We start from the raw sequence: 72,089 nt of genomic DNA, 5'->3' as shown, positions 1-72,089 counted from the left end.
CCCTGTCTCCTATCACCTCTCCATACTCTCCTATCACCCCTCTCGTCTGTCCTACCACCCCTCTCGTCTTTCCTATCATCCCTCACCTCTCCTATCACCCCTCTTGTCCCTCCTATCACCCCTCCCCGCCCATTCCTATCACCCTTCCTGTCTCTCCTATCACCCCTCTTATCACCCCTCTCGCCTCTCCTATCACCCCTCTCGTCTCTCCTTTCACCCCTCTTGTCTCTGCTATCTCCCTCTCGTCTCTCCTATCCCCCCTCTCGTCTCTCCAATCACCCCTCCTGTCTCACCTGTCTCCTATCACCCCTCCTGTCCCTCCTATCACCCCTCCTATCTCTCTCATCATCCCACCCATTTCTCCTTCCACCGTTCCTGTCCCTCCTATCACCCCTCCCGTCCCTCCTATCACCCTTCCTGTCTTTCCAATCAACACTCCTGTCTCTCATATAGTCTCTTCTATCACCCCTCTCATCTATCACCCCTCCTACCCCTCTTGTCTCTCCTATTACCCCTCTCGTGTCTCTTATCACCCCTCTCGTCTCTCCTATCACCCCTACTGTCTCTCCTATCACCCATACCATCCCTCCTATCACCCCTCCTATCTCCTCTCCTGTCTCTACTATCACCCCTCCTGTCCCTCCTATCATCACTCCTATCTCTCTCATCATCCCACCCATTTCTCCTTCCACCCCTCCTGTCCCTGCCGTAGGTTTACATTCCTGAAAACAATAGCAGTATACTTTGCTCAAACCACTGCCAGTTCATGTCCTTAAAGATTAGTGTTCCAATGTGGTTAGCCAAAAAGATTACAAGATAATTGACAGTGTCATCATATGTTCAAAAGGCTAAACAGATCCTAGATCAGCACTTCTCCTCTGAGACGTGACAAATACGGACCCTGACTTGAGTCTGCTAATGCAGCACATTCTTTAGATTTGACATACAGTTTGTATATTCCACAACAACAACAAGGATAGTGAAAGATGAAAAAAGGAACGTATGGTGAAAGAAAAGGAGAAGTGGAAGACTGGTCAGGATTATAAGGACTCCCCCTAACACTCCACTGTGGTACCATGTGACTTATTTGAGGTCAAATACAATTTCTTGTAAACAGGTGATATTTCTTGACCTAGAGTAGGCCCCACAAGGCCTTACAATAAGCTAGCTATTGACCTTACAAAAGGCTAGGTAGCAACCCTACAATAGGCTAGACATAAAGGGCCTTTTTTTCTATCAGTGTGGATAGTTATTCAGGGTCTTGTGTGGGAAATGTGGGTCTTAATCTTTCTCAATAGGTATTTCTGGGGGAAACTTCACACGTGTGCTTTTGCTTGTTCTTTGAAGTCTAGGCCAAGTTACTGTGAAAGCACTCTGTGAGGCCAATCCTCTGAAAAGGGCTAAGTCTCAATCGTTTTTTTACTGGGATTCCTCGCATCCTATCTCCTCTCCTCCTTGTCAACCCTATTAGAAGAGAAGGTCAAGGTCCCTCCACTTGGAACATATTATCCAATGAGTTTTGTGAAGGGGTCGAGGAGAGAGGATGCAAGGACTGAAGGAAAGATTCATTGAGACAGAGCTAAGATCTCCACAGTTTCAGAGATTTAAAAGGGAAATTCAATTAAAACATAATATGATTGAATATCAAGGGGGAAGAATAACTTCCACATAGTGTATTATGACAGCAACAAAAAACGGTATATTTAAAGTGTCTTAGTACAGCAGAATATACACATACATACCAGTATCTATAGTCATTAACTCTCATTGTCTTAGCACAACCGATTGCACATGGCATCCACCTACATGAACTATTACACAACTCTATACCTCTACTCTGTTACACAAGAGGAGAGAAAGCATCACAAAGATCCTTAGATCAGCCTTTCTTAAAGTATGGGTCGCGACGTGTAAGAGTAAATATATAGTTATTTAATTGATTACTGGAATTGATTCGGCCAAGTGCAACTGCACTCACTGTTCAGTGCTCTCTCTGCTTAGCAACGGTCTCTGCTTAGCAAAGGTCTCTGCTTATCAACGGTCTCTGCTTATCAACGGTCTCTTCTTAGCAACGGTCTCTGCTTAGCCACGGTCTCTGCTTAGCAACGCTCTCTGCTTAGCAATGGTCTCTGCTTAGCAACGCTCTCTGCTTAGCAATGCTCTCTGCTTAGCAACGGTCTCTGCTCAGTTTAGCAGCTGCGTGTGTGGGAGATGCCCGTGTGTTTCGCGGGTTACCGGATCTTTTTTTCTTCAGTTTTCTTGAAGATCCCTCCGAAACCCACAAGCTTCAGCGCTGTCGTTCAGCAGCAGATGATGTGCTGTGGTTGAGCAGCAGATGATGTGCTGTCGTTCAGCAGCAGATGATGTGCTGTCGTTCAGCAGCAGATGATGTACTGTCGTTCAGCAGCAGATGATGTGCTGTCGTTCAGCAGCAGATGATGTGTTGTCGTTCAGCAGCAGATGATGTGCTGTGGTTGAGCAGCAGATGATGTGCTGTCGTTCAGCAGCAGATGATGTGCTGTCGTTCAGCAGCAGATGATGTGCTGTCGTTCAGCAGCAGATGATGTGTTGTCGTTCAGCAGCAGATGATGTGCTGTCGTTCAGCAGCAGATGATGTGCTGTCGTTCAGCAGCAGATGATGTGCTGTCGTTCAGCAGCAGATGATGTGCTGTCGTTCAGCAGCAGATGATGTGCTGTGGTTCAGCAGCAGATGATGTGCTGTCGTTCAGCAGCAGATGATGTGCTGTCGTTCAGCAGCAGATGATGTGCTGTCGTTCAGCAGCAGATGATGTGCTGTCGTTCAGCAGCAGATGATGTGCTGTGGTTCAGCAGCAGATGATGTGCTGTCGTTCAGCAGCAGATGATGTGCTGTCGTTCAGCAGCAGATGATGTGCTGTGGTTCAGCAGCAGATGATGTGTTGTCGTCCAGCAGCAGATGATGTGGGTATTGAAATGGATTCTTATTTGTTTTTGTTTATATTGCATTTGTTTTAGACAATGAAATGTACCAATATTTATGCATAGGTGTATATTTTCATAACCTTGGGTGCCAAATAACATAGAATTTTTAGTTTGGGTCCCAGGCTGAAAAAGTTTAAGAACCCTTACTTAGATACAGGGACAGGGTGAAAGGTGGCTCTCTGGTGGACGTAGTACTAACTACAGGTACAGCTGTAGTGTTGGTGACAGAGACCTGGGTGGGATGTAGTACTAACTACAGGTACAACTGTAGTGTTGGTGACAGAGACCTGGGTGGATGTAGTACTAACTACAGGTACAGCTGTAGTGTTGGTGACAGATACCTGGGTGGATGTAGTACTAACTACAGGTACAGCTGTAGTGTTGGTGACAGATACCTGGGTGGATGTAATACTGACTACAGGTACAGCTGTAGTGTTGGTGACAGATACCTGGGTGGGATGTAGTACTAACTACTGGTACAGCTGTAGTGTTGGTGACAGAGACCTGGGTGGATGTAGTACTAACTACAGGTACATCTGTAGTGTTGGTGACAGAGACCTGGGTGGATGTAGTACTAACTACAGGTACAGCTGTAGTGTTGGTGACAGAGTCCTGGGTGGATGTAGTACTAACTACAGGTACAGCTGTAGTGTTGGTGACAGATACCTGGGTGGATGTAGTACTAACTACAGGTACAGCTGTAGTGTTGGTGACAGAGTCCTGGGTGGATGTAGTACTAACTACAGGTACAGCTGTAGTGTTGGTGACAGAGACCTGGGTGGATGTAGTACTAACTACAGGTACATCTGTAGTGTTGGTGACAGAGACCTGGGTGGATGTAGTACTAACTACAGGTACAGCTGTAGTGTTGGTGACAGAGTCCTGGGTGGATGTAGTACTAACTACAGGTACAGCTGTAGTGTTGGTGACAGATACCTGGGTGGATGTAGTACTAACTACAGGTACAGTTGTAGTGTTGGTGACAGAGTCCTGGGTGGATGTAGTACTAACTACAGGTACAGCTGTAGTGTTGGTGACAGAGACCTGGGTGGATGTAGTACTAACTACAGGTACAGCTGTAGTGTTGGTGACAGATACCTGGGTGGATGTAGTACTAACTACAGGTACAGCTGTAGTGTTGGTGACAGAGACCTGGGTGGATGTAGTACTAACTACAGGTACAGCTGTAGTGTTGGTGACAGAGACCTGGGTGGATGTAGTACTAACTACAGGTATAACTGTAGTGTTGGTGACAGAGACCTGGGTGGATGTAGTACTAACTACAGGAACAGCTGTAGTGTTGGTGACAGAGTCCTGGGTGGATGTAGTACTAACTACAGGTACAGCTGTAGTGTTGGTGACAGAGACCTGGGTGGATGTAGTACTAACTACAGGTACAGCTGTAGTGTTGGTGACAGAGTCCTGGGTGGATGTAGTACTAACTACAGGTACAGCTGTAGTGTTGGTGACAGAAACCTGGGTGGATGTAGTACTAACTACAGGTACAGCTGTAGTGTTGGTGACAGAGTCCTGGGTGGATGTAGTACTAACTACAGGTACAGCTGTAGTGTTGGTGACAGAGACCTGGGTGGATGTAGTACTAACTACAGGTACAGCTGTAGTGTTGGTGACAGATACCTGGGTGGATGTAGTACTAACTACAGGTACAGCTGTAGTGTTGGTGACAGAGACCTGGGTGGATGTAGTACTAACTACAGGTACAGCTGTAGTGTTGGTGACAGAGACCTGGGTGGATGTAGTACTAACTACAGGTATAACTGTAGTGTTGGTGACAGAGACCTGGGTGGATGTAGTACTAACTACAGGAACAGCTGTAGTGTTGGTGACAGAGTCCTGGGTGGATGTAGTACTAACTACAGGTACAGCTGTAGTGTTGGTGACAGAGACCTGGGTGGATGTAGTACTAACTACAGGTACAGCTGTAGTGTTGGTGACAGAGTCCTGGGTGGATGTAGTACTAACTACAGGTACAGCTGTAGTGTTGGTGACAGAAACCTGGGTGGATGTAGTACTAACTACAGGTACAGCTGTAGTGTTGGTAACAGAGACCTGGGTGGATGTAGTACTAACTACAGGTACATCTGTAGTGTTGGTGACAGAGACCTGGGTGGATGTAGTACTAACTACAGGTACAGCTGTAGTGTTGGTGACAGATACCTGGGTGGATGTAGTACTAACTACAGGTACAGCTGTAGTGTTGGTGACAGAGACGTAGGTGGATGTAGTTCTAACTCCAGCCTCCGGAGACGGCCTCCAGTCTGGAGCCTCCAGCGACGTCCTTCAGTCCGGAGCCTCCAGCGATGTCCTTCAATCCGGGGCTTTTTATGTCCGAGAGCTTTTTATGTCTCTATTTTGGTTTGGTCAGGGTGTGATTGGGTGGGCATTCAATGTTCATTTTTCTATGTTTTGTATTTCTTTGATTTGGCCGGGTATGGTTCTCAATCAGGGACAGCTGTCTATCATTCTCTCTTATTGGGAAACATACATAGGCAGCCCTTTTTTCCACCTGTCTTTGTGGATAGTTGTCTTTGTTTGTTGGCACTATAGCCTTTAGCTTCACGGTTGGTTTTTGGATTGTTTATTGTTTTTGTCGGTGTCATAATAATGAAATGAATATGTACGCTCACCACGCTGCACTTTGGTCCAGTTCATTCGACAGCCGTGACAGTTTCCTCGAAGTGTGTCTGAGCTTTAACAGTTCGGATAACTTTGAAACATCATGAAAATCAATTATTCTTGTTTATTGTACAGATTATAACTCTCAAAGTTCTGTGTGAGCGAGAGAGAGTGAGAGATGGTGTGAGAGATGGTGTGAGAGAGAGAGAGAGAGAGAGAGAGAGAGAGAGAGAGAGAGAGAGAGAGAGAGAGAGAGAGAGAGAGAGAGAGAGAGAGATTGTGTGAGAGAGAGATAGTGATAGAGAGAGTGAGAGATTGTGTGAGAGAGAGAGAGAGAGAGAGAGAGAGAGAGAGAGAGAGAGATAGTGATAGAGAGATAGTGATAGAGAGATAGTGATAGAGAGAGAGATAGTGATAGAGAGAGTATGTGTGTGACTGAATGACTGTAGTTTGCCCCCTGATGTCAGTTTTGAAATGTTAACGGTTCGTTCGTCTTTTCCCCGTACCTGTGTGTGCGATTAGAGAACAGAGTATAATAAATGTATATAAAGTGATTGAGGTGTACATCATCTTTACTATGTTTTGTTATTAAACAATTGATGATAATCACTGAGCTCTTATTTTCATAGGCCTGCAAGCCCCATTGGACCTGGCCAAAAGTGCACTTTTATAGGGAATGGGATTCCACGTTGTCTGTCGTCCCCAGAGCTTAAGGTGTTTTTCTCTCCCTCTGCTGGCCTGGAGGACCCAGACAGACCAGGCCACTGTGGCTCAATACTGTTATATGGCTTCCTTTCCTCATACCCTTTCATTCTAGGAGAAGCTATACATGATCAGACCAGGGAAAGCTCCAGGCCTTAGTTATAGACCTGGAGGTTTTCCTAGTCAGGTCATTTGTTCAGGAAAAGGTCAAGGCCATATTCATATCATATGAACTGATATGAGGGGACTTAAAAAGGTTTATGACTATATGGCTATAGCTGTTAACATTTATAACCAGTTCTAACCAGTTCATCTAGCCAGTGACATGTAGGAAAGGAGTAAAGAGAAACCAGATTATTGGGCCGTAGCCGGTCTCACTCAACTGTGCTGAGAGTCTCCTTATTACTGCACTGTTTAAACAGCATGATTTACAGATTTACTGTATGCATCCATCCAAATAATGCCACTGTTCTGTCACATATTGAGGATGTCATAATGACAATGGTACGCACACTGACCCAAATGTCAATGGAACGACCGAGTCAGGGAGTGTAAAGCAATGCATGAAGATGTTTTTTATTTTTAAGACTGAGAACCTTGTTGATTAAAACATATTTTATGTAAAATGCCAATGCATGAAAGCTGCTCTAAAATCACATATTTAGCTAACTACTAAACCCTTCTGCTGGTTGGGATGTTGTTTGGTCTGTTGCTAGATGGAATAGATTTGATAGATTTAATCAATATAGTGATAGCGCCACCTTACACTCTGATAGGCTAGGCGGAATTTCACCATATTGCTTAAACCTGTCCAACCCTCTCAGATCTCCACCAGTGCCTATAGGAAGGGGCTAGTTAGGGGTTGTTTCTGGACAGGGGCTCTGTTTCTACTAGAACCCTTCCTCTACATACAAGACACTTCTGATTAGCGTTGTTGCTGGTAGTATCCTCATTGGGAATAACCAACTTTAATAAACTGTTATGATAATTAGTGTTATTTAAAGAGAATGTCCTCATTGAATAAAACATATATTTAATGTAATAATTTATTTTGTCTTAAATTATCATGTTTACTGTTGACATAAATGGAAACAATCACAGACACAGCAAAGCCAGGTAAAATGTCATAGAGCTTAATCTAAGCTATAGAATATACATCTGTGAGCCGTTTCAAGAAGCTAGGTGTATGTCCCACGTCACTACTTAACAGCAGAGGCATTTGATTGTTTTGATCTTTTTTCATTTTTTAAAGCAATGATTGGCTGAGACAAAGGATGGGCTGGACATTTGTATATGTATTTATTAGGGATCCCCATTAGCTGTTGCCAAGGCAGCAGCTACTCTTCCTGGGGTCCAAATACATGAAGTCAATTACATTACATATAAAACCAAAGATAAAACAGTACATCATATAACATTATTACACCACTACATATCTACAATTCAAAATGTACAATACCACCATACAACAATAATACAATACACGTGTGTGTAGAGTGTGTGTGCTAGCGTTTTTGAGCACATGCGTGTGTCTGTACCTGTGTGTGTGTCTCTTAACAGTCCCCACTGTTCCATAAGGTGTATTTTTACCTGTTTTAAAAAACAATCTGATTCTAACACTTGTATCAGTTAACTGATGTGGAATAAAGTTCCATGTAGTCTTGGCTCTATGTAGTTTCGTGCGCCTCCCATAGTTTGTTCAGGACTTGGGGATTGTGAAGAGACCTCTCTTCCACTTTGAGCCATGAGAGATTGACATGCATATCATTAATGTTAGCTCCTCGTGTACTTTTAAGGGCCAGCCGTGCTGCCGTGTTCTGAGCTAATTGTAATTTTCCTAAGTCCCTCTTTGTGGCAGCTGACCACACAACTGATCAGGTGCGACACAACTAGGGCCTGCAGGACCTGCCTTGTTGATAGTGATGTTAAAAAGGCAGAGCAGCTCTTTATTATGGACAGACTTCTCCCCATCTTAGCTACTGTTGTATCAATATGTTTTGACCATGAAAGTTTGCAATACAGGGTTACTCCAAGCAGTTTAGTCACCTCAACTTGCTAAGAGATGAGTTTGGATTGGTCTGCCATGTAGCACGCTTCTGTTTATAACATGAGCTGTTCAGTATTTGTGTAACGGCATTCTTCCTCTTCGTCTGAAGAGGAGTAAGGATCGGACCAAGATGCAGCGTGGTAAGTGTTCATGACGATTTACGAACTGAACACTGAAATACAAAACCTTAAACGATGTGATGAAAACCGAACCAGTACCATGTGGCGACAAACACTCACACGGAAACAAACACCCACAAACCAACAGTGAAACCCAGGCTACCTAAGTATGATTCTCAATCAGAGACAACTAACGATACCTGCCTCTGATTGAGAACCATACTAGGCTGAACACAAAAACCAACACAGAAAGACAAACATAGACTACCCACCCCAACTCACGCCCTGACCATACTAAAACAAATAATAAAATAACAGAACTATGGTCAGAACGTAACAATTTGTGGACTACTTTCTGGAGGACCATCATGCAATGCTGCCTCTCGGAATCAGACAATGAAGATTTACCGGATTTAGATAAAAACATTTTAATTCCACCAGACACTGTCATCACTGTCATCAGAAGAAACGGCAATTAATAGTGTTTTTGTCACGGAAGAAGTTGACAGAGTTTTGAAATCAGTGGAATGCCCTGTGGAAGCAGAGAGATTATTTCCAAATGCGGAGAGATTCGAAAAGATAACACAGTTAGCTAAAAGATGGCGGAAGTGGACATTGATGTGGAGCGTGAATATAATGACGGTTGAATCATGGAATATTGTCCAAAGGAATAAGGGAGCAAAGTAGCATACAGTGGTGAGAATATTCCTTCTTATCTTGTAGGAGTATGGTTTGGTAATGAGTATGGTTTGGTTTGTTAATGAGTATGGTTTGGTGTATTAATGAGTATGGTTTGGTGTGTTAATGAGTATGGTTTGGTTTGTTAATGAGTATGGTTTGGTTTATTAATGAGTATGGTTTGGTTTGTTAATGAGTATGGTTTGGTGTGTTAATGAGTATGGTTTGGTTTGTTAATGAGTATGGTTTGGTGTGTTAATGAGTATGGTTTGGTTTGTTAATGAGTATGGTTTGGTTTGTTAATGAGTATGGTTTGGTGTGTTAATGAGTATGGTTTGGTGTGTTAATGAGTATGGTTTGGTTTGTTAATGAGTATGGTTTGGTTTATTAATGAGTATGGTTTGGTTTATTAATGAGTATGGTTTGGTTTGTTAATGAGTATGGTTTGGTTTATTAATGAGTATGGTTTGGTTTATTAATGAGTATGGTTTGGTTTATTAATGAGTATGGTTTGGTTTATTAATGAGTATGGTTTGGTTTGTTAATGAGTATGGTTTGGTTTGTTAATGAGTATGGTTTAGTTTGTTAATGAGTTTGGTTTGTTAATGAGTATGGTTTGGTTTGATAATGAGTATGGTTTGGTTTATTAATGAGTATGGTTTGGTTTATTAATGAGTATGGTTTGGTTTGTTAATGAGTATGGTTTGGTTTATTAATGAGTATGGTTTGGTTTATTAATGAGTATGGTTTGGTTTATTAATGAGTATGGTTTGGTTTATTAATGAGTATGGTTTGGTTTGTTAATGAGTATGGTTTGGTTTGTTAATGAGTATGGTTTAGTTTGTTAATGAGTTTGGTTTGTTAATGAGTATGGTTTGGTTTGATAATGAGTATGGTTTGGTTTATTAATGAGTATGGTTTGGTTTATTAATGAGTATGGTTTGGTTTATTAATGAGTATGGTTTGGTTTGTTAATGAGTATGGTTTGGTTTGTTAATGAGTATGGTTTAGTTTGTTAATGAGTTTGGTTTGTTAATGAGTATGGTTTGGTTTGTTAATGAGTATGGTTTGGTGTGTTAATGAGTATGGTTTGGTGTGTTAATGAGTATGGTTTGGTTTGTTAATGAGTATGGTTTGGTTTATTAATGAGTATGGTTTGGTTTATTAATGAGTATGGTTTGGTTTGTTAATGAGTATGGTTTGGTTTATTAATGAGTATGGTTTGGTTTATTAATGAGTATGGTTTGGTTTATTAATGAGTATGGTTTGGTTTATTAATGAGTATGGTTTGGTTTGTTAATGAGTATGGTTTGGTTTGTTAATGAGTATGGTTTAGTTTGTTAATGAGTTTGGTTTGTTCATGAGTATGGTTTGGTTTGATAATGAGTATGGTTCGGTTTATTAATGAGTATGGTTTGGTTTATTAATGAGTTTGGTTTGTTAATGAGTATGGTTTGGTTTATTAATGAGTATGGTTTGGTTTATTAATGAGTATGGTTTGGTTTGTTAATGAGTATGGTTTGGTTTATTAATGAGTCGTTTGTTAATCGTTCCAATGCAATGTGATCATTTTAAAGGTTTTGGTCATGTGTTTTCAGAAGGGAGAAGCCGAGATGTTCAAGTTGTGGAAAAGATCATATCATGTGTTTTAAATGTGATGCAAATGTGACATGTTGCAATTGTGGTGGGAACCATGAAGCCACGTCTTTGGAATGCCCAACAAGGGTGAAAGAGAATGGGATGGCAAATGTCAGGGCTGTCCAGAGAATGTCATATGCAGTGGCTGTTAGAAGAGTTAAGGGTTCGAATGGTGCTCCCGAAGAGTCCATGGTGTTGGATAGGCCTTCACTGAAGGCTGCAGGGTTTGCAGTTCAACAGCAGTACCCAAATATGTTAAAGTTAAGAAGGTGGACTATGTGGTCGTTTTAGCTATGGTGATTAATGGCACTGCTAAGGTGGATATAGGACTGAAAGACTTATTGGCGGAGGAATTGCAAGGAGTATTGTCACAAGCCATACCATCCTCTCAGGTCATAGACCCTGAGAATGGAGATATGGAGATTTGAAGGAAGAAGTGGGAGTTTTGGGGTTTTGGTTGTCAATGTGTTTTTTTATTGTTTTATATTGGGTGGATAAAGTTCGTTTTCCCTATCACATGGGTTTTATTTTTACCTTGGTGTTTTCAACCCTGTCCAGTTGGTGGCGGTAACACACCTTTTTGGGCTGTAGTCTGCCATAAAACATACAGAAGAAGAAGACACAGGAGGTTGTTGTATAAAACACCCATCTCAGCATTACGTCTTCAATCTAAGGGCAACCATGGCAGAGGGAGAATCATTCATCCATGTATAAGGGTAAGAGTCTAGCTACATTTTCAGATATTATACATTTCAAATTTTGTCAGAAAGTTGTCTTTATTGCAAGTTAATGTGTACTGTTAGCTAGTTGACGTTAGCTGGCTGGTTCGCTAGCTAACGTTACGTGTATGAAGTGTGTAGCAATATTATTAATATCTCAAATCTCTGCAATGCTAGTTATAGCCTAATGTTAGCTAGCTACATAACATTGAACCTAGTAGGTTATCTTTAGCTACAGATTAATGGTATTATGAGTTGGGATTATGATTAATTGTTTAGCTGGTTGCATGTCTAAACAAAAGACTCCACTCTGCAAGTATCAATTTCACTGAACTGTTTACACCTTCTGTATCCTGTGCATGTGACATAAATGTTGATTTTATTTGATATAGTTTGATATAGTGTGTGTTTACCAGAGATGGTAATGTGAAGAACAACATGACTAAGCCAAGGCCTAGATAATATTTATTTTTACCTGGAGTTTTACGATGTTGTAGGCTACTACTTTCACCGCTTTCAGTCTTGAAATCTTTGTTAATAACTAAACACTCTGTTTAGCAAATGGCCTCACAGGAATCCTTAAAGAGATGGGTAGGTCTAAGGCCTAAGAGGGTGTGAACAATGCTGGCTGGGTGTAGACAAAGAAGAGTTCTCCAGTTGGTGTACCAAAACATTCATGGGCCATTTTCAAAAATGGGGGTAGAAGTTTATCAGCTTTCAAAGCAGAATCATTTTCTTATTGTTTCTCAACTGCAGTGTATGAAATACCATTTTCTAACTCGGAGTCTCTACATTAGAAGTCAATGTAATTGCCACAACCGCCTGCATTTAGAAGATGTATGGCACATGACATGATATAGGCCTAATCTAAAAGGTAATTTCTGAGAACACCCCACATTACAATATCGAACTGGAACAGGCAAGATGAAGAGACACTAAGAAAAAAAAAGTCAGAAAATGTACAGATCTTTATCAATAGCTAGCTAGCTAGATTTATCAATAGCTAGTTAGTTGAATATCTAAGCAAGTTAATCAGTAGAGTAAAGCAATGTTAGATGGTACACCGCTGTTTCACATTTTCATTGTATATTACATTTGCTTCTGATGTAGCTGAGCGACTTATTCAAGACGGGGGCCAACATTCCACTGAAATCCAAATATTTGAAAATTGAAAATTGTTCAGCTTCATCTCTAGCCTCTCTTTCATGTTTTTCTGCCAGCGTCTTTATTTCTTCCCCCACAGCAAACATTCTGGATGATACCACTGTCAGTTCCTCCTCTCGGAGTCTCTGCTCTTCGTACTCTTTCAGGACCCTCTCTTTCTCCTTTTTAATTGCTTCCTCCTATTTTCATTTCCCCCAGTTTCTCCTCATATCTGAGTTGTTGCTCTTTGTTCTTTCTCAGGATCCTCTCATTCTCCTCTTTAAGAACTTTCTCCAGAGCTTTTATTTTTATTTTTTCCATCTTCAATTTCTCCTCCTCTCTGCGTATCTTCTCTTCATTCTCTTTCAGGATCCTGTTCTTCTCCTCTTCAATCGCTCTCTCAGCCTCCTGGAACATCTCAGTGGTGTAGTGGCTTCCTCCATTCATCTTCACCATCTTGTTTATCTTCTCAAGCAGCTCAGTGACCTGGGAGCAATTCTTATCTTTGTTGTTGAAGACCTGATACTCTCCATTACATTTGGCAATCAAACACTGAAGATGTGGATTTTCAAGCAAATAATCTTCAATTGTTACAACGTCGTCATCATCAAGACTCTCTCCATGTGTGAAGAGAACCATGGTGTATCTGGATGCTTCATCCCCAAATAATGTCTGAATCATCTCCACAGTTTTCTGTTCCTCTTCAGTGAATCTTCCCAGCTTGATCACAACCAGGAACACATGGGGACCAGGAGCAGAGAAAAGCAGGCACTGTGAGATCTCTTTCAGTGCCTCCTCCTGTGTTAACTTGGTGTCAAACAAGCCTGGTGTGTCGATGACAGCTACATGTTGCCCTCCCACCTCTCCTCTTTTCACATGTTGATGTCACAGAAGTAGAGGACATTTTTGATTTAAAAACTTTTGTCCCCAGGATGGTGTTTCCTGTTGCGCTCTTCCCAGCTCCAGTCTTTCCAACCATAACAATCCGGACCTCTTTATTTTGTTCTGTTGGATAAGAAGGAGATGTTGTTACTGTAGAAAGAAGTCTGATGTTCTTTCTGTTTGGTCATCATACAGAATAGCTACTGAATATGATCAGTTTCTAGATTCTTAGACATTGGTCTGTAGAATATGGACTGTAAGCAAATTAACAATTACATTATCTATAAATTAAGCTACATGTAATCCTACATATAATTTATGAAAATGTATTAATTACTGAAAATATAATTATTTTGTGCAAACCCATAAAAAAAAAAAAGATAAATCCGTGCCCATCACTGTCTTGTAGCCTACATACAGTGAAATGAAGACGAAGTACTCACCAGTCATGTTAGGGTTTTGGAATGCTGTCAAGGTCTTCCCAGGTCTATTGTTCCCAACCAGAGAAATTTGGGTCTCTGTTGGATAAAAATTACACTGTTGATCTTACAGAACTGCTAAATCTACATTTTCAGTCTCACATTGCTTCTTAGACTAATATTTTTTGTTTATAAAGTATAAACTCTAAGCAAATTAACAATAACTGCCTAAATAAAGGAAACACAATTGACGGAGCTGTCATTGTCCATTCTTTGCCTACCCACAAAGTAGTCTAAAAGACTACAGATGGGGAGACAACCAACGTCCATGTACGTTCTAATACTTCCTCAGAAACCCTAATAACAAACAGGAGCTTTGCAAAATGTTGACACAGAAGGTGTTTGCCAATAAATCTGAAAATGGAAAAGAGATCTATGCTACAATTGAGTTTGTGCTCTCAAAGGGCTCTCTGAAATCAATGCCACAATGTGACCAGGAAGAGGCACACACAAGAGTATGTCTTCATCGTAAAGATGCCCTTCACAAGTGTCATGACACTCTCCTTGGTGAGGATCAAAGGTGCCGGATCAGCTAGGCCAATGTCTGACAGCCAAACTCTCTCTCTCTTACAGGGCCGGTTTTATGACTTAATAACAGCCGGTTGGAAAATTGAGAATGGAATGTCTGGGCGTTGCACAAAAAACTTCAACATCAAGCAATGGACACCGGGACAATATATTTCAATGATCACAGATGGAATATGAGAAATTCATGTCTATTTTGTGACGTTATTAAAATGATCAGAAAGACTTAATAATGGAAGCACTAACTTTAAGAGCGTTCACTAATATCAGATTTACATCTAAATGTTGATAACTGTATTACATATGAAACTATTTTGGAAAAGATAGCAATGTGATTTTAGCCTTCTAAATGAGAATAGTTTTTTTTCAGTCAGCCCAGTCAGTAGCCACGCCAAAGTGATCTCAGAGCTCATGTCAACATGATGGAACCGCCATTCAGGCCAGTGTGCTTAAAAGGACTAGCTGAGAATTTAAATAGAGAATTGAGAAGGTGAGGACGTGGTCCACACATTGAAATGGTTAAAACTACAAGACCAGAAAATTGTAAAACTCTTGACGAGTGAAGAGGTAAAGACCAAACATTTACACTCTGCAGATGGGTATGTAAAGTAGTCTGGGACAATTTGACCAAAGACGAGAGGGAAGAACAGATCCCTCTCACCACCATGGGTGACACCTGTGGTATCCATTCTAAGAACACTCCAAGCAAAGAGGCCTACAACTAAGGTCATTGTGACCTCTGTGGACAACCAGAGACTAACTACTCCCCATAGGCGGATCTAGTGGTTTCAACAGAGATGACAGAGAAAGACATCTAAGTGTAAATGAATGTTGTATTTCTAATCCAAATGAGCGGTTGTTAGGGTGCTAAATATTCTAGCTACGGTGAACGTAGTTTCCAAATGTACAGTTGAAGTCGGAAGTTTACATACACCTTAGTTTAAATGTATTTGGCTAAGTTTTTCTCAATTCCTGAAATTTATTCCAAGTAAAAATTCCCTGTCTTAGGTCAGTTAGGATCACCATTTTATTTTAAGAATGTGAAATGTCAGAATAGAATAATAGTAGAGAGAATGATTTATTTCGGTTTTGGAGCAGTGGCTTCTTCCTTGCTGAGCGGCCTTTCAGGTTACGTCAATATAAGACTCGTTTTACTGTGGATATACATATTTTTGTACCGGTTTCCTCCAGCATCTTCACAAGGTCCTTCGCTGTTGTTCTGGGATTGATTTGCACTTTTCGCACCAAAGTACGTTAATCTATAGGAGACAGAATGTGTCTCCTTCCTGAGCGGTATGGCGGCTGCGTGGTCCCATGGTGTTTATACTTGCGTACTATTGTTTGCACAGATGGACGTAGTACCTTCAGGCATTTGGAAATTGCTCCCAAGGATGAACCAGACTTGTGGTCTACAATTTTTTTTTATGAGGTCTTGGGGGATTTCTTTAGATTTTCCCATGATGTCAAGCAAAAGAAGCACTGAGTTTGAAGGTAGGCCTTGAAATACATCCACAGGTACACCTCCAATTGACTCAAATTATGTCAATTAGCCCATCAGAAGCCATGACATAATTTTCTGGAATTGTCCAAGCTGTTTAAAGGCACAGTCAATTTAGTGTATGTAAACTTCTGACCCACTGAAATTGTGATACAGTGAAATAATCGGTCTGTAAACAATTTTGGGGAAAATTACGTGTCATGCACAAAGTAGATGTACTAACCGACTTGCCAAAACTATAGTTTGTTAACAAGAAATTTGTGGAGTGGTTGAAAAACTAGTTTTAATGACTCCAATAGAGGTCGACCGATTATGATTTTTCAACACCAATATCGATTATTGGAAGACCAAAAAAAAGCCGATGACGATTTTTCTTATGTATTTATTTGTAATAATGACAATTACAACAATACTGAATTAACACGTATTTTAACTTAATATAATACATCAATAAAATCTATTTAGCCTCAAATAAATAATGAAAAGTTACATTTGGTTTAAATAATGCAAAAACAAAGTGTTGAAGAAGAAAGTAAAAGTGGAATACGTGCCATGTAAAAAAGCTAACGTTTAAGTTCCTTGCTCAGAACATGAGAACACATGAAAGCTGGTGGTTCCTTTTAACAGGCACCGCATCGATTATTTGCAACGCAGGACACGCTAGATAAACGAGTAATATCATCAACCATGTGTAGTTAACTAGTGATTATGTGAAGATTGATTGTTTTTTTATAAGTTTAATGCTAGCTAGCAACTTATCTTTGCTTCTTGCTGCCCTCGCGTAACAGGTAGTCAGACTGCTACGCAGGCTCCTCGTGGAGTGCAATGTAAGGCAGGTGGTTAGAGCGTTGGACTAGTAACAGGAAGGTTACAAAAACTAATCCCCGAGCGGACAAGGTAAAAATCTGTCATTCTGCCCCTGAACAAGGCAGTTAACCCATCGTTCCTAGGCCGTCATTGAAATTAAGAATGTGTTCTTAACTGACTTGCCTAGTTAAATAAAGGTAGAAAAAAATAATAATAATCGGTTTCCAAAAATACCGATTTCCGATTGTTATGAAAACTTGAAATCGGCCCTAATTAATCGGCCGACCAACCTAAGTGTATGTAAACTTACGAATTCAACTGTAGCTGATATGTATAAACATTTTATAAAAAGGTACTCTAATAGCTTAACAATGACAAGTTGTCGGCTTGAAGATAAATTCAGCCACTTTAATGTTGAACTCAAATCAGTTTATTTGTCACGGGTGCCGAATACAACAGTGTAGGTAGACCTTACAGTGAAATGCTTATTTACATGCTATAACCAACTGTGCAAAAAAGGTATTAGGTGAACAATGGGTAAGTAAAGAAATAAAAACAACAGTAAAAAGACAGGGAAAAATAACATTAGCGAGGCTATATACAGTAGCGAGGCTATAACAGTAGCAAGATTTTATCTGGCTAACAGATAAACAAACAAATAGGCTGCAAAATTCAAGGTAAATTAAATCAAATTAAATTTGAGACTCCCCTGGTGTCCTGAAGTCTGCCAACCCAGACAGTATTTCCTGAGACATTGTACTTCTTAGGTAGTTCTGAGTTTTGGTGTAGAAAAGGATCTGTCTGCAGAAGCAGCAGTTACAGGGAAGTTAAATACAGCTATATTGCCATAGCAACGTCAGGGAAACTGGGAAGAAGGGAGTTGTGCTTCAAATACAGCAGTTCTGTAACATATTTAATTGAGCCTCTCATTCTTCTTAGTACCGGCATCAACACCTTACTGAAATAGAGTATAGGAAGCTCTGTGGACAAATCGTCTGGATACTACCCATAAATTGACATAAATTGGCAGATGGAAACGGATTATCATCTTTAGCAGACAACAGTTCTTGAGGGCTGGAACAAAAAAAGCTGTTTGCAATTTTCTTCATACTGGTGAACCAGCAGCGCAAGGGACATAATGCATTAGGCTCCCGGTAGGCTCCCGGTCTAATATGAGTTTTTGAAGACCTTAGTAAGCTCCTCTAATTTTTCACAGATGTCCCGTTATACTTTCAATCAGTAACTTTTTTTCTCCACTTTTTCAGTCACATTCCTGAAGCCGAAGAAATAAACTAAGCTTCCTAGTACATATGGAAATGAAAAAGGTTTATTAATTACTTTTTGGAGTGTTACTTCTCCGGACTAAATCCGCTCCTTGGGGACATTGCCATTAGCTGCACGGAGTCCGTTAAATAAATACCTGCAGCCTTTTTTCTCAATTCGATCACTGGAATGTGGTATGTAATCCACACCTCGATTAGGCAGATATACATATTTGTTTCATTGACTGATTTTCAATTTCAACGTCATTATTTATTTATAGCCTACATGTTCTCGTCTGAACAGCGTCTTTCTTTTCCCCAACGCAGTTAAGACAAAACCACACCCCGTTATTCAGAGTAGCGTTCTACCACGCTTTGAGCGATCTCCAAGTCCGGAAGTGAATATCACGTAGCGCAAAAAAACATTTGAGAAATAAAGATTTAAGCATATGCTACTAACGATAATATAACAACTTCAGATACCGAGCCTAGGTTAATTTAGCTGATAGCAGAGTTCTGAAACATTTTTACAATTCATTGAAACTCTGAAAATAAATACATGGGCAAATGTTAACATGATAATGATGATGATAATAATAATAAAATAATAATAGGTCTGCATTACGGTAGGCAGCAAATTGTTAAAGTACACTTTCCGTCCTTACCTTGGAAGGTGCGCTGATCCCGTGAGTGAGACAATGCTAGCTATCCAATGGGAGCGTAATAAAACACCCCTCTGAATAACCGGCCGTGGTTTTGGCTTAACTGCGTTGCTGATCATCTAATCTAATGCAAGTGGGAAGGGTGTGGCTTCATGACAATGATCACAAGAGCAGCTACGGCACCGCCTAAAGATAAGCTATGCGGCTGTCGGCTATCTCCTTGATCTGATTGAATTACGGCCTAAACTTGTTTAATTCTATTTGTAAACATACATGGATAAAACTATACATTTGATATCAGTCTATAGCTCTGTCTATGAATTTGAGTGGTTAAATCTATCCAGCCCCAGTCCTTAGCTTTTTAGCATAACGGGTGGGGAGAACGCATTGTTATGGTTTCAATGAAGGATTCTAGCTTTAAAATGGTAAGAGAGCTTTTATAGTGCAGGCGTCAAAATTATAACATGACATATAACATGACATGTATTCATTACTTACTCTCGTTACGATAAACATATTATAGAATGCTTTGTATAAAATAAATTGCATATGAAGTCTTTGTAAAAGTTTCACAGATCATTTTTGAATGTCAATTTGGAAAGAACACCCATTTGTAATATCAAAACATGCAACAGGAATGTGTTTCAGGCTTGTCTTGTAATAGTAACTTTATGGTCGTCCTTACCTTTGCCTGCCTTTTGAGCTAGATGTCTGGAGGCATATGTCTACAATTGGAGATGCAGCCAATGTTTTATAGCAATGTTTGGGTTCGTATGAACGTTTTTGCTTTCTAGTCAGTCACGTGATTTATTGGAAATGCTGTGTTGAGTTCCTGCGGTGACTATGTTACTGACGCAAGCTGACTAAAGCTATATCTTACAACGCTTGGATAGGTATTTAATGTCAGCTAACCACATCATATGATAGTGCCATCTGGAAGATGTGGCACGCAACCTTTGGTTGATTCAATGCAATGCCTGCATATTTTTTCGGACAGAACCTCGACCATTTTATTCGTCCAAGTAAAGTGACACAGAATGGTCATAAAGCATCATGAAACTTATATAAAACATGATGAAGAAAATATGATTGTAAAGAATTTATTGCAACAACAAAGGATTTAAGAAACTAACGTAAAACGAAAGGAATCTTCTTGGCAGGGAGAAAAATAATTTGAATAAATGTGGGTTTTGACACTTATGTAGGTGTCATAACCAGGCATAAAATAACGATATACATTGGAGTTGCTTACCAAGGCTACAATGAATGTTCCTGAGTGGCCTAGTTAGTTTCAACTTAAATAGGTTTGAACATATATGGCAAGACTTAAAAATGGCTGTCTAGCAATGATCAACAACCAACTTGACAGAGCTTGATGAGCTGTAAAAATAATAATGTTCAAATATTGTACAGTTCAGGTGTGCAAAGCTCTCAGAAACGTACCCAGAAAGACTCACAGCTGAGTGAGTCTCTTATTTTCTTTACTGTTTTTATGCTGAGAATCTTGTCAATGAAAACATTGTATTTATAATACCAATAAATAAAATGTCTTGAAAGCATGTAAGTAGCTAACTACTAAACCCTTCTGCTGGCTAGGATATTGGTTGGTCTGTTGCTAGATGAAATTTTAATTCATTATGGAGATGCGTCTCTATTTTTATCCAGAAACAAACCTTTCCCCAAGATACTTGTAGAGATCTGAGAAGACATGAATGATTACTATAGTGATAGCTTCACCTTACCCTCTGATAGTCTAGGTGGAATTTCATTATTGCTTCAACCTGTCCAATCCTCTCAGATCTCCACCAGTGCTGTATAGGAAGAGGCTAGATGTTTCTGGACAGGGGCTCTGTTTTTTCTACTAGAACCCTTCCTCTACATGCAAGGCACTTCTGATTAGCTTGTTACTATAAGTATCATCATTGGTAAATACCAGCTTTAATAAACTGTCATCAATAAATCAATCATAAGGCCCTTCATACATCGGCCTATGTCAAAGTGCTGTAAAGAAACCCAGCCTAAAACCCCAAACAGTAAGCAATGCAGGTGTAGAAGCACGGTGGCTAGGAAAAACTCCCTAGAAAGGCCAAAACCTAGGAAGAAACCTAGAGAGGAACCAGGCTATGTGGGGTGGGCAGTCCTCTTCTGGCTGTGCCGGGTGGAGATTATAACAGAATATGGCCAATATGTTCAAATGTTCATAAATGACCAGCATGATCAAATAATAGTAAGGCAGAACAGTTGAAACTGGAGCAGCAGCACGGCCAGGTGGACTGGGGACAGCAAGGAGTCATCATGTCAGGTAGTCCTGAGGCATGGTCCTAGGGCTCAGGTCCTCCGAGAGAGAGAAAGAAAGAGAGAATTAGAGAGAGCATACTTAAATTCACAAAGGACACGGGATAGGACAGGAGAAGTACTCCAGATATAACAGACTGACCCTTGCCCCCAGACACATAAACTACTGCAGCATAAATACTGGAGGCTGAGACAGGAGGGGTCAGGAGACACTGTGGCCCCGTCTTGACGATACCCCTGGACAGGGCCAAAAAGGCAAGATATAACCCCACCCACTTTGCCAAAGCACAGCCCCCACACCACTAGAGGGATATCTTCAACCACCACCTTTCTATTCTGAGACAAGGCTGAGTATAGGCTACAAAGATCTCCCCCACGGCAAGAACCCAATGGGGGGGCGCCAACCCAGACAGGAAGATCTCGTCAGTGACTCAACCCACTCAAGTGACGCACCCCTCCTAGGGACTCCTGTGCCAGACTACACTCAATCATAGGACCTACTGAAGAGATGAGTCTTCAATAAAGACTTAAAGGTCGCGACTGGGTCTGCGTCTCTCACATGGATAGGCAGACAATTCCATAAAAATTGAGCTCTATAGGAGAAAGCCCTGCCTCCAGCTGCTTGCTTAGAAATTGTAGTGACAGTAAGGAGGCCTGCGTTTTGTGACAGTAGCATACGTGTAGGTATGTACGGAAGGACCAAGTCGGAAAGATAGGTAAGTGCAAGCCCATGTAATGCTTCGTAGGTTAGCAATGCAACCTTGAAAACAGCCCTAGCCTTAACAGGAAGCCAGTGTAGGGAGGCTAGCCCTGGGGTATTTTGATCACATTTTTTTGGTTCTAGTCAAGATTCTAGCAGCTGTGTTAAGCACTAACTGAAGTTGATTTAGTGATTTATCCAGGTAGCCAGAAAGTAGAGCATTGCAGTAGTCTAACCTAGTGACAAAAGCATGGATACATTTTTGCCAAGAAAGTTTCTGAATTTTGCAATGTTACGTAGATGGAAAAAAAAGCTGTCCTTGACAGAGTCTTGATATGTTCGCCAAAAGAGAGATCAGAGTCCAGAGTAACACCGAGGCCCTTCACAGTTTTATTTGAGATGACTGTACAACCATTAAGGTTAATTGTCAGATTCAACAGAAGATCTCTTTGTTTCTTGGGACCGAGAACTAGCATCTCTGTTTTGTTGGAGTTTAAAAGTAGAACATTTGCCGCCATCCACTTCCTTATGTTTGAAACACAGGCTTCCAGGGAGGGCAATTTTGGGGCTTCACCATGTTTCATCAAAATGTACAGCTGTGTGTCATCCACAAAGTAGTGAAAGATAACATTGTTTCCGATTGACATCACCAAGAGGTAACATAGTGAAGACAATAGTGGTCCTAAAACAGAGCCTTGAGGAACACCGAAATTTACTGTTGATTTGTCAGAGGACAAACCATCTACAAAGACAAACTGATATCTTTTTGACAGATACGACTTTAAACCAGGCCAGAACTTGTCCTTGTAGACCAATTTGGGTTTCCAATCTCTCCAAAAGAATGTGGTGATCGATGGTATCAAAAGCTGCACTAAGGTCTAGGAGCCCAAGGACAGAGGCAGAGCCTCGGTCTAACGCCATTAAAAGGTCATTTACCACCTTCTCAGTCTCAGTGCTATGATAGGGTCTAAAACCAGAATGAAGTTCTTTGTATACATTGTTTGTCTTCAGGAAGGCAGTGAGTTGCGGTTCAACAGCTTTTTCAAAAAATGTTGAGAGGAATGGAAGATTCAATATAAGCCAATAGTTGTTTATATTTTCTGGGTTAAGGTTTGGCTTTTTCAAGAGAGGCTTTATTATTGCCACTTTTAGTGAGTCTGGTACATATCTGGTGGATAGAGAGACATTTATTATGTTCAACATAGGCGGGCCAAGCACAGGAAGCAGCTCTTTCAGTAGTTTAGTTGGAATAGGGTGCAGTGTGCAGCGTGAAGGTTTAGAGGTCATGATTATTTTCATCAATGTGTCAAGAGATATAGTATTACAAAACTTGAGTCTCCCTTGATCCTAGGTCCTGGCAGTGTTGTGCAGACTCAGCACAACTGAGCTTTGGAGGAATACACAGATTTAAAGAGGAGTCCATAATTAGCTTTTTTGCTTAAGACCCAGGGTCTCGAGCTTAATGACGAGTTTGGAGGGTACTATGGTGTTAAATCCTTGTTCATGCTACATAATGATCCCTCACTGGTCTGGGTGGTGCTGGCGATTTGCATTTCATTCAACCAGGTGCTTCTTCTTCCCTCAAACCTCAGTGTTCTTCCTATAACCCTCTATGATCCAGGTATCCTCTCAGTGTGTCTGCGCTTTATCAGCTTGTGTCATTTTGAAACATCATGAAAAGCAATTCTCCTTATTTATTGTACAAATAATAACTCTCAAAGTTCTGTGTGAGAGAGAGTGAGAAGTGAGAGATGGTGAGAGAGTGAAAGAGTATGTGTGTGACTGAATGACTATAGTTTGTCCCCTAATGTCTGTTTTGTAATGTTAACTGGTTATTGGTTATTTTCCTGTACCCGTGTGTGAGATATTAGAGAACTGAGTGTAATAATTGAATATAAAGTGAGTGAGGTGTATATAGTCTTTACAATATATATTTTTTTAACACTGTTGATGATAATCGCTGCACTCTTGATTACATAGGGCTGCTGGTTCCTTGTCTGACTGTCTGAAATGGCACCCTATTTCACTGATTTTGACCTAAGCTCCATGGGCCCTTATCAAAAGTAGTGCACTATATAGGGAATAGGATGCCATTTTGTCTAGGGTCCCCAGAGCGGCATATCCTTTTTTTCTCCCTCTGCTGGCCTGGAGGATCCAGACAGACCAGGCCACACTGGCTCATATGGCTGTGTCTCAATACTCTTAAATGGCTTCCTTTCCTTATATCCTTTAATTCTAGGAGAAGCTATACATGACCTGACCAGGGGAAACTCCGGGCCTTAGTTAAAGACCTGGACGTTTTCCTAGTCAGGTCACATTGTCGGGAAAAGGTCCCTTCTATATTTATATTATATTAAATCTCATCACGGACAACTTGCACATTTGATCTAATTAGCTTCTTTTAAACTACTTACTACTTTTTTAGCTACTTTGCTACTACTTAGCATGTTAGCTAAATCTTCCCCTAACCCTTAACCCTTTAACCTAACTCCTAAACTTAACCCCAGGGGCGTAGCCAGAGGGGTGTCCAGGTTTGCACTGGAAACCCCTGCCATCTGATTGGCCACACCGGGTGCCACCCCAAAATATAATGTTCTACATGCAGTTTGATGCTGATTGACATCTCATTTCACCTCTTGTTGAAAGAAGCATTTATTTTGACGTTCGACTGTTTTAGGGTTTAGCATCGGCTTTAGGTTTCCTGAACAACTTTTACAAAAGATGAGTCGCTGTGTAATTTAACGTTAGATCTTTGGCTCCCAGACAGTTAATCAGATAAGAGAGACACCAGATATGCTGTTCCAAAAGGGCCCAATGGTTGGCTAGGCCTAAACTTTAAACTACACATTTTAGTTAGCAGCTGTTAGTATCTAATCTTGTGGATCCCTTAATTATACATTTGCATAGAGATATGACACATTATTTAACGTGTATTTCAGACATTTCAAGATCCACAGATGAGGGTCCTGTCTGCACGGATTAAAATCAGTGCAATATTTGCATTTTGTGTGTAATATAATGCACATTGTTTGAATTTGGTGCTTCTCGATACTGTAAAATCAGTGCCTGACCCAGTTTTTTGCTCTCCTGTAGAAGCTTTATAACTTTGTATCTGGCTCGTACGTTCATCTCAAGTGGCTTGCAGTTCAGAAAGAGCTGTATCCACAGCAGCAGCCCAGGGAACTACAGAGACTTGCAGAAGGCAGACACATGGCATGACGTAATCTGAGAGACAGTCTTCCAGCAGTTCTGAGAGTGTTACAGGACATCACACTTGAAAATAGTGGTGATATATCAGTGGAGGCAAGGGGCCTTCTTTCTCAGATTTATCTTTCATTTTGGTAAAATGTTGTAAAGTGCTTGGTGATGCCAAATGTCTTTCTGACATGCTCCAATCAAGCTCTCTTGACTTAGCAAGGGCAGTGGATCTAGTAGGTGCCCTTATAGACACATTACAGGACTAGAGAAGTGAGGGTTATTTTGGAGAACTATGGAAAGAGATTGAAGAAATTGCAGAGCACTGCAAAATAAGTGTACAGTGTGTAAAAGACAGCCTAAAACTATATTTCACGACTCATTGAAGATGAGCACTGTAGGACAGAATAATAGTGACCAAAGTGATGGTGAGAGCTTCGAAAAAGCTATGTTTTATCAGGTGCTTGACAGTCTTGACAGAGGCGTTTTTCAAAGAAGAATTGTGAGATAATGCAAGGGGTCCAGTCTCTCAACCCAAAGAGAACAGCATTTTTGAATGAGGAGCTTCTGTTTGACTTTGCTCAGACCTTTGAGTCAGATTTAGAGGACCTCAAACATGAGGTTCATCAAACCAGGGGGCTTCTCGATAGGAGAGAAAAAAGTGAAAGAGACAGACCATCTACTCTCCTTTACTTTGTTGTGTTTCTAGAACCTTCTAAAGAGGTCTTCCATGAGCTATTTCGACTTTGCAAGATTTCTGTTGTTACACCAGTCAGCAGTGCTTCTTGCGAGAGAAGCTTCTCAGCTCTAAAACTGATTAAAACCCACCTCAGGATAACCGTGGTTGATGACTGGTTAAGTCACCTCGGAATTCTCAGTGTTGAGTCAAGGAGGGAAATGTATTTATAAAGCCCTTCTTACATCAGCTGATATCTCAAAGTGCTGTACAGAAACCCAGCCTAAAACCCCAAACAGCAAGCAATGCAGGTGTAGAAGCAAATGCAATTTGAAAATCACATCAAACACATCATCACAACAGTGTAGTTATTTTAACACTCACCTCACCGTGATTGGTAAATTTGAAGAACAAACGGGTTGAAACTGAGTGGAAAAGATGATCGTTGTGGATGTTGTTTCAAAGCCGAACACAACTAAATGGACAGCATTTTCTAAGGCGATGATTTATTCAAACAAACACTCGAACACATATTAGAGCGTATGCATGTGCGTACTTTAGACCTGTAGAGCCCAACTTAATTAAAATAATGATTGTGCTGTTATACAATACATATTATGCATGACATAAACATGAAAAAAAAACTGATTCAAGATGTCTTTGGTACATAATTGGTCTAGCATGTACATAAAATAAAAAATAGTAGCAATTACATTTAAGTGTATACTTTTTAGTGTGCATACTGAATGGACTGGTTACCTTATGTTAAGCTACAAACTTTTTATCCATGAGTCTTGGAGATAACGTATAGACCTGGGCGATGCTTTTGGTTCATTGATTGTGCAAGGCGCCTTACAGAGTTATCCTTCAATACATTTGCATTTGATATTGAATTGCCTAATAATTGGGCTAGCTTAATATTTCTATAATGAATTGTCTGATAAATAACCTTTAACTATATTTTAATAATTCATTGGCTTAGACATTACTTTTAACAAAAGGCTAAGCTGTGTTTCAATATATTTCACTTGTGATTTCATGAATATGAATATTTTCTAGTAAGATTTTTTGTCCGTTGCGTTATGCTAATTAGTGTCAGTTGATGACAATTCTCCAGGATCCAGGATGGGTAGTTCTAAGAGATTGTTTGTTAACTTGGCTTTCGAAGACCTTAGAAAGACAGGGTAGGATTGATATAGGTCTGTAGCAGTTTGGGTCTAGATTGTCACCCCCTTTGAAGAGAGGGGATGACCACGGCAGCTTTCCAATCTTTGGGAATCTCAGACGATACGAAAGAGAGGTTGAACAGGCTAGTAATAGGGGTTACAACAATTTCGGCAGATCATTTTAGAAAGAGAGGGTCCAGATTGTCTAGCCCGGCTGATTTCTAGGGGTCCAGATTTTGCAGCTCTTTCAGAACATCAGCTATCTGGATTTGGGTAAAGGAGAACTGGTGGGGGCTTTGGCGGGTTGCTGTGGAGGGTGCCGGGCAGTTGACCGGGGTAGGGGTAGCCATGTGGAAGGCATGGCCAGCCGTAGAGAAATGCTTATTGAAATTCTCAATTATAGTGGATTTACCAGTGGTGACAGTGTTTCCTAGCCTCAGAGCAGTGGGCAGCTGGAATGAGGTGCTCTTATTCTCCATGGACTTTACAGTGTCCCAGAACTTTTTTGAGTTAGTACTACAGGATGCAAATTTCTGTTTGAAAAATCTTGCCTTAGCTTTTCTAACTGCCTGTGTATATTTGTTCTTAACGTCCCTGAAAAGTTACATATTACCGGGGCTATTCGATGCTAATGCAGAACGCCACAGGATGTTTTTGTGCTGGTCAGGGCAGACAGGTCTGGAGTGAACCAAAGACTATATCTATTCCTAGTTCTACATTTTTTTTGAGAGGGGCATGCTTATTTAAGATGGTGAGGAAGGCACTTTTAAAGAATAGCCAGGCATCATCTACTGACGGGATGAGGTCAATGTCATTCCAGGATACCCCGGCCAGGTCGATTAGAAAGGCCTGCTCGCAGAAGTGTTTCAGGGAGCGTTTGACAGTGATGAAGGGTGGTCGTTTGGTCGCAGACCCATTACGGATGCAGGCAATGGGGCAGTGATCGCTGAGATCTTGATTGAAAACAGCAGAGGTGTATTTGGAGGGCGAGTTAGTTAGGATGACATCTACAGTATACAAGGGACACGACAGGACAAAGACGTCTGGCTGCTATGCCATCTTGGAGAGGAAGATTGCAAACAGATTGCTACAAATTAATAAAAACGACAGCTGAAATGTCTTGAGTCATTTTTTTTTTTTTACAAATAATTACACAGGTGCACCTTGTGCGGGGAACAATAAAAGGCAACACTCAAATGTGCAGTTTTGTTACTCAACACGATGCCACAGATGTCTCATGTTTTGAGGGAGCGTGCAATTGGCATGCTGACTGCAGGAATGTCCACCAGAGTAGTTGCCAGAGAATGTAATGTTACTTTTCTCTACCATAAGCCACCCCAACAGTGTTTTAAATAATTTGGCAGTGCGTCCAATCGGTCGCACAATTGCAGACCAAGTGTAACCATGCCAGCTCATTCCCATTTCATGACCTCTACATCCGGCTTCTTCACCTGCGGGATCATCTGAGACCAGCCACCCAGACAGCTGATGAAACTGAGGAGTATTTCTGTCTGTATTAAAGCCCTTTCGTGGGGAAACTCATTCTGATTGGCTGGGCCCCTGCCCAGTCATACGAAATCCATAGATTGGGGCCTAATTATTATTTAACCTTTATTTAACTAGGCAGATCAGTTAAGAACACATTCTTATTTACAATGATGGTTTACCGGGGAACACTGCCTTGTTAAGGGCAGAAAGACAGATTTTTACCTTGTAAAATGTAGCACTGTTCACAGGCTCTGATGCTTTGATTAAAATCCTGGTGAGAAACCACAGTCAAATCCAAAGTAGAAGTCATAGATGTTGAGTGTAATTATTCGTAATTGTTAAATGAATAACAACAGTGCTACTGCTCCTGTCACATACAGGAATCCCTTCCCCATCATCATGACTGCTGCCTGCACTGTGTCCCAAAGTGTCCCTCCTAACTCGCTTTCACCCTCCAGATTCATTGATCTGCGCTAATTGTTTAGTCCACAGTTCGTTTCCTACTTGCCAACCCACAAGTAATGGCACCATTGCCAAAATGGACAATTGGATCCGTTTTAATGGTATGCAGAATTTCCTTGACCTTTTCATGTCTTTCACATAATTTTGCCTACTCTGTCTTATTACGTCTTCTACTTTGTCTTAAAGCTCTCTGACCTGATTGGTATCGCCCTTAACATCATTGTTGAACACTTGGAAACTGCCTTCCCATTTCTGAACAAAATTCTTCAGGTTTTTGTCTTCTCTAAAAACCAGCTCTACGGAAGTGTCTCCATAACTAAAGAGCACTATGGTATATTCACTGACAGAGGGACTTAACATCTTCTCCAGTGTCTCCATCACTCTCTTCTCTTGCTCTGTGAAGCGGCCCAGCTGAATGACCGGTAGGAAGGCATGGGGACCTGGTGTTAGAGAGAGACAAAGACCTCTCAATCTAATCTCTGACTTCCTCTTCAGAGAGGTCACTGTTGAGCAGACCTGGAGTGTCCACAACCATCACTGTCCTCCCACACAGCCCCGTCTCTCTCTCTGCTCTCACTCTTCAGGGTCAGTGACTTGGGACTGATTCTGGAATCAAACAGCTTTTGGCCCATGATGGTGTTTCATGCTGCACTCTTCTCCAATCCACTCAGACCAACCAAAACCAGTCTCAGGTCATTGCTGATTTCAGCTTCTGAAAGCAACAGTAAGTAGATGAGAGAAGAGATTTGTATGGCCTTAGTGATGAGCAAAATGGAATACTGCTGCTCAGAGACGTACATGAGTAGGATCACAGATGAATAATAAAACAAATATGGGCATTATTCCTATCTCAATAACTCATGTATAGATCAGTAAAAAAAACAATAATTATGAATTGAAAGATCAATGCATCTGTCAACTTGCACTATACTACATTACATTGTGTTCATTTTCATTAATTAGGTCATTTCAAAATGCATTTATGTGCTTGTATTAATCAATATGCTTTAGTATATGTAATTCCCAAACATTCTAAGAATTTATGAAAAAGTGAAAATTACCTTATCCAATTGCTTACTTGTCAGAAAATGTAAAAATTAAAATGTCATTCTTCCTGGGGGTCTATATAAACAGATTTTAATACGATTTCATGTTGCTAAAATGCTCTCCAGCAGCCTGACACCTGCGCCTCTCCCCCCTTAGGGGGAAATTCTTTCTCCACGTGCCAACCCTAAACTGCCAGTCCCTCCCCTGCACCCCGAGCTAGGGCGAACCCTCGCCCTCCTCCGGTACCCCGACCACGACCTGCAGAAAGTGGAGGAAGAAGAGGTGGTGGAGGAGGAAGGACAAAGGAAGGACGGTGGAGGATGAAAGGAGGAAGGAGAAGGGAGGGATGGTGGAGGGATGGTGGAGGATGAAAGGAGGACGGAGAAGGGAGGGATGGTGGAGGATGAAAGGAGGAAGGAGAAGGGAGGGATGGTGGAGGGATGGTGGAGGATGAAAGGAGGACGGAGAAGGGAGGGATGGTGGAGGATGAAAGGAGGACGGAGAAGGGAGGGATGGTGGAGGATGAAAGGAGGAAGGAGAAGGGAGGGATGGTGGAGGATGAAAGGAGGAAGGAGAAGGGAGGGATGGTGGAGGATGAAAGGAGAAGGGAGGGATGGTGGAGGATGGAAGGAGAAGCGAGGGATGGTGGAGGATGAAAGGAAGAAGGAGAAGGGAGGGATGGCGGAGGACGTGTCAGATGATTCAGGGCTGCCTCTGGACCTGGACATGGTGTCTCTGGATCCTCTGGAAGAGGAAGAGGAGGAAGATTTTTCTCTGGGGGAGCCTATGGACTGAAGCATGTCTCCTGACACACTAGAGGGCGCTGTCCCTACACCAGGGAGACATCTACTACACCCAGCCCCGTCCTCTTCCTCCCTGTTTCTGCAACCTAACGGTTCTATCCAGTCTCCAACTCCCCCACTCCCTCCCTCCTGTCCCCCGTCTGGACAACAACAACGGTGGTCGTCGGACGTCCGATTGGCTGGAAGGCTAGCAGCTTCCGCACTGCAATCCCGGACCCCTCTGCTGGCCCTGCCCCTGAGCAAAATGAGTTAATTTCCTGTCCGGGCTGCTGTCTTATTGGTTTGCGCTTTCCTTCTGTGTGCCTGAAGGAGGCGAATGGTCTCGCTCCTCTGTCCGCGCCTTGCGTGTCTTGGCTGCCCCTACCGGAGGGACAGACTTAAGTAGGGCTCCCCCTAGTGGGCTGACTGACTGACTGACAACAAAGTGTGTGTGTGTGTGTGTGTGTGTGTGTGTGTGTGTGTGTGTGTGTGTGTGTGTGTTTGTGTGTGTGTGAATTCATTATTTTCTTCTACTTATTCATTTGAGTTCTTATATATTGGTTGTTGACCTGGCTTCATTTGATAATGTCAGTGTGTCCCTGGTTTGTTCACTCACTTTCTACACTCTGAATCTTTCTATTTGATTCCTATTAATGATTTTTCACTGGTCTGGGTGGTGCTTGAGATTTGTATTGAATTCAAACAGGTGCTTCTTCTTGCCTCAAACCTCAGTGTTCTTCCCATAACCCACTATGATCCAGGTATCCTCAGCATGTTTTAACAGCCTGTGTAACTTTGAAACAGCATGAAAAGCAATTCTCCTTATTGTACAGATTATTCCACCCAAGTGTGTGTGTGTGTGTGTGTGTGTGTGTGTGTGTGTGCGCCTGCACGTGTGTGTGTGTGTCTGCGCCTGCACGTGTGTGTGTGTGTGTGTGTGTGTGTGTGTGTGTGTGCCTGCACGTGTGTGTGTGCTTGCACGTGTGTGTGTGTGTGTGTGTGCCTGCACGTGTGTCAGAGGGAGAGATAGTATGTGTGTCAGAGGGAGAGATAGTATGTGTGTGACTGAATGACGAAGGTTTGTCCCCTGATGTCTGTATTGAAATGTTAAATGTTCGCTGGTCATTTCCCCGTACCTGTGTGTGAGAGATTAGAGAACTGAGTGTAATAATTGTATATAAAGTGATGAGGTGTACATCATCTTTACTCTGTTTTACACTATTGATGATAATCTTTGCACTTTTGATTTCATAGGCCTGCTGGTTCTTTGTCTGTTTGGGATGAAATGGCACCCTATTCCATATATAGCGTACTACTTTGAACAAAGCCCCATGTGTTCTGGTCAAAAGTAGTGCATTATATATGGAATAGGATGCCAATTTGTCAGTTGGTCCCAGAGTTTAGGATTTTATTTTCTCCCTCTGCTGGCCTGGAGGATCCAGACAGACTAGGCCGCCATGGCTCACATGTCTGTGTCTCAATAACCGTCAATGGCTTCCATTCCTCGTAACCTTTACTTCTAGGAGAAGCTATACAGGACCTGACCAGGGAAAACTCCAGGCCTTAGTTATAGACCTGGAGGTTTTCCCAGTCAGGTCACTGGTCAAGAAAAGAGAGTCTCTTTATTACTTCACTGTTTAAACAGCATGATTTACAGTCTGGACAACTGTGTGCATCCATATAAATAATTCCACTGTTCTGTCCCATATTGATGATGTCATATGGACAATGGTATGAACACCAACCCATTTGTTCAAGGAATGACCAAGTCATGGAGTGTTATGCACAACATGAATACGTTTTTTTATTTTTTGTTGTTGATTAAAACATATTTGATTTATAATGCCAATGCATGAAAGCTACCCTAAAATCACATACGTAGCTAATTACCAGCTTTAATAAACTGTCATGATGATTATTTGTGTTATTTTAAGAAAATATCCTCACTGAATATCAATGAAACAATAGATTACATTCAATGTTGTCTAGTATTTGTCTTAAATTGTCATTACATAATGTTTACTATTGACATAAATGGAAACAAATCACAGACACAGCAGAGCCAGGATAAATGTCATAAATCTTTATGTAAGCTATAGAATATACATCTATAGAAGTCAATGCTATAGTTACAGGCTATAACAGTAGAATGGCAACAGTGTACACTGTATATGAATGCATTCAATGTGACTAAGCTCGGGACTCTTGAACAGCATTGTTTCAGATTTTCATTGTGTACTGCACCTATCTTTTACTGCTGTTTTCCACACTTCAGCAGCTTTTTTAATAAAACTATATAGAAAGCCATTTCTTCCTTCAGCTCTCTCTCTTGCCTCCCTTTCATATTTTTCCCTCAACTCCTTCATTTCTTTATCTTTAGCCTCGTTTCCAGTTTCAGTTTCTCCAGTTCCTCCTCCCTGAGTCTCTGCTCTTCCTTCTCTCTCTGGATTCTCTTCTTCTCCTCTTTAAAATCTTTCTCCTGAGCCTCTTGTGTATCTTGCTTCAGTTCATTCTGTCTGCGTTTCTGCTCTTCGTTCTCTCTCAGGATCCTCTCATTCTTCTCTTTAAGCTCTTTTTCCCGAGCCTCTTGGATCATTTTTTCCATCTTCAGTTTCTCCTCCTCTCTGCGTATCTTCTCTTCATTCTCTCTCAGGATCCTGTTCTTCTCCTCTTCAATCGCTCTCTCAGCCTCCTGGAACATCTCAGTGGTGTAGTGGCTTCCTCCATTCATCTTCACCATCGTCTTGATCTTCTCAAGCAGCTCAGTGACCTGGGAGCGATTCTTATCTTTCTTGTTGAAGACATGATATCTCCCATTGCATTGGGAAATAACACTATCCAGATGTGGATTTTCAAGCAGGAACTGTTCAATTGTTACATCATCATCATCATCATCACCATGAAGAAAGTCTCCATGTGTGAAGAGAACCATGGCGTATTTGGATGCTTCATCCCCCAAAAATGTCTTAATCATCTCCACAGTTTTCTGCCCCTCTTCAGTGAATCTTCCCAGCTTGATCACAATCAGGAACACATGGGGACCAGGTGCAGAGAAAGAGATGCATTCAGCAATCTTTTTCAGTGACTCTTCATTGGACAATGAAGTATCAAACAAACCTGGGGTGTCAATAACAGCTACACTTTGCTCACCCACCTTCCCTCTTCTCTTGTGACAGTTTTTTGTCTGAGGAATAGAGGAGATTTTTGATGGGAAAGCTTTTTCCCCTAGAATGATGTTTCCTGCAACACTTTTCCCAGCTCCTGTCTTCCCGACCAGAACAATGCAGATCTCCCCATTTTGTGTATGCAGTTGGATTCCTGTTGGATGACAAGAACACTTGTTAACTTTTTTAAGAGGTCTAGACTTCATGTACTGCTTGTTAGCACATTTTGAGTAATGGCAAAAACAATTTGTTTCTTCATGGTCTGCACAAAACAATCTGTGAGCATTGCCTCTACAGATGCAGGATCTTAATTTTAGCCTGTTTGCTACAGCAGGAAAATAATCCTGCAGCAGTAGGAAATGTGAATTATTATATGGATTAGGGAAAATCAAGTCTGGACTTTCAAAGTGGACATTAGAAACTTTAGAGTACTTAAAATGCAAATCCACTACAATTTTGCATTTGCTGCTGTGCAGGAAAACCTTCAGCAACAATATATTTATCAAATTAAGATCCTACATCTGTATGTGCTAAACTGTTTTTATGCCATTATAATTTTTTGCTAAATTGACTCCCATCAAATACCAAGCAATCTCTTGGTTTCAATATATAAACAAAGGCCGCCGTACAAACATAAATGTATAATCCATGTGTTCCTTTTTTAGAATCATTACAGCAAGTGAGAAAGAGAAGGAAAGATAGAGAAGGTAGTGCTCTAAAACAGTCATATACAATAAGCGCATACAAGAATAAAAACAAAATGAATTACTCCACTGACTTGTACATTATAATGTAACTAATAATGTTAACATTTTGTGTCAACTTGACAAAAAAATAAAAGGGGAGTAATATAAAATAATGCTCCCCACTGCTATGCATCATTATATTTCTAGAGCACATGAAGATCAAAGGAAAAAGCACATCAAAAAAGGAATCAATACTATTGGCTTGAGTTCCCATCTTTATAACCTAAAGGCTACTCACCAGACTGAGAAACTTTGCTGTTCATGTTTGCAGTGAAGATCTGTCAGTCTCAAGCACTGTGTGAGAGTAGTAACAGAAGTAGTTTCTATGCTTCTATAAGGATACTAAAGATATACAGTGTGAGAGTGGGTCTGCTCACTTGTTTTATACAGGATCTGTCAGGTGCCCACCCCCTGACACACCCACAGGCTTTCTCTTAGCTTTCATACATTTACTGAAATCCTTTCCCACTAGTTATGGCTGTAATACAATACAAATGTTTTGACTGGTCTAATATTGAACTATTCAGTCAAGTCAAATCGTAATGCACTAGTAATCGGCAGTATGTTTGGACTACTATGTGTTGACTACTAATTGAGGCCGAATATATTCAACATGTTTGAACATTTTCGGGATGCCGTATGTGCCCGTAGAGTGCCCGGGAGCCTATGGGAGCCATCATCCGCAAATCGGTTATGTGCTTACACTTTACGAGACTGTGGCATTATGTTTTACTCTGGGTTTGATCTAAAGATTTGGGAAAATGCTCCTGGAGCTGATCAGGAGCCTGTAGATCGTCCTAAAAACTTGTAGTGTCTACCCGGCTTTATTTTCACATATTGTTGCTCAACAGGTCACACCTCAAGTGACCTCATTTGCATTAGCCTATAGGTTGGGTATTGAAGCCCCACTTGTAAATAATAATAGTTCGAATGACAATACTAATAATAACACCTTTATTTGTAAAGCAATTTGCATGTACTTCAAAATGCAAAGCAAAAAATAACAACATAGAAGATTAGTAGGCTTAACTACAGTGGGGCAAAAAAAGTATTTAGTCAGCCACCAATTGTGCAAGTTTTCCCACTTAAAAAGATGAGAGAGGCCTGTAATTTTCATCATAGGTACACTTCAACTATGGCAGACAAAATGAGAAGAAAAATCCAGAAAATCACATTGTAGGATTTTTAATTAATTTATTTGCAAATTATGGTGGAAAATAAGTATTTGGTCACCTACAAACAAGCAAGATTTCTGGCTCTCACAGACCTGTAACTTGTTCTTTAAGAGGCTCCTCTGTCCTCCACAACGTTACCTATATTAATGGTACCTGTTTGAACTTGCTATCAGTATAAAAGACACCTGTCCACAACCTCAAACAGTCACACTCCAAACTCCACTGTGGCCAAGACCAAAGAGCTGTCAAAGGACACCAGAAACAAAATTGTAGACCTGCACCTGGCTGGGAAGACTGAATCTGCAATAAGTAAGCAGCCTGGTTTGAAGAAAAAAACTGTGGGAGCAATTATTAGGAGACACACAAGACCACTGATAATCTCCCTTGATCTGGGGCTCCACGCAAGATCTCACCCCGTGGGGTCAAAATGATCACAAGAACGGTGAGCAAAAATACCAGAACCACACGGGGGGACCTAGTGAATGACCTGCAGAGAGCTGGGACCAAAGTAACAAAGCTTACCATCAGTAACACACTATGCCGCCAGGGACTCAAATCCTGCAGTGCCAGACGTGTTCCCCTGCTTAAGCCAGTACATGTCCAGGCCCGTCTGAAGTTTGCTAGAGAGCATTTGGATGATCCAGAAGAAGATTGGGAGAATGTTATATGGTCAGATGAAACCAAAATAGAACATTTTGGTAAAAACTCAACTCGTTGTGTTTGGAGGACAAAGAATGCTGAGTTGCATCCAAAGAACACCATACCTACTGTGAAGCATGGGGGTGGAAACATCATGCGTTTGGGCTGTTTTTCTGCAAAGGGACCAGAAAGACTGATCCGTGTAAAGGAAAGAATGACTAGGTCCATGTATCGTGAGATTTTGAGTGAAAACCTCCTTCCATCAGCAAGGGCATTGATGCCGCAATAATCATTAATGGCACACAACAAAATGACTACTGAGAGATACATCTGGGTCTAAGTAGATTCACTGTTTAGTGTTTGACATGATCATTTCGCTTAAGACTTGTACAGGATCAGTGGAGGAAATAGTATCCAATTGTAAAAGTAAAGATTCCTTAATAGAAAATGACTCCAGTAAAAGTGAAAGCCACCCAGTAAAATCCTACTTGAGTAAAAGTCTAAAAGTGCTCCAACATTCTAACATCATTTGCAAACGAAACATGTGTTTAATCCGCCAGATCAGAGGCAGTAATGATGACCAGGAATGTTCTCTATTTAGTGAGTCCTCCAGATCAGAGGCAGTAGTGATGACCAGGAATGTTCTGTATTTAGTGAGTCCTCCAGATCAGAGGCAGTAGGGTTGACCAGGAATGTTCTGTATTTAGTGAGTCCTCCAGATCAGAGGCAGTAGGGTTGACCAGGAATGTTCTCTATTTAGTGAGTCCTCCAGATCAGAGGCAGTAGGGTTGACCAGGAATGTTCTCTATTTAGTGAGTCCTCCAGATCAGAGGCAGTAGGGTTGACCAGGAATGTTCTCTTGATAAGTGTGTGAATTAGACCATTTTCCTGTCCTGCTAAGCATTCAAAGAGTACTTTTGGGTGTCAGGGAAAATGGATGGAGAAAAAAGTATAGATTTTCTTTAGGAATGTAGTAAAGTAAAAAATGTAAAGTAGTGAAAAATATACATAGTAAAGTAAAGTACAGATACCCCAAACAACGACTTAAGTAGTACTTTCAAGGATTTTTACTTAAGTACTTTACACCACTGTACAGGATCCAATGTAGGTCACATTGTAATATTACAACGCTAAGTCTCACAGGGTTAAAATATATTTAGGCCCTTTTCCAGGCTGATAGGGAAGGCAAGGCCACATTTCACTCTCTTATTCTCTATCAGTCAGGGTTGGGGTCAATTCCATGTCCATTCCAGTCAATTCTGGAAGTACACATCCAATTCCAATTCTCTTCAATGCTTTTCAATTGGGAAAATGTGGAATTGGAATTTGGTTGACTTTCTGAATGGACTGGAATTGAATGGAAGTGACCACAACCATGCTATCAGTTCTTCAAAACCTCAAGAAAGACTCCATGAAAAAATGAAAGTAGTGTACCTAACCTGAGATCTGGTGATTGGAGAGTGTTTGAATATAAACCCTGATGTAAGTGTTATGATACACAGAAAGTGTTTTAAAACAGAATATAAATACTTTGAAACAACCAAAGTGGTTCTTGAATCTGAGTATTGGTGTTTTTAAGAGTGATAGAGCAATAGAACAAAACATTTTTTTTGCAGACTGTGTCTCTCAAATGTTTTAAAAATACAAATGTATATAGCTTAAATATTGATTGATGATAAGGTCATATGGAGAATATTTTTGCAGAATGTTTTCAATGTTTTATTTAGACATATTAGAAAGAGGAGGAGACAGAGAAGGAGTTAATGAAGAAAGCGGGAATTGAACCCTCGTCTTCTGGGGCAGAAATATGGTACTTTCCATTGGAATTTTACAACTCAACCACACAGACACACTGTAAAAAGAATTCTGTAGTGAATTTGACCAACAAAAAAATATATGCTTACATAGCCGCGGGAAGTAGGGTGCAGCATCCCATGATAAAAAATCGGAATATTTATTTTTTCTCTCCGCAAAAGTAGTGCACTGGGCCTTTAATAGTGGCGTATTAGCGGACAGATAAGATGTCTGTAGTGTAGGCAAAAAAAAAAATTCAGCACACCCCTTGAAAATAATAAAAGAGAAAAATGCAGCACCCACATCACCTAACTACTTCCTGGGGATATGTACACTTAATACAAATGAATGCAAGTTGTTTCAATGATTTGTTCATTTAATATTACCCCAAAAATGTAAGGAGAAATCCAACTTTGTTTATGAGGACAACCAAAGATAGTGAAAATGTAGTGATTGAACTCATTGAAAGTCCGGTCACTGCTATTCTTTTAATCTCGTTCAGTTCTATCTGGGATCCTAAGGATGTCCCGGCTCGAAACCCTAACCATAACCCCTACCTCACCCTGATCTAAACTATAACCATAACCTAACCCTCATGTGCCATGAGGTGTAGGTCAAATGGATCATGATGAGCAGATATCAAAACCGTCAGGTAAAATGACTTTCCATAATGAGACGACTCATTCCCACATCTTTGAATTTTAATGGTAGAGTCAAAATCAGCGTCATACAATGCTTGCTGTAAAACCTGTAGTCACTGTTGGGTTGAGCTCTATGCTCAACAATGCCAATATGGGTTAATGCCAAAATGGGTTAAACTGGTAAATGATCAGATACATAAACCAATGTTAAACATTAAAATACTCTAGAAGAAGATACTCTAATTCTGCATTAGACAGGATTTGAAACATCATAATAGTGTTTAGAAGCCATAGAGAGATGAAAGAACATCAAAAGAGAAGATACAGTTGAAGTGGGAAGTTTACATACACTTTGGTTGGAGTCATTAAAACTTGTTTTTCAACCACTCATATTTTCCTTGTTAAGAAACTATAGTTTTGGCAAGTCGGTTAGGACATCTACTTTGCGCATGACACAAGTAATTTTCAACAATTGTTTACAGACAGATTATTTTACTTAATTCACTGTATTACAATTCCAATGGGTCAGAAGTTTACATACACTAAATTGACTGTGCCTTTAACTTCTTATGGCTGCAGGGGCACTATTGAGTAGCTTGGATGAAAGGTGCCCAGAGGTGCCCAGAGTAAACAGCCTGCTCCTCAGTCTCATTTGCTAATATATGCATATTATTATTAGTATTGGATAGAAAACACTCCAACATGGCAGCTATGCGACTATTTTTCTGAGCGCCGTCTCAGATTATTTCATGGTTTTCTTTTTCCATAAAGTTTTTTTTAAATCTGACACAGCGGTTGCATTGAGGAGAGGTATATCTATAATTCCATGTGTATAACTTGTATTATTCTACATTTATGATGAGTATCTCTGTTGAATCGATGTGGCTATACAAAATCACTGGATGTTTCTGGAACTAGTGAATGTAACGCGCCAATGTAAACTCAGATGTTTTGATATAAATACGAACTTTATCAAACACAACATACATGTATTGTGTAACATGAAGTCCTATGAGTGTCATCTGATGAAGATTATCAAAGGTTAGTGAATAATTTTATCTCTATTTGTGCTTTTTTTCTCTCTCTCTTTGGCTGGAAAAATTGGCTGTGTATTTCTCTGAGTTGTTGGTGACCTAACATAATCATTTACGGTGGTTTCCCCGTAAATCCTATTTGAAATCGGACACTGTGGTGGGATTAACAACAAGACTACCTTGAAAACGATATAAAATACATGTATTATTGAGGAATTTGAATTATGACATTTCTGTTCTTTTGAATTTGGCGCCTTGTACTTTCACTGGTTGTTGTCATATCGATCCCGTTAACGGGATTGCAGCTTGGATAATTCCAGAAAAGGATGTCATGGCTTTAGAAGCTTCTGATAGGCTAATTGACATAATTTGAGTCAGACCCAGCTTCTTAGAAAAGAAAGCGCAGGGACGGAGCTTCGGTGGCGTGCCCGAGCGCTGAGACAGCACGGCTCCAACCCCAGCCTCGGACGCATCCACCTCCACTATGAATGCTAACGAAGGGTCCGGATGCGCCAACATGGGAGCTTCAGTGAACAGCGCCTTCAACTGGTTGAAGGCTCCATCAGCCTCTGCCGACCACCGCAGACGCACCGGCCCCCCCTTCAGCAGTGAGGTAATGGGCGCCGCTACTTGGCCAAAACCCTGGATAAACCTCCGGTAGTAATTGGCAAACCCTAAAAACCGCTGCACCTCCTTTACCGTGGTCGGAGTCGGCCAATTACGCACGGCGTTAACGCGGTCACACTCCATCACCACCCCCGAGCTGTAAATGTGTTAACCCAGGAAGTATAGGTCATGCTCCAGCAGTCGCCCAAGTACCTTGCGCACCAGGGAGACATGCGCGGCGCGTGTGGCAGAATAAATCAAGATGTCATCAATATAGACTATCACACCCTTCCCGTGCAAGTCCCTGAGAATCTCATCTACAAAGGATTGGAAGACGGCTGGAGCATTTTTCAACCCATACGGCATGACGAGGTACTCATAGTGGCCTGATGTGGTACTAAACGCTGTTTTCCATTCGTCTCCTCCCCGAATACGCACCAGATTATACGCGCTCCTGAGGTCCAGTTTTGTACAAAAACGTGCTCCGTGGAATGATTCCACCGCTGTAGAGATGAGAGGTAGCGAATAACTAAATCCCACTGTGACAGAATTTAGACCTCGATAATCAATGCACAGATGCAGACCTCCCTCCTTTTTCTTCACAAAAAAGTAACTTGAAGAGACGGGTGACATGAGGGTGTACCCCTGTCTCAGAGATTCCGTGACATATGTCTCCATAGCCAACGTCTCCTCCTGTGACAGTGGGTACACGTGACTCCGGGGAAGTGCAGCGTTCTCCTGGAGGTTTATCACGCAATCCCACCGTCGATGGGGTGGTAATTTGGTCACTTTCTTCTTACTAAAAGCAATAGCCAAATCGGCATATTCTGGGGGAATGCGCACAGTGGAAACCTGGTCTGGACTCTCCACCGTCGTGGCACCGATGGAAACTCCTATACACCTACCCAAACACTCGTCTGACCACCCCTGAAGAGCCCCCTGTTTCCAGGAAATGAGGGGATTGTGAATAGCCAGCCAGGGAACCACCAACACCACTGGAAACCCAGGTGAATCGATAAGGTAGAAACTGATCTTCTCCCTACAAAGAAACACTAACTCAAAACAGGTGTACCCAATTAAACCCAATAAACAGAAACAAAAGGAAAGGGAATCAATGGCAGCTAATAGGCCGGCGACGACGACCGCCGAGCGCAGCCCGAACAGGAAGAGGCCCCATCTTCGGCGGGATTCGTGACAGCCACCTGGAACACAACAATGGTTTCAGTACCACACCCTCCTCATAACCACCATGAAACTAAGACTTTAACTTAATCTAAACATGTATCTTTCATTTGCAATCTATGAAAAATCACAGCACAGTTGAAAAATATACGCAAATAGAAATCAAAGCTGGATGATGTTCAGAGACAGAAGGGAGGGTTGAGAGGAGCTGAAGGGTGGGACTAAAAATAACAAGATTGTCAAATATATGTATATAGTATGTATAAGCTGAAACCTAAGTGTTGTAAGTAGAAGCCTAAGTGTTGTTGTCCATTAAATTACTCCAATTAGGGGAGGGGTGGAAGGGTCAGGGGAAAATATCAAAGACAAAATATAATATATATGGGGGATTTGTAATCTAGCAGACAATTACATTGATGGAAGCCACAATCTACCTGCAATATTCGAGCTCATCTACCAGAAACAAGAAAGAAAAAACACACCCTGTTACAAGCAGGAAAAAAGTTATGGACCAACCAGAAATGTGGTCATGTCAACCCTGGATGATGCATGTGTGACCTTTTCACCTGTTTGGCACATTGGAACATTCCAATCTTTTTGGACATGAACAGGTTTAATAAGCAAAGCATAGTTGTATTGTTTTCAGGAAGGTGTTCCCATGGTGAAAGGAGGGACAGGAGGCAGACTACGGGCAAATATTCACTGCTCTCTGTCAGAGATATTTGGCCTTAAAGTAGAGAAGAGGTAGACTGTCTATTACAAATTAAATACTACAATGTGTGACTTAATAAATCATTACTGACAAATGAAACAACCAAATCAGGAAAGTTTAACTATGGCAGGGACAGGTGGGATGATGAGTGACAGGAGGGGGGACAGGAGGAGTGATAGGAGGGACAGGAAGGGTGATAGGATGGACAGGAGGGGTGATAGGACGATTGATAGGAGGGACAGGAAGGGTGATAGAAGGGACAGGAGAGGAGATAGGATGTACATGAGGGGTGATATGAGGGAGAGGAGGGGAGATAGGGGAGCCAGAAGGGGTGATAGAGAGACAAGTGGGGTCATAGAGACACAAGAGGGGTGATAGGAGAGACAGGAGGGATTTGTGAGACAATAACAAGGATGGGAGAGATGAGAGGAGGGGAAAGTGAGGAAGGTGATGCACTTCTTAAAATGTTTCTGGTTCATCCACAACTTGTTTCCTGTTTGTATCAGGATGCGTTTAAAGGAATGATCTCTCCAAGTACAAGTCACAGGATTTTTTGTTGTTGTTGAGGATTTGTAATGCAAGTTGAGATGTCCTTGGATGAATGTCAACAAGATGCATGACCGGTGTTGTTAAAAGACCCACATATACCTAAATAAAAATTGGGTGTATGACTTTTGGTTCGGAACTTTTGTGAAACATCACAGCACAGTTGATAAATACAGTGCCTTGCGAAAGTATTCGGCCCCCTTGAACTTTGCGACCTTTTGCTACATAATTTTGCACGCCCAATTTTTCAGTTTTTGATTTGTTAAAAAAGTTTGAAATATCCAATAAATGTCGTTCCACTTCATGATTGTGTCCCACTTGTTGTTGATTCTTCACAAAAAAATACAGTTTTATATCTTTATGTTTGAAGCCTGAAATGTGGCAAAAGGTCGCAAAGTTCAAGGGGGCGAATACTTTCGCAAGGCACTGTACATTATACATATTTACAAAAAAATACATGGGAGATTTGTAATCTAGCAGACAATTACATTGATGGAAGCCACAATCTACCTGCAATATTCGAGCTCATCTACCAGAAACAAGAAAGAAAAAACACACCCTGTTACAAGCAGGAAAAAAGTTATGGACCAACCAGAAATGTGGTCATGTCAACCCTGGATGATGCATGTGTGACTTTTTCACCTGTTTTGCACATTGGAACATTCTAATCTCTTTGGACATGAACAGGCAGAACAGGTTTAATAAGCAAAGCATAGTTGTATTGTTTTCAGGAAGGTGTTCCCATGGTGAAAGGAGGGACAGGAGACAGACTAAGTCAGAGAAATATGCCCTTAAAACAGAGGAGTGGTAGACTGTCTATTACAAATTAAATACTACAATGTGTGACTTAATAAATCATTACTGACAAATGAAACACCCAAATCAGGAAGGTTTAACCATGGCATTGATGATAACAGAGACAGGAGGGGTGATGGGAGGGACAAGAGGGGTGATGGGAGGGACAAGAGGGGTGATGGGAGGGACAAGAGGGGTGATAGAAGGGACAGGAATGGTGATAGGAGGGACTACAGGGGTGATAGGAGGGACTACAGGGGTGATAGGAGAGACAAGACGGGTGTTAGGAGAGACAAGAGGGGTGATAGGAGAGACAAGAGGGGTGATAGCAGAGATAACAACAAGGAGGAAAAGTGATGAAGGTGATACAATTCGTAAAGTGTTTGAAGGTTCTCCCACAACTTGTTTCCTGCTTGTAGCAGGACGCGTTTAAGGGAATGTTCTCTCTAACTATGTCACATGATTTGTTTAGATAATGTTTCTTTAGTGAGGGTGTGTAATGCAAGTTGAGATGTCCGTGGATAAATGTCAACAAGATGAATAACCAATGTTGTTAAAAGACCCACACATACCTAAACAAACAATGGGTATATGACTTTTGGTTCTTAACTTTTGTGAATCATCAAAGCACAGTTGAAAAATGTATGTCAAATGGACAAGAGGGGTGATGGGAGAGACAAGAGGGGTGATAGGAGGGACAGGAGGGGTGATAGTAGGGACAGTAAGGATGATTGGAGGGACAGGAAGGGTGATTGGAGGGACAGGAAGGGTGATAGGAGGGACTAGAGGGGTTATAGGAGGGACAGGAAGGGTGATAGGAGGGACAGGACGGGTGATAGGAGGGACAGGGGGGGTGATAGGAGAGACATGAGTGAAGATAGCTAGAACAGGAGGGGTGATAGGAGGGACAGGAAGGGTGATAGGAGAGACAGGAGTAAAGATAGCTAGAACAGGAGGGGTTATAGGAGAGAAAGGAGTGAAGATAGCTAGAACAGGAGGGGTTATAGGAGAGACAGGAGTGAAGATAGCTAGAACAGGAGGGGTTATAGGAGGGACAGGAGTGAAGATAGCTAGAACAGGAGGGGTTATAGGAGGAACAGGACGGGTGATAGGAGAGACAGGAGGGAAGATAGGTGGAACAGGAGGGGTGATAGGAGGGACAGGAATGGTGATAGGAGGGACTAGAGGGATGATAGCAGGAACAGGAATGGTGATAGGAGGGACTAGAGGGGTGATAGGAGGGACAGGAATGGTGATAGGAGGGACAGGAATGGTGATAAGAGGGACTAGAGGTGTGATAGTGAGAGATAATAACAAGGAGGGAAAGTGAGGAAGGTGATACAATTCGTAAAGTGTTTCAGGTTCTCCCACAACTTGTTTCCTGCTTGTAGCAGGACGCATTTAAAGGAATGTTCTCTCTAACTATGTCACATGATTTGTTTAGATAATGTTTCTTTAGTGAGGGTGTGTAATGCAAGTTGAGATGTCCGTGGATAAATGTCAACAAGATGAATAACCAATGTTGTTAAAAGACCCACACATACCTAAACAAACAATGGGTATATGACTTTTGGTTCTTAACTTTTGTGAATCATCAAAGCACAGTTGAAAAATGTATGTCAAATGGACAAGAGGGGTGATGGGAGAGACAAGAGGGGTGATAGGAGGGACAGGAGGGGTGATAGTAGGGACAGTAAGGATGATTGGAGGGACAGGAAGGGTGATTGGAGGGACAGGAAGGGTGATAGGAGGGACTAGAGGGGTTATAGGAGGGACAGGAAGGGTGATAGGAGGGACAGGACGGGTGATAGGAGGGACAGGGGGGGTGATAGGAGAGACATGAGTGAAGATAGCTAGAACAGGAGGGGTGATAGGAGGGACAGGAAGGGTGATAGGAGAGACAGGAGTAAAGATAGCTAGAACAGGAGGGGTTATAGGAGAGAAAGGAGTGAAGATAGCTAGAACAGGAGGGGTTATAGGAGAGACAGGAGTGAAGATAGCTAGAACAGGAGGGGTTATAGGAGGGACAGGAGTGAAGATAGCTAGAACAGGAGGGGTTATAGGAGGAACAGGACGGGTGATAGGAGAGACAGGAGGGAAGATAGGTGGAACAGGAGGGGTGATAGGAGGGACAGGAATGGTGATAGGAGGGACTAGAGGGATGATAGCAGGAACAGGAATGGTGATAGGAGGGACTAGAGGGGTGATAGGAGGGACAGGAATGGTGATAGGAGGGACAGGAATGGTGATAAGAGGGACTAGAGGTGTGATAGTGAGAGATAATAACAAGGAGGGAAAGTGAGGAAGGTGATACAATTCGTAAAGTGTTTCAGGTTCTCCCACAACTTGTTTCCTGCTTGTAGCAGGACGCATTTAAAGGAATGTTCTCTCTAACTATGTCACATGATTTGTTTTAGATAATGTTTCTATAGTGAGGGTGTGTAATGCAAGTCGAGATGTCCGTGGATGAATGTCAACAAGATGTATAACCGACATTGTTAGACCAACACATACCTAAACAAACATTGGGTGTATGACTTTTGGTTCGGAACTTTTGTGAAACATCACAGCACAATTGAAAAATGTATGTCAAAAGGACTGTAAGGGTGATAGGAGGGACAAGAGGGATGATAGGAGAGACAGGAAATGTGATAGGAGGGACAGGAGGGGTGATAGTAGGGGCAGGAAGGTTGATCGGAGGGACAGGAAGGGTGATAGGAGGGGCAGGAAGGGTTATAAAAGAGACAGGAGGGATGATAGGAGAGACAGGAGGCGTGATAGTAGGGGCAGGAAGGGTGATCGGAGGGACAGGAAGGGTGATAGGAGGGACAGGAAAGGTGATAGGAGAGATAATAACAAGGAGGGGAAAGTGAGGAAGGTGATAGTTCAACAACTTGTGACCTGCTTGTAGCAGGACGCGTTTAAAGGAATGTTCTCTCCAACTATAAAGTCACATATTTTTTTTTAGATACGGTTGTTAAAAGACCCACACATACCTAAACAAACATTGGGTGAATTACTTTTGTCTCTTTGCCACCTGGAACACAACAATGGTTTCAGTATCACACCCTCCTCATAACCACCAGGAAACTAAGGCTTTCAGTAAATCTAAACATTTGTCTTTCATTTACAATCTGTAAAAACTATGGGAATAGAAATCTTCAGAACTTTTGTGAAACATCAATGCACAGTTGAAAAATATACGCAAATAGAAATCAAAGCTGGATGATGTTCAGAGACAGATGGGAGGGTTGAGAGGAGCTGAAGGGTGGGACTAAAAATAACAAGATTGTCAAATACACTGTGTATGTATATAGTATGTATAAGCTGAAACCTAAGTGTTGTAAGTAAAAGCCTAAGTGTTGTAGTCCATTAAATTACTCCAATTAGGGGAGGGGTGTAAACCCAGTACAACGTAAATTCACACTCACATAACCACGGTTCAATGAACTTAAAGGTGCATTCAGCTGACTTTGAAAACAACTTACGCAACACATTCATTTTTTCAAGCCGCCAATAACTGTGTTGTTTTTTTCTCATTCTGCTTTGAGTCACCAAGGACACAGATTTTACAACGTGACTAACTGCCAAGAGAATACGTAAGGGTGTGTCTGGTGTGGCGTTCCTGACAGACACAATAACCTTACAGTATAAACAAACACTGAGAAACACTGAGGCCGAATACTTTCGCAAGGCACTGTATATATATATATATATATATATATATATATATATATATATATATATATATATATATATATATATATATATATATATATATATATATATATATAGCGCTTTAATAAATTCAGTAGTTCTAAACCTGTGGCTGCCTCCTGCCCACTCCTCTCTACACCAGTGACAGCCATAAATAGTGGGAAAGGAATTCAGTAAATGTATGATGGTGAACAGAAAGCCTATGGGTGTGTCAGGGGGTGGGCACCTGAGAAATTCTGTATAAAAGAAATGGGCTAACACACTCTCACATTGAAGTTCTTCAGTATCCTTTCAAGAGCATAGATACTACTACGACGACGACTACTACTACTACTACTACTACTACTACTACTACTACTCTCACACAGCACTTGAGACTGACAGATCTTCACTCCAAAAATGAACAGCAAAGTTTATTCGCCTGGTGAGTAGCCTTTAGTGTACCAGGATTGGAACTGAACTGAATGATTTAAAATAGAAGGGTATTGATATTTTTTTCTGTGCTTTTTCCTTTGAATTCCAGAAATATAACAACGCACAGCAGTGGGGAGCATTATTTTTGTCACCCCACTGCTTTACTTTTTAACATAATTATTACATTACATTAGTCAGTTTAGTAACTCATTAAAAACAGAGGATTTTTTATAAATACTTAGGTAACACTTTATTTGGGACTAGAGTTTCAAGTTGCATCCCAAGAGGCAGCTGAGGGGAGACCAGCTCATAATAATGGCTGGAAGGGAGCAAATGGAATGGCATCAAAAACCTGATGTATTTAATTCCATTCCACTGATTCTGCTCCAGTCATTACCACTCGCCCGTCCTCCCTAGTTAAGGTGCCACCCACCTCCTGTGAGTTAGATATAGTACTTTTATTTATTTATTTGATTTGAATTGTAAACATACACTGATTGGAAATCTCTGTTTAAGAGCACCCCCCTCTCTTTTTTGTATCTTTCTCATTTGCTATAAAGACCGTAAAAAGAAAGATATGGATTAGACATGTATTTTTGTACTGTGGCCTACCATTGATAAAGAAAAGTAACAAGAGTTTTGTTATTGTTGATGGTAGTCATCTTAGCAAAAACAGAACTGTGGTTAATGACTGTAAGGGTGATAGGAGGGACAAGAGGGATGATAGGAGAGACAGGAAATGTGATAGGAGGGACAGGAGGGGTGATAGTAGGGGCAGGAAGGTTGATCGGAGGGACAGGAAGGGTGATAGGAGGGGCAGGAAGGGTTATAAAAGAGACAGGAGGGATGATAGGAGAGACAGGAGGCGTGATAGTAGGGGCAGGAAGGGTGATCGGAGGGACAGGAAGGGTGATAGGAGGGACAGGAAAGGTGATAGGAGAGATAATAACAAGGAGGGGAAAGTGAGGAAGGTGATAGTTCAACAACTTGTGACCTGCTTGTAGCAGGACGCGTTTAAAGGAATGTTCTCTCCAACTATAAAGTCACATATTTTTTTTTAGATACGGTTGTTAAAAGACCCACACATACCTAAACAAACATTGGGTGAATTACTTTTGTCTCTTTGCCACCTGGAACACAACAATGGTTTCAGTATCACACCCTCCTCATAACCACCAGGAAACTAAGGCTTTCAGTAAATCTAAACATTTGTCTTTCATTTACAATCTGTAAAAACTATGGGAATAGAAATCTTCAGAACTTTTGTGAAACATCAATGCACAGTTGAAAAATATACGCAAATAGAAATCAAAGCTGGATGATGTTCAGAGACAGATGGGAGGGTTGAGAGGAGCTGAAGGGTGGGACTAAAAATAACAAGATTGTCAAATACACTGTGTATGTATATAGTATGTATAAGCTGAAACCTAAGTGTTGTAAGTAAAAGCCTAAGTGTTGTAGTCCATTAAATTACTCCAATTAGGGGAGGGGTGTAAACCCAGTACAACGTAAATTCACACTCACATAACCACGGTTCAATGAACTTAAAGGTGCATTCAGCTGACTTTGAAAACAACTTACGCAACACATTCATTTTTTCAAGCCGCCAATAACTGTGTTGTTTTTTTCTCATTCTGCTTTGAGTCACCAAGGACACAGATTTTACAACGTGACTAACTGCCAAGAGAATACGTAAGGGTGTGTCTGGTGTGGCGTTCCTGACAGACACAATAACCTTACAGTATAAACAAACACTGAGAAACACTGAGGCCGAATACTTTCGCAAGGCACTGTATATATATATATATATATATATATATATATATATATATATATATATATATATATATATATATATATATATATATATATATATATATATATATATAGCGCTTTAATAAATTCAGTAGTTCTAAACCTGTGGCTGCCTCCTGCCCACTCCTCTCTACACCAGTGACAGCCATAAATAGTGGGAAAGGAATTCAGTAAATGTATGATGGTGAACAGAAAGCCTATGGGTGTGTCAGGGGGTGGGCACCTGAGAAATTCTGTATAAAAGAAATGGGCTAACACACTCTCACATTGAAGTTCTTCAGTATCCTTTCAAGAGCATAGATACTACTACGACGACGACTACTACTACTACTACTACTACTACTACTACTACTACTCTCACACAGCACTTGAGACTGACAGATCTTCACTCCAAAAATGAACAGCAAAGTTTATTCGCCTGGTGAGTAGCCTTTAGTGTACCAGGATTGGAACTGAACTGAATGATTTAAAATAGAAGGGTATTGATATTTTTTTCTGTGCTTTTTCCTTTGAATTCCAGAAATATAACAACGCACAGCAGTGGGGAGCATTATTTTTGTCACCCCACTGCTTTACTTTTTAACATAATTATTACATTACATTAGTCAGTTTAGTAACTCATTAAAAACAGAGGATTTTTTATAAATACTTAGGTAACACTTTATTTGGGACTAGAGTTTCAAGTTGCATCCCAAGAGGCAGCTGAGGGGAGACCAGCTCATAATAATGGCTGGAAGGGAGCAAATGGAATGGCATCAAAAACCTGATGTATTTAATTCCATTCCACTGATTCTGCTCCAGTCATTACCACTCGCCCGTCCTCCCTAGTTAAGGTGCCACCCACCTCCTGTGAGTTAGATATAGTACTTTTATTTATTTATTTGATTTGAATTGTAAACATACACTGATTGGAAATCTCTGTTTAAGAGCACCCCCCTCTCTTTTTTGTATCTTTCTCATTTGCTATAAAGACCGTAAAAAGAAAGATATGGATTAGACATGTATTTTTGTACTGTGGCCTACCATTGATAAAGAAAAGTAACAAGAGTTTTGTTATTGTTGATGGTAGTCATCTTAGCAAAAACAGAACTGTGGTTAATGACATTTACGATTACATGTTGACAGTGTTTGGGAGTAGTTCACAGTAATTTGGTGGTAGTTTAACTAAATACAAAAATTCAGAGTTTTCAGTAGTTTAACTTTTTTGCCGTTGTAGCTGGTTACTGGAACTACCGACTGTCACACAGATCAAATTCAACTGTATTCGTCACATGCACCGAATGCAACAGGTGTAGTAGACCTTACCGTGAAATGCTTACTTACAAGTCCTTATCCAACAATGCAGTTTTAAGAAAATAGGAGTTGAGAAAATATTTACTAATTAAACTAATGTAATAAAAAATATATAACAATAACTAGGCTATATACAAGGGTACCGGTACCGAGTGTAACACTACAATGTAACATCTGACTTCATTGTGATGTGTTCTTGCCATTGTATTATATGACATTTCAGATTTAAACGTAATGAAGTACTTCTTAAAAGTAACTTTAATTAAACAAACTAGGTCTATATTTCTGCTTCCAGTGTGAAGTAATTGGTAGCTTGGTAAGCTATATTTTCAGAGTAGCGTGCCCCACTGTCCTGAGTGGCGCAGCGGTCTAAGACACTGCATCTCAGTGCAAGAGGCGTCACTACAGTCCCTGGTTCGAATTCAGGCTGTATCACATTCGGTTCTTATTGGGAGTCCCATAAGGCGGCGCACAATTGATACAGCGTCGTCCAGGTTTGGGTCGGGGTAGGCCGTCATTGTAAATAAGAATTTCTTAACTGTCTTGCCTAGTTAAATATAAATAAATAAACACTGCATGTTGAGTGTACACATAGTCAACGCTCACAGATTATTTTGTACAGATCATGAAGTACTTCCTGCTTTGTGTCAAGAAGAAGTGTGAAACTGAAAAATGTAGGTGTTCCTCACAATGTGCTAACAAAATGAACATGAAGACTACATCTCTTTAAAAGGTAACAGCCTTGTCAATTTAATCCAACAGAACTTCAACTGCAGATACAAACTGAGCTGAGGATTGTTCTGGTTGGAAGAACTGGAGTGGGAAAGAGTGGAACAGGAAACACCATCCTGGGGAAATATGTTTTTGAATCAGATATATCTCCCTCCTCTGTGACAACCAAATGTGCCAAGATCTTAGGAGAAGTAGATGGGCAACGTGTAGCGGTTGTTGATACCCCAGGCTTGTTTGACACCAAGTACACCCAAGATGAGATACTGCTGGAGATCAAGAGGTGCATCTCCTTCTCTGCTCCTGGTCCCCATGTGTTTCTGATAGTGCTCCAGCTGAGTAGATTCACACAAGAAGAGCAGAAAACAGTGGAGCTCCTTCAGGAAACTTTTGGAAAACAGTCAGCAAAATATACAATTGTGCTCTTCACTCATGGAGATCTACTGGAGGCGAAAAAGGGAAAGGAGACAAAAACAATTGAAGACTTTTTGCTCGGGGACAAAGATCTTCATGCTTTTGTACAGAAATGTAAAGGGGGATATTATGTAATCAACAACAATGAAGACAACAAATGCAGAAATCACACTCAGATTACTAAGCTGCTTGAGAAGATAAGACAAATGGTAAATTGGAATGGAGGAAACTTCTACTCCAATGAGATGTTCCAGGAGGCTGAGAGAGATATTGAAGAGGAGAAAGAGAGGATCCTGAAAGAGAATAAAGAGAAGAATCACAGAGAGATGGAAGAACTGAAGAAAAAACATAAAGGAGAGGCTCTGAAGGAAGCTGAAGAAAAACTGAAACAGCGTCAGGAAGGAGAAGCTAGAAAGAAAGCTGAGGAAAGTAACAAATTCATTAAACGTTTATTGATAGTCTCCACAGTTGCTGCTGCTGCTGCAGGGGCTGCAGTGGGTCCAGTGGGTGCAGTAGTAGGGGGAGTTGTAGGAGCTGGAGCAGCCTTCATCGGAACTTCACCAGAAAAATGCATTATACAATGAGAATGTGTAACATTACTCCACCACCATCTATCATTGGTTTGGCATAATTACGAAAATAATGTTTTCTTAAAAATGACAGATTTTGTTCATTGTCCTCCTGGCTATTCATTACAATTAATGTTAATGTTATACTAATTGATTGCTAAAACACAACATGCTCATTTAAACATCAAATGTTACTTTTACCTTGAATATTTTCTTATTGCAAGATGATAACACGTCAAATTAATTGTGTTGGAAATAAGTAAAGAATAAACGTTTAAAAAAATTGTGTGTGAGTGCATGTGTGTGCGAGAGATGCAGGTAGCCTAGCGGATAAGTGTGTTGGGCCAGTTACTGAAAGGTCGCTGGTTTGAATCCCTGTGCCAACTAGTTGAAAAGATCTGACAATGTGCCCTTGTGCAAGGAACCGAATGCTAATTGCTCCTGTAAGTCTCTCTGGATAAGAGCGTCAGCTAAATGACTAAAATGTAGATGAAGGCACTAACTGTAAGCAACTCTGCTAAATGACTACACATACAAATATAATAATGTGTGGTGCAAAAAAATAAACAAGTAAAGATGTGTTTGTGTTTTTGTATTTGATACAAGAAAAAAAAATACATTCTGTACTACTGACTTTATATCCCAGACACTAATACGCTGAGTATAAAATACATAACCCAGACACTAATACACTGAGTATAAAATACATACAGTACTACTGACTGCATAACCCAGACACTAATACACTGAGTATAAAATACATACAGTACTACTGACTGCATAACCCAGACACTAATACGCTGAGTATAAAATACATAACCCAGACACTAATACACTGAGTATAAAATACATACAGTACTACTGACTGCATAACCCAGACACTAATACACTGAGTATAAAATACATACAGTACTACTGACTGCATAACCCAGACACTAATACGCTGAGTATAAAATACATACTACTGACTGCATAACCCAGACACTAATACACTGAGTATAAAATACATACAGTACTACTGACTGCATAACCCAGACACTAACACACTGAGTATAAAATACATACAGTACTACTGACTGCATAACCCAGACACTAATACACTGAGTATAAAATACATACTACTGACTGCATAACCCAGACACTAATACACTGAGTATAAAATACATACAGTACTACTGACTGCATAACCCAGACACTAATACGCTGAGTATAAAATACATACAGTACTACTGACTGCATAACCCAGACACTAATACACTGAGTATAAAATACATACAGTACTACTGACTGCATAACCCAGACACTAATACGCAGAGTATAAAATACATACAGTACTACTGACTGCATAACCCAAACACTAATACGCAGAGTATAAAATACATACAGTACTACTGACTGCATAACCCAAACACTAATACGCAGAGTATAAAATACATACAGTACTACTGACTGCATAACCCAGACACTAATACGCTGAGTATAAAATACATAGAATTATCATGACAGAACGTTTCCTTTTGCTGTAATGTTGATTTCATAATGTTCACTAGTAGTTAGTTGTTAAAATGTCAAGTATTTTTATCCTTTATTTAACTAGGCAAGTCAGTTATGAACAAATTCTTATTTACAAATGATGGCCTACCCTGGCCTAACCCTAGCAATGCTGGGCCGAATGTGTGCTACCCTATGTGACTCCCAATCACAGCCGGTTGTGATACATTTTGTAATTGATCCAGGGTCTGTACTGACACCTCTAGTACCGAGATGAAGTGCCTTAGACCGCTGCGCCACTCGGGAGCCTGTAGGCTGTTTTGTATTTCTTATTTAACATCCTTACTGACACATCAAATGCACAATGCTGTTCTAAATACTTAATCGGCCAAAACGCACTTGAAAAAGAGATGCTTCACGTGACATCTTCTGTAAAATAGAGGATATGTAGTTTTATATATACGCTCTTCTCTCATCTGACTCTTTATTTTAGTAGATGACGTTGGCCATGATCTGAGACTGGTGTTGGTTGGCCTGGACAGAGTGGGGAAGAGTGCAGCAGGAAACACCATCATGGGCCAAGAAGTGTTTGAATCTGGGGTCAGTTTCACGCCACTGACCCTGAAGAGTGAGAGCAGAGAAGTAGAGCTGTGTGGGAGGAGTGTGATGGTGGTGGACACTCCAGGTCTCCTCAACAGTGACCTCTCTGAAGAGGAAGTCAGAAAAGAAATGGAGATGGCTTTGTCTCTCTCTACACCAGGTCCCCACGCCTTCCTACTGGTCATTCAGCTGGGCCGCTTCACAGAGCAAGAGAAGAGAGTGATGGAGACACTGGAGAAGATGTTAAGTCCCTCTGTCAGTGATTATACCATAGTGCTCTTTAGTTATGGAGACAAACTGAAGAACAATACTATAGATCAGTTTATCAGAGTGGACCAAAACCTAGAGAAACTGGTTCAGAAATGTGGAGGACGTTACCATGTGTTCAACAATAATGATACAGACAATGCAGGTCAGGTCAAGAAGCTTTTAGACAAAGTAGACCAATTAACAGGAAAGAATCCAAATCAAACATTTTATGAAAACAATAGTAATACATTTAGCAAAACATTCTACACACTCGCTGTTCTGGGGGGGGGGGTAACAGGTGTATTAGTGGGGGCAGCAGTAGGGGCATTAGTGGGGGGGGTAGCAGGTCCAATAGGGGCAGTAGTAGTTGGGCTAGTAGGAGCTGCAGTTGGCCCAAAAGCAGCAGTGAAAGTTACAGAGAACTGCACTACTGTGTGAGACTGTGTTGGCAAAGTTCAATTTAACCTACATTGCTTTATTTTAAGCCAAACAATGTTTTCTCATGGTCGATAAAATCACAGCATGGTTGTGGGAGCTCTTCCTGATGATGAATTATAAACCATTTGTTACCTATCTACATGTATTTCCGCATGAACTAAAGCTTCAAGCAGAGCTCTTACACCAAAGCCCTTGTCTTTGTGAACTGTAGTTAATGAGGACATGCATGCATTAGTTGTTCTCCATGTTGATAAGGAAGATATGTGTTTTTAGCACATATCCCATGTTAAACATCGCTTATGATTCACAGCTGTCTCTCTATTCCTACTCAGAATTGACACAACGAATCAGTTGATTTGCTAACAGATTTTCTGTTTTGTAACTGGTGAAGTCTTCCCTCTTTTTCTATAAAGTTGTTTGTGATCAATTCTGACTAAACTCAGGGCCCAATGATGTCCACAAATATCATGAACTTGAAAGACCAAGTTTATACAAGATGTGAGAAGGCTTAATTTCCTTTGAGATATTTTAATTGTACATTGTCCAAATAAATGAATTCCATTGACCTCAGTGCATAGTGTGGACAATGAGGCTTTCTTTGAATTATGAAACCCATGAGGTCATAAGAGTAAGGTCCCATGATTTTAAATGTGTTGATATTCTAAAAGACTGGGCCATTCCTTTTTGGTGAAAATACCAAGTTAGTATACAGTAGTATCAAGCAGTACTGTAGCAGGTGTAGTAAGCTCTAATATGGCCAGGTCAAGTAGGTGGACCCCTACACTATCTCTGGCTGGTTTCATCAGACTACCTCCAAAATGCTCAACAGAGTAAAACAACGAATCAAATAAAGAAACGTCCTCTCACTGTCAACTGCGTTTATTTTCAGCAAACTTAACATGTCTAAATATTTGTATGAGCATAACAAGATTCAACAACTGAGACATAAACTGAGTATAGAGATATTGTTATCCACGTCGGCACCAACGATGTTAGGATGAAACAGTCAGAGGTCACCAAGCGCAACATAGCTTCAGCGTGTAAATCAGCTAGAAATGTGTCGGCATCGAGTAATTGTCTCTGGCCACCTCCCAGTGATGAGATCTACAGCACTCACAACTCAATCGCTAGTTGAAAACTGTTTTCTGTCCCTCCCAAAAGATAGAATTTGTAGATAATTGGCCCTCTTTCTGGGACTCACCCACAAACAGGACCAAGCCTGGCCTGCTGAGGAGTGACGGACTCCATCCTAGCTGGAGGGGTGCTCTCATCTTATCTACCAACATAGACAGGGCTCTAACTCCTCTAGCTCCACAATGAAATAGGGTGCAGGCCAGGCAGCAGTCTGCCACTAGCATAGTCAGTGTAGTCAGCTCAGCTATCCCCATTGAGACTGTGTCTGTGCCTCAACCTAGGTTGGGCAAAACTAAACATGGCGGTGTTCGCCTTAGCAATCTCACTAGGAAAAAGACCTCCTCCATTCCTGCATTATTGAAAGAGATTGTGATGCCTCACATCTCAAAATAGGGCTACTTAATGCTAGATCCCTCACTTCAAAGGCAGTTATAGTCAATGAACTAAGCACTGATCATAATCTTGATGTGATTGGCCTGACTGAAACATGGCTTAAGCCTGATGAATTTACTGTGTTAAATGAGGCCTCTCCTGGTTACGCTAGTGACCATATCCATCATGCATCCCGCAAAGGCGGAGGTGTTGCTAACATTTACGATAGCAAATTTCAATTTACACCAAAAATATGACGTTTTCGTCTTTTGAGCTTCTAGTCATGAAATCTATGCAGCCTACTCAATCACTTTTTATAGGTATTGTTTACAGGCCTCCTGGGCCACATACAGCATTCCTCACTGAGTTCCCTGAATTCCTATCGGACCTTGTAGTTGTAGCAGGTAAAATTCAAATTTTTGGTGATTTTAATATTCACATGGTAAAGTCCACAGACCCACTCCAAAAGGCTTTTGGAGCATTCATTGACTCAGTGGGTTTTGTCCAACATGTCTTTGGACCTACTCACTGTCACAGTCATAATCTGGACCTAGTTTTGTCCCATGGAATAAATGTTTTAGATCTATCGGACCACCATTTTATTACGTTTGCAATCGCAACAAATAATCTGCTCAGACCCCAACCAAGGAGCATCAAAAGTCGTGCTATAAATTCTCAGACAACACAAAGATTCCTTGATGCCCTTCCAGACTCCCTCTGCCTAACCAAGGACGTCAGAGGACAAAAATCAGTTAACCACCTAACTGAGGAACTCAATTTAACCTTGTGCAATACCCTAGTGTGATCTGAGTGGGCATTCTATGTTGTGTGTCTAGTTTGTCTGTTTCTGTGTTTGGCCTGATATGGTTCTCAATCCGAGGTAGGTGTTAGTCATTGTCTCTGATTGGGAACCATATTTAGGTAGCCTGTTTGGTGTTGGGTTTTGTGGGTGATTGTTCCTGTCTCTGTGTTTGCACCAGATAGGGCTGTTCTGGTTTTTCACATTTCTTGTTTTTGTTAGTCTATTCATGTAGAGTTTCTTTATTAAAGAATCATGAATAATAACCACGCTGCGTTTTGGTCCGCCTCTCCTTCGACACAAGAACACCGTTACAAGCAGCGTGGTGACAGGCAGCGGCAGCAGGAGCAGCGCGAGGAGTACTGGACATGGGAGGATGAGTTGGATGGAAAAGGACCCTGGGCACAGCCTGGAGAATATCGCCGCCCCAAAGAAGAGCTGGAGGCGGCGAAGGCGGAGAGGCGCTGGTATGAGGAGGCAGCACGGCGGCGTGGATGGAAGCCCGAGAGTCAGCCCCAAAAATGTCTTGGGGGGAGGCACACAGGAAGTGTGGCGAAGCCAGGTAGGAGACCTGCGCCAACTTCCTGTGCTTACCGGGGGGCGAGAGAGACCGGGCAGGCACCGTGTTATGAGGTGGAGCGCACTGTGTCCCCAGTGCGGGTGCATAGCCCAGTGCGGTACATACCAGCTCCGTGTATCGGCAGGGCTAGAGTGAGCATCGAGCCAAGTGCCATGAAGCAGGCTCTACGCATCTGGTCTCCAGTGCGTCTCCTTGGGCCGGCTTACATGGCACCAGCCTTGCGCACGGTGTCCCCGGTTCGCCTGCGTAGCCCAGCGCGGGCTATTCCACCTCGCAGCACTGGCAGAGTGACAGGGAGCATTCAACCGGGTAAGGTTGGGCAGTCTCCTTCCTCTCCAGCTCTGCCAGAGCAGAGGAAGTGAGGAAGGTGATACAATTAGCTGCCGGAGTCTCCCGCCTGTCCGGCGCTGCCGGAGTCTACTTTATGTAGCCTGTATAGTCTACTTTATGTAGCCTGTCTAGTCTACTTTATGTAACCTGTATAGTCTACTTTATGTAACATCTATAGTCTACTTTATGTAGCCTGTATAGTCTACTTTATGTAGCCTGTCTAGTCTACTTTATGTAGCCTGTCTAGTCTACTTTATGTTGCCTGTATAGTCTACTTTATGTAGCCTGTATAGTCTCCTTTATGTAGCCTGTATAGTCTACTTTATCTAACCTGTATAGTCTACTTTATGTAGCCTGTATAGTCTACTTTATGTAGCCTGTATAGTCTACTTTATGTAGCCTGTCTAGTCTACTTTATGTAGCCTGTATAGTCTACTTTATGTGCAATATTAGAGCTCATCTACCAGAAACAAGAAAGAAAAAACACACCCTGTTAAAAGCAGGAAACAAGTTATGGACCAACCAGAAATGTGGTCATGTCAACCCTGGATGATGCATGTGTGACTTTTTCACCTGTTTGGTACATTGGAACATTCCAATCTTTTTGGACATGAACAGGCAGAACAGGTTTAATGAGCAAAGCATAGTTGTATTGTTTTCAGGAAGGTGTTCCCATGGTGAAAGGAGGGACAGGAGGCAGACTAAGACAGAGAAATAAGCCCTTAAAGTAGAGAAGAGGTAGACTGTCTATTACAAATGAAATACTACAATGTGTGACTTAATAAATCATTACTGACAAATGGATCAACCAAATCAGGAAGGTTTAACCATGGCATTGATGATAACAGAGACAGGAGGGGTGATGGGAGGGACAAGAGGGGTGATAGGAGGGGTGATAGGAGAGACAAGAGGGGTGATAGGAGGGACATGAGGGGTGATAGGAGGGAGAGGAGGGGAGATAGGAGAGACAAGAGGGGTGATGGGAGGGACAAGAGGGGTGATGGGAGGGACAAGAGGGGTGATAGGAGAGACAGGAGGGGTGATGGGAGGGACAGGAATGGTAATAGGAGGGACAAGAGGGGTGATGGGAGGGACAGGAGGGAAGATAGGTGGAACAGGAGGGGTGATAGCAGGGACAGGAATGGTGATAGGAGGGACTACAGGGGTGATAGGAGGGACTACAGGGGTGATAGGAGAGACAAGACGGGTGTTAGGAGAGACAAGAGGGGTGATAGGAGGGACAAGAGGGGTGATAGGAGAGACAAGAGGGGTGATAGCAGAGATAACAACAAGGAGGAAAAGTGAGGAAGGTGATACAATTCGTAAAGTGTTTGAAGGTTCTCCCACAACTTGTTTCCTGCTTGTAGCAGGACGCGTTTAAGGGAAGGTTCTCTCTAACTATGTCACATGATTTGTTTAGATAATGTTTCTTTAGTGAGGGTGTGTAATGCAAGTTGAGATGTCCGTGGATAAATGTCAACAAGATGAATAACCAATGTTGTTAAAAGACCCACACATACCTAAACAAACAATGGGTATATGACTTTTGGTTCTTAACTTTTGTGAATCATCAAAGCACAGTTGAAAAATGTATGTCAAATGGACAAGAGGGGTGATGGGAGAGACAAGAGGGGTGATAGGAGGGACAGGAGGGGTGATAGTAGGGACAGTAAGGATGATTGGAGGGACAGGAAGGGTGATTGGAGGGACAGGAAGGGTGATAGGAGGGACTAGAGGGGTTATAAGAGGGACAGGAAGGGTGATAGGAGGGACAGGACGGGTGATAGGAGGGACAGGAGGGGTGATAGGAGAGACATGAGTGAAGATAGCTAGAACAGGAGGGGTGATAGGAGGGACAGGAAGGGTGATAGGAGAGACAGGAGTAAAGATAGCTAGAACAGGAGGGGTTATAGGAGAGAAAGGAGTGAAGATAGCTAGAACAGGAGGGGTTATAGGAGAGACAGGAGTGAAGATAGCTAGAACAGGAGGGGTTATAGGAGGGACAGGAGTGAAGATAGCTAGAACAGGAGGGGTTATAGGAGGGACAGGAGTGAAGATAGCTAGAACAGGAGGGGTTATAGGAGGAACAGGACGGGTGATAGGACAGACAGGAGGGAAGATAGGTGGAACAGGAGGGGTGATGGGAGAGACAAGAGGGGTGATAGGAGGGACAGGAGGGGTGATAGTAGGGACAGTAAGGATGATTGGAGGGACAGGAAGGGTGATTGGAGGGACAGGAAGGGTGATAGGAGGGACTAGAGGGGTTATAGGAGGGACAGGAAGGGTGATAGGAGGGACAGGACGGGTGATAGGAGGGACAGGAGGGGTGATAGGAGAGACATGAGTGAAGATAGCTAGAACAGGAGGGGTGATAGGAGGGACAGGAAGGATGATAGGAGAGACAGGAGTGAAGATAGCTAGAACAGGAGGGGTTATAGGAGGGACAGGAGTGAAGATAGCTAGAACAGGAGGGGTTATAGGAGGAACAGGACGGGTGATAGGAGAGACAGGAGGGAAGATAGGTGGAACAGGAGGGGTGATAGGAGGGACAGGAATGGTGATAGGAGGGACTAGAGGGATGATAGCAGGAACAGGAATGGTGATAGGAGGGACTAGAGGGGTGATAGGAGGGACAGGAATGGTGATAGGAGGGACAGGAATGGTGATAGGAGGGACAGGAATGGTGATAAGAGGGACTAGAGGTGTGATAGTTGAGATAATAACAAGGAGGGAAAGTGAGGAAGGTGATACAATTCGTAAAGTGTTTCAGGTTCTCCCACAACTTGTTTCCTGCTTGTAGCAGGACGCATTTAAAGGAATGTTCTCTCTAACTATGTCACATGATTTGTTTTAGATAATGTTTCTATAGTGAGGGTGTGTAATGCAAGTCGAGATGTCCGTGGATGAATGTCAACAAGATGTATAACCAACATTGTTAGACCAACACATATCTAAACAAACATTGGGTGTATGACTTTTGGTTCGGAACTTTTGTGAAACATCACAGCACAATTGAAAAATGTATGTCAAAAGGACAGTAAGGGTGATAGGAGGGACAAGAGGGATGATAGGAGAGACAGGAAATGTGATAGGAGGGACAGGAGGGGTGATAGTAGGGGCAGGAAGGTTGATCGGAGGGACAGGAAGGGTGATGGGAGGGGCAGGAAGGGTTATGAAAGAGACAGGAGGGATGATAGGAGAGACAGGAGGTGTGATAGTAGGGGCAGGAAGGGTGATCGGAGGGACAGGAAGGGTGATAGGAGGGACAGGAAAGGTGATAGGAGAGATAATAACAAGGAGGGGAAAGTGAGGAAGGTGATAGTTCAACAACTTGTGACCTGCTTGTAGCAGGACGCGTTTAAAGGAATGTTCTCTCCAACTATAAAGTCACATATTTTTTTTTAGATACGGTTGTTAAAAGACCCACACATACCTAAACAAACATTGGGTGAATTACTTTTGTCTCTTTGCCACCTGGAACACAACAATGGTTTCAGTACCACACCCTCCTCATAACCACCAGGAAACTAAGGCTTTCAGTAAATCTAAACATTTGTCTTTCATTTACAATCTGTAAAAACTATGGGAATAGAAATCTTCAGAACTTTTGTGAAACATCAATGCACAGTTGAAAAATATACGCAAATAGAAATCAAAGCTGGATGATGTTCAGAGACAGATGGGAGGGTGGAGAGGAGCTGAAGTGTGGGACTAAAAATAACAAGATTGTCAAATATACTGTGTATGTATATAGTATGTATAAGCTGAAACCTAAGTGTTGTAAGTAAAAGCCTAAGTGTTGTTGTCCATTAAATTACTCCAATTAGGGGAGGGGTGTAAACCGAGTACAACGTAAATTCACACTCACATAACCACGGTTCAATGAACTTAAAGGTGCATTCAGCTGACATAGAAAACAACTTACGCAACACATTCATTTTTTCAAGCCGCCAATAACTGTGTTGTTTTTTACTCATTCTGCTTTGAGTTACCAAGGACACAGATTTTACAACGTGACTAACTGCCAAGAGAATACATAAGGGTGTGTCTGGTGTGGCGTTCCTGACAGACACCATAACCTTACAGTATAAACAAACACTGAGGAATGTAGTGACACCCCTCTACTGTCTAACACACCTGACAGATCTACTCATCTACACTCCAAATCCTGGTAAATAACCTGTCTAGTCTACTTTATGTAACCTGTATAGTCCACTTTATGTAACCTGTATAGTCTACATTATGTAACCTGTATAGTCCACTTTATGTAACCTGTATAGTCCACTTTATGTAACCTGTATAGTCTACTTTATGTAACCTGTATAGTCTACATTATGTAACCTGTATAGTCCACTTTATGTAACCTGTATAGTCTACATTATGTAACCTGTATAGTCCACTTTATGTAACCTGTATAGTCTACTTTATGTAACCTGTATAGTCTACTTTATGTAACCTGTATAGTCCACTTTATGTAACCTGTATATTCTACTTTATGTAACCTCTATAGTCTACTTTATGTAACCTGTATAGTCTACTTTATGTAACCTGTATAGTCCACTTTATGTAACCTGTATAGTCTACTTTATGTAACCTGTATAGTCTACTTTATGTAACCTGTCTAGTCTACATTATGTAACCTGTATAGTCTACTTTATGTAGCCTGTATAGTCTACTTTATGTAACCTGTATAGTCTACATTATGTAACCTGTATAGTCCACTTTATGTAACCTGTATAGTCTACTTTATGTAACCTGTATAGTCTACTTTATGTAACCTGTATAGTCCACTTTATGTAACCTGTATATTCTACTTTATGTAACCTGTATAGTCTACTTTATGTAGCCTGTATAGTCTACTTTATGTAACCTGTATAGTCTACATTATGTAACCTGTATAGTCTACTTTATGTAGCCTGTATATTCTACTTTATGTAACCTGTATAGTCTACTTTATGTAACCTGTATAGTCTACTTTATGTAACCTGTATAGTCTACTTTATGTAACCTGTATAGTCTACTTTATGTAACCTGTCTAGTCTACTTCATGTAACCTGTCTAGTCTACTTTATGTAGCCTGTATAGTCTACTTTATGTAACCTGTATATTCTACTTTATGTAACCTGTATAGTCTACTTTATGTAGCCTGTATAGTCTACTTTATGTAACCTGTATAGTCTACATTATGTAACCTGTATAGTCTACTTTATGTAGCCTGTATATTCTACTTTATGTAACCTGTATAGTCTACTTTATGTAACCTGTATAGTCTACTTTATGTAACCTGTATAGTCTACTTTATGTAACCTGTATAGTCTACTTTATGTAACCTGTCTAGTCTACTTTATGTAACCTGTCTAGTCTACTTTATGTAGCCTGTATAGTCTACTTTATGTAACCTGTATAGTCTACATTATGTAACCTGTATAGTCTACTTTATGTAACCTGTCTAGTCTACTTTATGTAGCCTGTATAGTCTACTTTATGTAACCTGTATAGTCTACTTTATGTAACCTGTATAGTCTACTTTATGTAGCCTGTATAGTCTACTTTATGTGACTTGTATAGTCTACATTATGTAACCTGTATAGTCTACTTTATGTAACCTGTATAGTCTACTTTATGTAACCTGTATAGTCTACTTTATGTAACCTGTATAGTCTACTTTATGTAACATATATAGTCTACTTTATGTAACCTGTATAGTCTACTTTATGTAACCTGTATAGTCTACATTATGTAACCTGTATAGTCTACTTTATGTAACCTGTCTAGTCTACTTTATGTAACCTGTATAGTCTACTTTATGTAACCTGTCTAGTCTACTTTATGTAACCTGTCTAGTCTACTTTATGTAGCCTGTATAGTCTACTTTATGTAACCTGTATAGTCTACATTATGTAACCTGTATAGTCTACTTTATGTAACCTGTCTAGTCTACTTTATGTAGCCTGTATAGTCTACTTTATGTAACCTGTATAGTCTACTTTATGTAACCTGTATAGTCTACTTTATGTAGCCTGTATAGTCTACTTTATGTGACTTGTATAGTCTACATTATGTAACCTGTATAGTCTACTTTATGTAACCTGTATAGTCTACTTTATGTAACCTGTATAGTCTACTTTATGTAACCTGTATAGTCTACTTTATGTAACATATATAGTCTACTTTATGTAACCTGTATAGTCTACTTTATGTAACCTGTATAGTCTACATTATGTAACCTGTATAGTCTACTTCATGTAACCTGTATAGTCTACTTTATGTAACCTGTATAGTCTACTTTATGTAACCTGTATAGTCTACATTATGTAACCTGTATAGTCTACTTTATGTAACCTGTATAGTCTACTTTATGTAACCTGTATAGTCTACTTTATGTAACCTGTATAGTCTACTTTATGTAACCTATATAGTCTACATTATGTAACCTGTATAGTCTACTTTATGTAACCTGTATAGTCTACATTATGTAACCTGTATAGTCTACTTTATGTAACCTGTATAGTCTACTTTATGTAACCTGTATAGTCTACTTTATGTAACCTGTATAGTCTACTTTATGTAACATATATAGTCTACTTTATGTAACCTGTATAGTCTACTTTATGTAACCTGTATAGTCTACATTATGTAACCTGTATAGTCTACTTCATGTAACCTGTATAGTCTACTTTATGTAACCTGTATAGTCTACTTTATGTAACCTGTATAGTCTACATTATGTAACCTGTATAGTCTACTTTATGTAACCTGTATAGTCTACTTTATGTAACCTGTATAGTCTACTTTATGTAACCTGTATAGTCTACTTTATGTAACCTGTATAGTCTACATTATGTAACCTGTATAGTCTACTTTATGTAACCTGTATAGTCTACATTATGTAACCTGTATAGTCTACTTTATGTAACCTGTATAGTCTACTTTATGTAACCTGTATAGTCTACTTCATGTAACCTGTATAGTCTACTTTATGTAACCTGTATAGTCTACTTTATGTAACCTGTATAGTCTACATTATGTAACCTGTATAGTCTACTTTATGTAACCTGTATAGTCTACTTTATGTAACCTGTATTGTCTACTTTATGTAACCTGTATAGTCTACTTTATGTAACCTGTATAGTCTACATTATGTAACCTGTATAGTCTACTTTATGTAACCTGTATAGTCTACATTATGTAACCTGTATAGTCTACTTTATGTAACCTGTATAGTCTACTTTATGTAACCTGTATAGTCTACTTTATGTAACCTGTATAGTCTACTTTATGTAACATATATAGTCTACTTTATGTAACCTGTATAGTCTACTTTATGTAACCTGTATAGTCTACATTATGTAACCTGTATAGTCTACTTCATGTAACCTGTATAGTCTACTTTATGTAACCTGTATAGTCTACTTTATGTAACCTGTATAGTCTACATTATGTAACCTGTATAGTCTACTTTATGTAACCTGTATAGTCTACTTTATGTAACCTGTAAAGTCTACTTTATGTAACCTGTATAGTCTACTTTATGTAACCTGTATAGTCTACATTATGTAACCTGTATAGTCTACTTTATGTAACCTGTATAGTCTACATTATGTAACCTGTATAGTCTACTTTATGTAACCTGTATAGTCTACTTTATGTAACCTGTATAGTCTACTTTATGTAACCTGTATAGTCTACTTTATGTAACCTGTATAGTCTACTTTATGTAACCTGTATAGTCTACTTTATGTAACCTGTATAGTCTACTTTATGTAACCTGTATAGTCTACTTTATGTAACCTGTATAGTCTACATTATGTAACCTGTATAGTCTACTTTATGTAACCTGTATAGTCTACATTATGTAACCTGTATAGTCTACTTTATGTAACCTGTATAGTCTACTTTATGTAACCTGTATAGTCTACTTTATGTAACCTGTATAGTCTACTTTATGTAACCTGTATAGTCTACTTTATGTAACCTGTATAGTCTACTTTATGTAACCTGTATAGTCTACTTTATGTAACCTGTATAGTCTACTTTATGTAACCTGTATATTCTACTTTATGTAACCTGTATAGTCTACATTATGTAACCTGTATAGTCTACTTTATGTAACCTGTATAGTCTACATTATGTAACCTGTATAGTCTACTTTATGTAACCTGTATAGTCTACATTATGTAACCTGTATAGTCTACTTTATGTAACCTGTATATTCTACTTTATGTGACTTGTATAGTCTACATTATGTAACCTGTATAGTCTACTTTATGTAACCTGTATAGTCTACTTTATGTAACCTGTATAGTCCACTTTATGTAACCTGTATATTCTACTTTATGTGACTTGTATAGTCTACTTTATGTAACCTGTATAGTCTACTTTATGTAACCTGTATAGTCTACATTATGTAACCTGTATAGTCTACTTTATGTAACCTGTATAGTCTACTTTATGTAACCTGTATAGTCTACTTTATGTAGCCTGTATAGTCTACTTTATGTAACCTGTATAGTCTACTTTATGTAACCTGTATAGTCTACTTTATGTAACCTGTATATTCTACTTTATGTAACCTGTATAGTCTACATTATGTAACCTGTATAGTCTACTTTATGTAACCTGTATAGTCTACTTTATGTAACCTGTATAGTCTACTTTATGTAACCTGTATAGTCTACTTTATGTAACCTGTATAGTCTACTTTATGTAACCTGTATAGTCTACATTATGTAACCTGTATAGTCTACTTTATGTAACCTGTATAGTCTACTTTATGTAACCTGTATAGTCTACTTTATGTAGCCTGTATAGTCTACTTTATGTAACCTGTATAGTCTACTTTATGTAACCTGTATAGTCTACTTTATGTAACCTTCAAGGGGGATATGTTGGTCACATTCATATTCTTCACTTTATTGAGTGCTTGCATGTCTTCTGTTTGACACCAAGTTATATCTAGTACATTGTCCTGTCTTTATACAGTATACAGTATACTGTATATTCTGGTAATGGGAAAAATGTGTAGTTTTCACTTTTGGTTACTTGACAATAACACATTTAAAAATAGAATATGACGATGAAGGGGTGAGGTTTGAATGTAAAGGGCAACATTTTCTGTGAGCACTGAGGGTCTGTGAGACGGTGATGATTATTTAGTCAGATTTAAAGTGTAAATAGTGTGAAAGTGCAATGCCCACCAATGCAATCAGCAAGATGTTATAATCCAAACGTATTTATTTCAAATGCTATGTTTCTTTAAAAAAAGGGGTTGTGATATTTCACTGTGGATAAGTGTCTTCTTACTGAGGCTACTAAGAGTAGTTTTGAAGCCATGCATTTATACTCGTGTCTTGTTTTTCTTTGTGTACAATAATAAAATGCAGTACGACAGGATCTTTCTAAATGTGTCTCCGTCCATGATTATATATCACAGTCTCAAGGTTAATGTACATGTATGTATGTTATAGAGCAAACGTCGCAATTATCACAACACAGGTTTAAATCTGGGGGGGGGGGCTTTCCTAGTGATTTTACCCACACACCACTACACATACAGTACAAACTCCAGTCAGCCACACTGGAATTGAATAAAACCGACATTATCTCAGCTTCTGTGTGTTTTTTTTTTGTAAAGCTGATATTTACTATGGGTTGGTTTTGGACAGACATAAATTATACAAGTCTAACAGAGAGTAAATGATTAATGAAGTGTTTAATGGATTTTTAAATGAAGAAGACACAAACCATTAAAGCAATATTTTTCCAGCATCAATACAATGTCCATGAAAATAAGCAGCCATTGTTTACAATACCGGGTGGATGCAACAAAAACAAATGGTCAAATTGAGTTTTCAGTGACCCTTTACTTTACAGTGTCATGAAATAGTTATGAATTGAATATGAACTATTTGTTCTTAGATAGTCATCATCATGCTCCCAAGGAGGGAATGGGAGATGTATTATGCCTACTGTAAAGGGGAGTCGTGCTGTAGTTCATGTCTTATGTAGGCTGACAGGGAGAAATACATGTCCTCATTCAGGGAAATATAACATTCTTGACTCTCAAAATGTGCAGTAACCAAGTCAATATTCATCACTAAGAGTAAAAAGCAAAATCTATGTGCATGCTGTTAGTGATTGAGACCCATACCAGGCCAAACACAAAACTACAACATAGAAAAAAGAACATAGACTACCCACCCAACTCACGCCCTGACCATACTAAAACAAAGACATAACAAAAGAACTAAGGTCAGAACGTGACACAGAGCTAGACGTCAATAACGTCTTTATATTTACAGACTGGTCCTCAGCCATAACATGGGTTAATCTTAAATCAGTCTCATCAATAATGTAATATATGTTGCATAGTGTGGGAGCCATTATCTACAGTAATTTACCATCCCTAAGAACTGCAACATGTTTCATTTCATAATTAATTTTAAGGCTTATGAAATCACAATTTTTCTATCTTCATCTATTTTATTGTCCTGTTGGCTTAGAATATGTCCTAAATACTTAACATAAGTCGACCATTATTAAAACTTATTCTTGCTAACTTTATAACCTTATTCAACAACAAAATATAATAATACTATTATATCAATTTCACAGCTTTATAGTGTTAAATATAATCCACATACAACAGAAGCTAACTAATGCTTTATAGTGTTAAATATAATCCACATACAACAAAAGCTAACTACCTAAAGGAGTATAAAACTTGGAATCCAAACCACCCCTAACTATCTGGGTGAACTAAAATGTAAGAAAAACTCATTTACTAAATTTAGGAGAGTACTAGAATCAGGGACGCAGGAAACTCTTAAAATAATACTTGTATTTAATCCTTATAAATCCAGCACCATTCTCTTTCCCACTAAGGGTGGAGGAGCCTTTCGGACTAAAAACATGGACAAGTAGAAAAAAAACAACAACTTCTTCTCCTCCAATAATAACATCATTATCAATGTTTTAATTAAACATAGGCATAATCCCTGCTATTACTTCTGGTTTTAATAAATACTGCCTTCAATTAGGTCAATCAAATAATTCAGGAGAAACAGTTACAGGTAGAACTCCTTTAATAAATCCCACATCTGTCACTCATTTTAACCATAACATCTCTGGTATCCCTGTGTCTAGCTTGAAACTTTCTCTCTGCTCTCGCTCTCGTTGTCTCTGTCTCTCTCTCTATATTGCTCTCTGTCTCTCTCTCTCTCTTGCTCTCTCTCTCTCTCTCTATCCTGCTCTCTGTCTCTCTCTCTATCCTGCTCTCTGTCTCTCTGTCTATCCTGCTCTCTGTCTCTCTCTCTATCTTGCTCTCTGTCTCTCTCTCTATCTTGCTCTCTGTCTCTCTTTCTCCGTCTCAGAATGTAGGAATAATTACTATTGTGACTTTTGATAAGTTATTAGGTCTCACACGTATACGAGTTATCGCTTCTTATGACTTTTGACTGGTCAATAAACCTATCTCACACGCACATCATTTTTCCCCTGCTGATATCCTTCTTGAAACTTTCTCTCTCTCTTTCTCTACACTTGCCTTCTTGTCTTCTTTTCCGGGCTTCAGACAGCCAAGTATTTAACCCTCGACCTGCTGTTTCCCTTGACTATCTAAACATGTCTTATGTATCTACTTTATCATTCATTCTAATTTTTCTGCATCTAGACGTCTCTCAAATTCGTACTTCTTTCTCCATTTTGGGCATTAGATTTACCTCTCATCCCCGGTTAATTCCGGGACCTCCTTTGAGGATTTACCACCAATGTTTATTCAATTACTGTTATGCATACTCAATTACTATATTGATTTTCTAATATGTATTCTCACTTTCTATGGATGTACTCTAGTGTCATACTTAATCTCACTTACTCATTGTCCTAGACTAACGTAATTTACTTGACTTTATTTCGCCTTCTATATTACGTTTTCCGGCTACTGTATACCAACCAGTTTTACTTTTAGGTCTTACTGTTAGATAGTTTACATTGGTAATGGCCATAGATACCTTGGGTCATTACGGACCCAAACTTACTTACCTCGAAATGTCTTACTTAGATCTGTGACCCAGTGCCGCCAACACTAACATAGATACTTTTGTCTTAAACTTTCTCAACATTAGATTATATGGACGGTATACCCGATACAAATCTTACTTAGTTTTACAGTTAAAATCATCCCTGACCAATGCTTTATAGGAATTTAATCCACTCCATTCTAAGTCATCAACTACACTAATTAGCATAACCCAACGGACAAAAAATCTTACTAGAAAATATTCATATTCATGAAATATAGTGAAACACAGCTTAGCCTGTTGTTAATCACCCTGTCATCTCAGATTTTGAAATTATGCTTTACAGACAAAGCAAGACAAGCATTTGTGTAAATTTATCGATAGCCTAGCATAGCATGGGAAGACCCACTCTCAAACTGTGTCTCTTTAGTATCCTTACATGAGTACAGAAATGACTACTACTAGTACTACTATTACTATTATTACTACTACTACTACTACTGCTACTACTAGTACTCTCACACAGGGCTTGAGACTGACAGATCTTCACTCCGAACATGAACAGTAAAGTTTATCTGTCTGGTGAGTAGCCTTTAGGTTATAAAGATGGGAACTGAACTGAATGATTTGAAATAGAAAGGTATAGGGGATGTTTTTTCTAATGTGCTTTTTCCTTTAAATTATATGTATAAAGATGTACAGCAGTGGGGAGCATTTATTTAATGTTACCCCACACTTCAGTTAGATGGAACCTTTGTGTGGGTTTTTAGCAATGTTGGTGTAGGCCTCTTGTTGACATTCATCCAAGGACACCTCGACTTGCATTACACACCCTCACTGTGGAAATATTTCTCATGAAATCACGTGATTTCACATCTCCTGTCCCTGCCATTATCTATCCTGTCCCTCCCTCTGGCCCTCCCTATCACCCCTCCTGTCAATCCTATCACCCCTCCTGTCTCTCCTATCACCCCTTCTGTCTCTCCTACCACCCCTCCTGTCCCTCCTATCACCCCTTCTGTCTCTCCTCTCACCCCTCCTGTCTCTCCTCTCACCCCCCTGTCTCTCTTCTCACCCATCCTGTCTCTCCTATCAGCCGTCCAGTCTTACCTATCACCCCTCCAGTCTTACCTATCACCCCTCCTGTCTCTCCTATCACCCCTCCTGTCTCTCCTCTCACCCCCCGTGTCTCTCCTCTCACCCCCCTGTCTCTTCTCTCACCCCCCCTGTCTCTCTTCTCACCCCTCCTGTCTCTCCTCTCACCCCCCTGTCTCTCCTCTCACCCCTCCTGTCTCTCCTCTCACCCCCCTGTCTCTCTTCTCACCCCTCCGGTCTCTCCTATCACCCCTCCTGTCTCTCCTCTCACCCCTCCGGTCTCTCCTATCACCCCTCCTGTCTCTCCTCTCACCCCTCCTGTCTCTCCTATCACCCCTCCTGTCTCTCCTCTCACCCCCCTGTCTCTCCTCTCACCCCCCCTGTCTCTCTTCTCACCCCTCCTGTCTCTCCTCTCACCCCCCCTGT

The 72,089-nt window shown here is 40.6% G+C and overlaps 3 protein-coding genes and 1 pseudogene across 4 annotated transcripts; 2 read left to right on the top strand and 2 right to left on the bottom strand.

The window, feature by feature from the left end:
* Positions 1 to 12,185: 12,185 nt before the first annotated feature.
* LOC149974995 (GTPase IMAP family member 9-like) lies at positions 12,186 to 19,462 on the bottom strand (annotated as a pseudogene). The gene is made up of 3 exons (XR_016488775.1): positions 19,445 to 19,462; positions 13,970 to 14,044; positions 12,186 to 13,649 (listed from the first exon to the last, which is right to left on the bottom strand). The product of XR_016488775.1 is annotated as a GTPase IMAP family member 9-like (transcript).
* Positions 19,463 to 32,638: 13,176 nt separating this feature from the next.
* LOC110510679 (GTPase IMAP family member 9-like) lies at positions 32,639 to 34,850 on the bottom strand. Its single transcript, XM_036953869.2, has 2 exons — positions 34,719 to 34,850; positions 32,639 to 33,888 (listed from the first exon to the last, which is right to left on the bottom strand). Exons 1-2 carry the CDS (start codon positions 34,741 to 34,743, stop codon positions 32,933 to 32,935), a joined length of 981 nt encoding a protein of 326 aa, XP_036809764.2. The 5' UTR covers positions 34,744 to 34,850; the 3' UTR covers positions 32,639 to 32,932.
* Positions 34,851 to 49,643: 14,793 nt separating this feature from the next.
* On the top strand, positions 49,644 to 52,838 carry LOC149974994 (GTPase IMAP family member 7-like). Its single transcript, XM_090210144.1, has 2 exons — positions 49,644 to 49,971; positions 51,606 to 52,838. The coding sequence occupies exons 1-2, from the start codon at positions 49,947 to 49,949 to the stop codon at positions 52,568 to 52,570; spliced, it is 990 nt and encodes a 329-aa protein (XP_090066270.1). The 5' UTR covers positions 49,644 to 49,946; the 3' UTR covers positions 52,571 to 52,838.
* Positions 52,839 to 54,319: 1,481 nt separating this feature from the next.
* On the top strand, positions 54,320 to 69,698 carry LOC149974993 (GTPase IMAP family member 4-like). The gene is made up of 3 exons (XM_090211821.1): positions 54,320 to 54,356; positions 54,540 to 55,058; positions 69,694 to 69,698. Exons 1-3 carry the CDS (start codon positions 54,320 to 54,322, stop codon positions 69,696 to 69,698), a joined length of 561 nt encoding a protein of 186 aa, XP_090067947.1.
* The last annotated feature ends 2,391 nt before the right edge of the window (positions 69,699 to 72,089 follow it).

Source organism: Oncorhynchus mykiss, chromosome 19, assembly GCF_057628025.1.
Source record: "Oncorhynchus mykiss isolate SJ-2025 chromosome 19, ASM5762802v1, whole genome shotgun sequence".
In the NCBI taxonomy this organism is placed as follows: domain Eukaryota; kingdom Metazoa; phylum Chordata; class Actinopteri; order Salmoniformes; family Salmonidae; genus Oncorhynchus; species Oncorhynchus mykiss.
Note: the sequence above shows the minus strand (reverse complement) of the source record. Positions and strands in the feature narration are given on the sequence as shown.

What these genes read in the sequence shown, in the direction of transcription:
- LOC110510679 (XM_036953869.2), bottom strand. Translation starts at nt 34,743, where the DNA reads ATGAACAGCAAAGTTTCTCAGTCTG. An exon ending in CAGCAAAGTTTCTCAGTCTG is followed by an intron (nt 33,889 to 34,718) that starts GTGAGTAGCCTT and finishes GTCATCCAACAG; the next exon opens with GAATCCAACTGCATACACAA.
- LOC149974994 (XM_090210144.1), top strand. Translation starts at nt 49,947, where the DNA reads ATGAACAGCAAAGTTTATTCGCCTG. An exon ending in CAGCAAAGTTTATTCGCCTG is followed by an intron (nt 49,972 to 51,605) that starts GTGAGTAGCCTT and finishes TTAATCCAACAG; the next exon opens with AACTTCAACTGCAGATACAA.
- LOC149974993 (XM_090211821.1), top strand. Translation starts at nt 54,320, where the DNA reads ATGAAGTGCCTTAGACCGCTGCGCCACTCGGGAGCCT. An exon ending in GCTGCGCCACTCGGGAGCCT is followed by an intron (nt 54,357 to 54,539) that starts GTAGGCTGTTTT and finishes TCTTTATTTTAG; the next exon opens with TAGATGACGTTGGCCATGAT.